The sequence below is a fragment of the Rattus rattus genome, chromosome 3, assembly GCF_011064425.1.
Source record: "Rattus rattus isolate New Zealand chromosome 3, Rrattus_CSIRO_v1, whole genome shotgun sequence".
Classification (NCBI taxonomy): Eukaryota; Metazoa; Chordata; class Mammalia; order Rodentia; family Muridae; genus Rattus; species Rattus rattus.
In genome coordinates this window covers 45,885,129-45,957,217 of record NC_046156.1, presented here as the reverse complement: position 1 = coordinate 45,957,217, position 72,089 = coordinate 45,885,129, and the positions used below count along the sequence as shown (strand labels likewise).

The 72,089-nt window shown below is 36.5% G+C and overlaps 1 protein-coding gene and 1 pseudogene across 1 annotated transcript; both read right to left on the bottom strand.

Moving 5' to 3' along the window:
- Window positions 1–28,670: 28,670 nt before the first annotated feature.
- Rnpc3 (RNA binding region (RNP1, RRM) containing 3) lies at window positions 28,671–51,705 on the bottom strand. The gene is made up of 14 exons (XM_032897446.1): window positions 51,192–51,705; window positions 49,689–49,736; window positions 46,856–46,974; window positions 44,341–44,424; window positions 43,891–44,002; window positions 43,171–43,239; window positions 42,034–42,176; window positions 40,317–40,442; window positions 38,939–39,087; window positions 35,571–35,732; window positions 33,387–33,481; window positions 33,227–33,285; window positions 31,144–31,276; window positions 28,671–30,547 (listed from the first exon to the last, which is right to left on the bottom strand). Exons 1-14 carry the CDS (start codon window positions 51,381–51,383, stop codon window positions 30,491–30,493), a joined length of 1,548 nt encoding a protein of 515 aa, XP_032753337.1. The 5' UTR covers window positions 51,384–51,705; the 3' UTR covers window positions 28,671–30,490.
- A 1,100-nt stretch (window positions 51,706–52,805) lies between these two features.
- Window positions 52,806–53,468, bottom strand: LOC116895763 (annotated as a pseudogene).
- Window positions 53,469–72,089: the final 18,621 nt, after the last annotated feature.

Here is a 72,089-nt window from a genome sequence, read left to right as displayed (position 1 = left end):
TCTGTTTTAACTGTAACATCATTTTACTCATCTTGCAGGCTTCTGGTTTATTGATGATATATATTTATATGTAAATTTTTGAGAGAGAATTTTAAAATTTAGTAACAATTTCATAACTCATGCAACAGTCATTGATACATTTTCCTTAACTAATTACTTGGTGACATGATATAGATACTCAGATATATTCAGATATGAGCAAGTTTAGCTATTTTCACATGCTGCCAAGTAATTTCTGAATATCATCTAATTCCATTCAAAATAACACTCAATGTCTTCCACTAACAATAAGCAAACATATCTATGGATTTCAACAAACATGCAGCTGTAATGTGAAAAATAAACTCAGTTTCATTGACAAAATAACATGAAGACATGCACATAAAATCCATACTCAAACTAGCATATCCTTTAAGACTACATACCATGTGCTGCCTCCCACTGAGGGTGGAATCTTCTGATTTGGATTGAGAATGACTGCTCTCACCTGAGCAATTTATTTTCATCTAAGAAAAACATTGTTCTTATTTTTGGCCATTAGGTTTGGAATATATTTCCATGAGTCTTTAACCGGTAATCTCTGTAATGCATCATGTAGGAAGAACAATGTGTGTTTCCTCTGGACCGAGAGCCATTGCACTCCTGCTGTCAGAGTCACAAGGTAGATTGGAGAGAACAGGCTGTGCTATGACATGAGTTGTTCAATGCTGAACAAAATAGCAGCTTTCAAGTTATGCACTACTCTGAGTTCTCTACTTGGGGAAAAGGGAGTTTTTAATGAGTTACTCCATTACGGGCACAAGGAATAAAGTAGTACAGTCCTATATCATGTTTAAACAAGGAACAAGCCACCATCTACCCACCTGCAAGTCAGAAGACAAACTGATTAATTATTCATGATAATAAAAAATTCTATTTGGGATTGTTCAAAATGATACCAGTAATACCAGACACATCTAGCCTTCCTCCATAAGCTTATAAAGGAAGTAGTCGTACTAAATGATGACTCGGCAGCATTCCACCCGGTCACGGCTCAGGGAATTCTCCTGGGGGGAGCACTAGAGATAGAACTTAGGTTTTCCAGGTTTCACCTCAAGCATGAGGTCTCTTGTCAATGGTATATGACCAGCTTCAGGAAGACAGTCTAAACTGTCACTGAAAAGTACCTGTTTTGTGGACCCGTGGCTGATTGATTTGTGCCTTAGCATCTTTGTGGCTGAATTTATCTTTCATCTTGTAACAATCATCAGCCTTCTGTTGCAGTAACTTTCACTACATATGATTTCAGTACAAACTATTACTCCATAGCCTCTTCAAAAACTTTCTTAGTTATTGTATAGCATTTATGTTATGTGCATATGATACATCTAATACATGTATTATTTTGTGAAGTATAACGAGAGATTAGTATTATTGAATTTAGTTATTAAAATTCAATGATACAGAACTTTCAATTGCTATAGTACTTATTGTCAAACAATTCAAGTGTACAGGAAGACTAAAGACGCTGAAGCTGAGATAAGAATAGCTTTAATTCAATAACTGGCAATACAGTTTATAAAAAATATTCATTTAAGTTAACATACTCCCTCCTGATGATTGGTAGAGTTTGTAGGAGTTTATTCATTAAATAAGGAATAGAATAAATAAAATGGTCACTGGCATACTATATTAAATATAATTTAAATTATTTTAAAGTACAAATATATACATATATATGTGCATATACACATATATGGAAAGGGTATATGTGTACATTTTAATGACACATATGTTAATTTTATTTACACTAGCTATTTTCTGGGATGAAAGGTAGCACATCTCTGACATCTAGGTCAACAGCTGAAACTTAGGAGATCCTGGGAAGCACACTTTCTTTCCTGATTACACAAGGAGGAAGGAGGAGGAGTACAAGGGGAGGGAAAGGAAAGAAGGAAGGAAGGAAAAAGAAAGAGTGGGGAAGACGGAGGGAGTAGAGAAGAAAAGAAGGAAGGAAAAGAAAGAAAGCAACATACAAACTCACAAAGAAATTTATCTTAAAATAATAATAAATGTGCCTGCCTTGAGGGTATCTCAGGACTTGACCAGATCATATCCATGGAAGCTAAACTATGAAGATATGTAGAATTATTGGAAATATGCTGATTTTTAAAGAAGATATCTCCAGAGTACCTGGAACAAACAACTATACATTTGCACAATTAGCTATCCTGGTTCTCAGTGACTACCGCGGCAATGATTGAAGAGGGCACAGTAGACACCATTAGTAGACATTCATGCCATAATGGTAGTTTTCAGAAGTAAAGATGGAGGTTTTTAGAGTCATGCAAGCTTCTGCCATACTTTTACAAAATGTGGGAGGCCAGTAGGACCAAAATCATGATTCCAAAGTATGATTCAGGAAACAGTGAAAATGAAGCTAATGCTAAGTTGTTATACAAGAGTTTTAAGATATAATAGATGTGGAATATCTATTGAGGAGAGCCGCAGGTTCATGAACAGAGCCAGAATAAGAAATAGATCATACCTGTTTCAGCTGCCAAGGAGATCAAGAAGGGAATTTCCAGAACTCAAGTTCACATCACAATGCAATGTGGTCAGATTGCTGAGTATGGACACACCAAATCTGATATTTTCTTATGGGGTTCTGTTCTTTTATTGATCTGACCACAATGCAATGTGGTCATATTGCTGAGTGTGGACACACCAAATCTGATATTTTCTTATGGGGTTCTGTTCTTTTATTGATCTTACTCTCACTATCTTTCTGTTCTTTATCTTGATAGTGAGCCTTTTGCCCCAAGGCACTTTTTACAGTAAAAGCTCATAGCTTTTAATTTCATAAATAATTTTTAATTCATAATTAATGACTAAATGTACTTTGATTTTGATATATACACGAATTTGTGGGGCCAGCATCTTCAAAAATATACTCATATAGTGAATGTTTGATCCCCAATTTATGAACATATTAAAAAGTGAGAGGATAATTAGGATGCTTACTGCATTCATCTCATGAACTGAATTCATGAATTAATCTATTCATGTTATTATTTACAGAGATATCAGAAGGAAGTATGTTGTTGGAGAAGAAAGTCACTTGGGAACATGCCTTTGAAGGAATGTTTTGTCCCCAGCTCCCTCCTGTCTTTTTCTATTTCCTGAACATGAGATGAAAAGTTTTGTTCCAACTTGTGATCCCTGTCATGATGTTCTGCTTCTCCACAGCTTACAAGTAAAGAAGAAAGCTGATATGTGATGAAATCTCTCAAACCATGAGACAAGTAAATCCTTCCTCCCATTGTCTCTGGTATTTTTGTCACAGAGATGGAAAATTACTAATACACGTTTCTTAATGGAAATTGTATTTGGATTCTATATCCGTAAGACATGTGGCACCACCCTCTGCAGTGCATCATGTAGAAAGAATAATGGGTGTTCTTTTCTCACCAGGGAACCTTTCGGCTCCTGCTACCTAGACTGACAGGGAACACTATTATGTCCTGAAGTACTATGTGTTGAATAGCAGCTTTCAAACTAAGTGCTGCCTTGTTTTTTTTCTAATGAATAAACCAGAAGTTTCTTTGTATGCATCTTAAACACAACACAGAAAGTAAACTGAGACATGTTCAAAAATTACTGGAATCTTTTAGCCATACTTTATGTAGAGCAATAAAACTTACATATTAAATAACATGGTAATAGAATGACTTGATATGGTTTTAAACAGAACTCAAAATGGGAAAATTTTAAAAACCCTCACCTTGCAACATTTTGAAAAAAACAATCATTTGTTCTAATGGAGCAAAGTGACAAATGTACTCAGTAACTCAGTGAAGCTGAATTCACATATCCATCATGGAGAGGGGGTGACTACAATGGAATTGAAATTAGGGAAAATAACTTTATATACTTTTATGTCTCATGTGTCTAGTTGATTATTGCATTAATCAACAATGGAATTAAAAAGAAAACCCAGCTTTCAACCCCTTTCTCAAAATAATAACTCATGCTGCATTCTTTAGAATGTGAAAAATAGTTACTTCATAAGTACACGGAAAGTTAAACTCACAATCCACCATGGAGGGTGACTGCAATGGAATTGAACTTAGGGGCAAATACCTTTATACTCTTTTATAATTCATATATGATTTTGAATATATTCTATCCTTTCTCATCACCTATACATATATGCTTTCTAAATTTTTAGGCATTATCTATATGTATGCCCTGTTACATATATGGATATATACATTCTGGGCTAGGAATACACTTAAGGGAGAATATGTTGGGTTTTATTTCTTTCAAGTTTGGAGCATATCTTTTAAGATTATGCTTTCTATGCCCATTCATTTTCCTGCGCATTTCAGTGTTGTACTTTTTTATAGTTGAATAATACTCCATGATGTATATTGCCCTGCATTTTTATTATCCATTCAGCTGTTGATGGGGTAACTTCGTGGACTATTAATTACATGCCCATAAGTAGCATAGCTCTATTGCATAGCATTTCTATTTTTAATTTTTGAAGTATTTCCAAGTTATTTTCCACACTAGCTTTATTAATTTACAATTCTGCAAAGAGCAAACAAGGTCGTCTTTTCTGAATATGTTCTGCTACATTTCCTCAGCCCCTTTGCCCATTGTCAATTTCATTTCCTTGGTGTTTAATTATCCCTATTATTTATAAATTCTGAATATTAGTTCCCTAACTGAAATAGAGCTAATAATTTTTTTTTTACTTTCTTGATCTTTTTTATTTACTGGAAGTTTTTTTCCTGTATGTAAACTTTTTAAATCTCATGTAGTCTCATTTGTTGATTCTACTGCATTTTATATAAAAGTTATAACCATAATTTGCCAGTATACCACAGGAGTAATATCATCTCCATAAAAAGTCTGGCTCTGAATACTTCAAGTCATATCTGAAACTCTAGAATGTGAACATAAGACTATAAAAGAATAATTGGCCTCCAGTAGATTTCATATCACATGGTTAAACAGTCACTTGTTAGGGAACGTTTTCAGGAAGATCACCTGAGGGTGAACTTCTGATTGTCCCTGGGTCTCAAGTCAAGCATAATTTCTCCTGACCAGGATACATGGTCCACTTCAAGACGATACTGCAAACTGACATTCAAAACTTCCTGCCAGCTGGATTTGTGCCTGGATGTTCCATTCCTTGGCAGTTCTGTATCTGTGTTTTTTGACCCTTCAATGGTTCATCTGTCACCTTTTTGCATCAGTATCTACTGTGTTTTGGTTTTGAACATTAACTCTTAATATTCTTCAGCCTCCACCACGTTTGCCTGTTCTGTAACTGGCATATTATATTCTCCTGAGGAGTAGAATATGTCAACTGTTACTTATTTAGCAATCACTATTATAATGGATGAAGATGGAAGAGGATGATCACCCACACGTGATGGATGATATTTTTAAAAAAGAGTGAATAGAGATTTTATTCTAAAGGGACAAAGTTTGAAAGAGTACCAGAATTCAGAAATGGGATGATAAGATATCAGAGAAGTATGGAGAAACAGAACGCTAATGCAGCACAAAATGCTAAGCAACACATCATTTTGCCAAACCTTGGCTTCTTAATGGAATAGAGGTGTGGATGGGGGAAAATCATGATCTTCTCATTCAGTAGGTAAAGATGTTTCTGGTTAAAAATATATGGAGGCAAAGTTTAGAACGGAGGCAGAAGGAACACCCATTCAGAGCCTGCCCCACATGCAGCCCATACATATACAGCCACCCAATTAGACAAGATGGATGAAGCAAAGAAGTGCAGGCTGACAGGAACCAGATGTAGATCTCTCCTGAGAGACACAGCCAGAATACAGCAAATACATAGGCAAATGCCAGCAGCAAACCATTGAACTGAGAACAGGACCCCTGTTGAAGGAATCAGAGAAAGGACTGAGATTGAAGGGGCGTGAGACCCCATAGGAACAACAATGCCAACCAACCAGAGCTTCCAGTGACTAAGCCACTACCCAAAGACTATACTTGGACTGACCCTGGGCTCCAACCTCATAGGTAGCAATGAATATCCTAGTAAGATCACCAGTGGAAGGGGAAGCCCTGGGTCCTGCCAAGACTGAAACCCAAGTTAAAGTGATTGTTGGCGGGAGGGCGGTAATGGGGGGAGGATGGGGAGGGGAACACCCCTAAAGAAGGGGAGTGGGAGGGGTTCGGTGGATGTTGGCCCGGAAACCGGGAAGGGGAATAACAATTGAAATGTAAATAAGAAATACTCAAGTTAATAAAGATGAAAAAAAAATATCAACAACAACAACAAAAATAATTAGCACATTACCCAAAGCATAAGCCCACAGCTATTTAAAGTTCGGGATCTATGTGGAGACTAGAGTAAATTAATGATTCTTCCTCCATGAAAACTGATCAATCAAGAGGACATGTATTTTGTTATTCTCTAAGTAACAGAGAGTTGTAGTTGAGCACCATCTTTAGCACAAACTTATTATTTAATGTGTTACTGCTTTAGGACACTTATAAGAGGAAACACCACAAGGCAATATGCACCTGGGAATAATTTTAATGAAATAAAAGTTTAGCAAGAAAACTCTAATGTAGTTGATGTCTCATATTTATTCATTAAATTAAAATAATCAAAGTCTGTACTTTATATGAGTTATTCACTCATTGTTTGAGTGATGAATGCTCACCATCTATTTTAGAAACCACACAGTTTACAAAGGCATCTCTTTGTTTACTGTACAGGCTCAATATGGATGGGGAAATTTGCATAAGGTCCCCCTTAGATGAAGAGCTACAGGCAATTAATGATTACTGAGAGAAAAAGAATATGTCTTCTCTTGTGACAAGGGTCCCGATAGGTTAGCCAATGCCAAGTGCTTAGTTTTAAGTCACACTCACATGAACAAATGTGTGTGCACATGTGCATGCATACGCATGCAGGAGTGTAACAATAATTAAAAAAGAGGCCATGACTGTTAGAGGAAATAGGTGGGAGCATGGAGGAGGGCATAATTGATATAATTATATTAATATTATATGAGATTTTCAAATTTTTAAAAGAAACAAAAAGAAACAACCCCTCACCCATGTCCCTATGAGGACATGTCAAGCTAAGAAAAGGAAAGAAGGAGGAGGGGGGAGGAAGAAGAGGTAGAAGAGGAGGAAGAACAGAGGAATCTCAAATGACTGAGAAGCACCTAAAGAAATGTTCAAAGTCCTTAGCGATCAGAGAAAAGCAAATCAAAATAACCCCGAGTTTCTACCTTACAACAAACAGAATGGCTAAGATCAAAACCTCAGGTAACAACACATGTTGGCAAGGATGTGGAGAAAGAGGAACACTCCTCCATTGCTGGTGAGATTGCAAACTGGTACAACCACTCTGGAAATCAATTTTGAGGTTCCTCAGAAAACTGGAAATAGACCTATCTAAAGACCCAGCAGTACCACTCTTGGGAATATACCCAAAAGATGTCCCACCATGCCACAGGTGCACATGTTCCACTATGTTCATAGCAGTCTTATTTGTGCTAGCCAGAAGCTGGAAACAACCCAGGTGTCCCACAACAGACAAATGGACTCAAAACCTGTGGTTCATTTGAACAATAGAGTACTACTCAGCTATTAAGAACAAGGATACCTTCAGTTTCCCAGGCAAATGGATGAAACTAGAAAATATCATCCTGAGTGTGGTAACTCAGACCCAAAAGGACATGCATGGTATGTTCTCTATAATAAATGGATATTAGCCCCCGTCCCCTCAAAAAATCCAGAATACCCAAGATATAATCCACAGAACTCTAAAAGATAAACAAGTGAGGATGTCTCAGTCCCACTTGGGAGGGAGAAGAAAACAACCACATGGGGGGAGGAAGGGAAGGACAGGAGAAGGAAAGGGGATGGGGATGGGGGAAGAGGGGAACATGATCTGGTATTGGGTTGTGGAAAAGGACTGAAGCCCTGAGGGTCAACAGAAAAAATGGAAGCAGGTGACCTCGGGAGGAAGGAGGTTGGGAAGACCCCCTAGAATGTACTAGAGACCTGGGAAGAGAGAGACTCTCAGGACTAAAAGTGGGGACCCTAGATGAAATGCCCTACAGTGGGGAGAGGGAATTTATTGAACCCACCTCCAGTAGAGAGACAGGGCATCAAGTGAGGGATGGGGTTGCTATCCCACAGTCAATGCTCTGACCCATAATTCTTCCTGTTTGAAAGAACTGCAGGGATGGAAATGAAGAAAAACCTGAGGGAAAGAAGGCCCAATGGTAGGCCCAAAGTGGGATCCAGCTCAAGGGGAGGCCCTAAGACCTGAAACCATTACTGAGGCTATGGGGCATTCAAAAACAGGGACTTACCACGACTGCTCTCCAAAAGACCCACCAGGCAGCTGAAAGAGTCAGATGCAGATATATGAACCCAACCAGTGAACAGAAGCTGCTGACCCCTCTGGTTGAATCAGGGAAAAGCTGGAGGAAACTGAGGAGGAGGGCAACCCTGTAGGAGGACAAGCAATCTCAATTAAACCAGACCCCCATGATCTCTTAGACACTGGATCACCAACCAGGCAGCATACACCAGCTGAGATGAGGCCTCCAGGACATACACAGCAGAGGACTAAATGGTCTGGGTTTAGTCAGAGAAGATACACCTAACACTCATGAGACCAGAGGTCCAGGAAATTTAGAGGTCTGGTGGAGTGGATAGGGTGGGGACATCTTTGTAGAGACATGGGAAGGGGAGATGTGGAATTGTCAGGGGTGTGGACCCAGAGGGGAATAAATCTGGAGTATAAAAATAAATTAATTAAAAAAAATCTAAATTTGAAGCATGGTCCTGTATTCACATGTTTTTTGTTTGTTTTTTAGTTTATCTGTTTGTTTGTTTTTGAGCCTAGTTACTTCATTCAGTACATTTGCCATTTCCATCAATTTTTCTTCAAAATCGTTTCATTTTTAAGGTTACATGAAATTACATTATGCATATGTACTGCTTTTCATTATCCATTCAATAGTCAATGCACACCTAGGCTGATTATTTTACTTAGATATTCTAAATAGATCCATAAATTAGGATGTAGAGTCATTTAGGTACATATACAAGAGTGGCATAGACGGATCCTAAGGAAGTTTTACTTTTAGCTTCTCAAGGAAACTCCACATTGATTCCTAAAGGGTTGGCACAAGTCTATGTCCCCACTATTAAAGAATAAGGATTCTCCTTTTCATAACCTCTTGGTATTTGCTGTCATCTTTTAGTAATATTCATCTGACTGAATTGAGATGGAATCAGAAAAACTCTTAATTCACATTTATCTGGAAGCTACTGATGTTTAATACTTTCTGAAAAGTTTATTAGCTATTTATAATTCTCTTTTTGAGAATTCTGTTTAATTCCATGAGCCAATTTTTGATTGTGTTCTTTGCTAGTTTCTTGAAATCTTTGAATTTTCTATATGTTTTCCCTATCATATATGGCATGATTTTTTTCATTCTGTAGACTGCTTGTTCACTTGATTGAGCATATATATTGTGGTACAGGAACTTTATAATTTCATCAGATTCCATTTGTCATCCGCCTTATTTCATGAGCAAGTAAAGTTCTATTTAGACAGTTCTTACCTATTTATGTATCTTGTAGTATATATAGTCTCTATTTATTCCACAGTTTCAGAGTTTGAAATTTTATGTTGGTGTTCTTGATTCATTTGGAGTTGATTTTTGTGCAATGTGAAACGATCATATAACACCATTCTTTTAAACCTGAACACCCAAGTTTTCATTATTACTGTTAAATAAGCTGTCCTTTTCTCTATTTTCTCTACATCTGTAGTCTCTGAAAAGTAGAAAGCCTGTAGCTGTGCAGGTTTACATGTAGATCCTCTACCCCACTGATGTATGTGTCTGCTGTTATGCCAGTGTTACTATGTTTTTGTTACCATGGTTCAGAAGTATAGCTTCAAATCATGTAAGGCAATCTCTGTGGCAGGATTATTATTACTTTGGATGTCTTTGACTTTGTAAAGTTTTAAAATTAAGATGTGAATCTAACACCTGTAGGGCTGACTAATATAGAGGCTTCCTCAGACTATTTATAAACAACTGAAAATTAAAATGAACTGAAGATACAATATGATTATATTAATATGTGTGTTCATCATTATTAAGTAAACAGTATTTCTTATAGAATGCATCCAATTTCTTTGCTTTTCTGTGTTTTGTGCCTGAAAAGTTCTAAAAATGTCACTATAATAAAATGTTCGATTTCCAAAACACAGTTCTTATTCTGTGAAATTACAATTCCACAGAAATTACAATTTCAATCACAAGTTAACTTAGAACTTTTGAAACATTATTTAAAACACTTTTTTATTTGGCTTTCTTTTTATGCTGAATATAAAACTATTCTCCCCAAATAGTCACTCTTTTCTTGGTCTTTTTTTTATTTCAGTTACTTTTACAGATAAACTTGTTCATTGTGAGTGATTTTTTATGTATGCAGCAATGCACAGTCCTACAATCACACTTTCTGTAGGAAGGTGTAGGTACCCCTATAATCTTCACCTCCTGGGGTTCATGACTTTGGATAATGGCCGCCTCCATCTCTTGGCTGTAGACAACACATGTGAGTTACTTCTGATAGAATCTGACAAAGGGGATAGGATGCCTCATTACATCAGGTTGAGTAGAGCTTCATCTATTTCCCTCTAGAAATTCTCCTTGCAGGGCTAAAAAAAGGAAGCAGCTAGGTAGGAAAGTTATGTGATGAGGACAGAAGGCAGTTTTGAGGAACTGTGGATGTCCTCTGCCAATATCCCATAAAACCAAAGGCCCAGGGTTCTATGACAGCAAAAAAAAAATTTCTACTTACAAACAATATGTGTTTGGAAATAGATCTTCCCACCATCAAGCTTCCAGATAAGAACAGAACCCAAAGACAGCTAATGATGATAACCTTTGACACCCTAAATAGCATATAAGTTATATCACTGAATAAAATTACTAATAACAATAAAAAATCTTGGCAAATATGAGTCATCACATATATATACACTATACATTATTTTTAATTATCTTTTTATCTTTATTTTAAAATTATTTATATAAAATGATTAATTTTCATAAATTTGATATCAAGGCATTGAAAGGTTTGCTATTTGAAATGGGCCATCCACTTTGTTGTGTCCTAGTAACCAGGCAAATACTTTTTGATCAAAGAACAGAAAAAAAGGGGCTCTTTACCATACATTATGAATGCAGACCTCTTATGAAAATCATGAAAAGTACCTTGACTTAACATTACTACAATGGGACTGTCTTTCAACACAACTATTTTTCCATCTTTTATTAGTCATTTTATTTACATTTCAAATGTTATCATCCTTCCCAGTTTCCTCTCCACAAGCCCCTGATCCCCTCTTCCTTACCCACTGCCTCTATGAGAGTGCTCCCCTGCCTGCCAACCCACTCCTGCCTTTGCAGCCTGCTGTTCCCCTATCCTGGGTCATCAAGCCTCAACAGGGAAAAGGGTCTCCCATCCCAGTGATGTCAATGCCACAATCTTCTGCTACATATCCAGCTGAAGCCATGGGTATCAGTCATTGCATCAACACAAATTTTATAAGTATTTTTATTGGATATTTTCTTTATTTACATTTTAAATGTTATCGCCTTTTTCAATGTTCCCTCCAGAAACCCTCTATCCAGTCCACCCTCCCCCAGTTTCTGTGAGGGTGCTCCCCAACCAAACCACCCACTCTGCCCCGCCTCCCACCCTGGCATTCCCCTATACTAGGCCATTGAGCCTTCACAGGACCAAGGGACTCTTTTCTCATTGATGCTGACAAGGTTATCCTCTGCTACATATGTGGCTGGAGCCATGGGTAGCTCCACTTGTACTCATTGGTTGGTGGTTTAGTGCCTGGGAGCACTGGGGGGTCTGGTTGGCTGACATTGTTATACTACCTATGGGGTTGCAAACCCCCTCAGTTACCTCAGTCCTTTTCTAACTCCTTCACTGGGGACCCTCTTCTCAATCCAACGGTTGGCTGTAAGCATCCACCTCTGTATCTGCCAGAGCCTCTCAGGTAATAGCTATATCAGTGTCCAGTCAGCATGCACTTCTTGGCATCCTCAATATTGTCTGGGTTTGGTGACCGTATGTGGGATGGATCCCCAAGTGGGACTGTATCTGGATGGCCTTTCCTTCAGTCTCTGCTCTATACTTTGTCTCTGTATTTTTTCCTGTGAGTATTTTGTCCCCCCTTCTAAGAAGGACTGAAGTATCCACACTTTGGTCTTCCTGCTTTTTGAGCTTCATGTGGTCTGTGAATTGTATGTTGGGTATTCCAAGCCCACACACCTATGGTCACTTGAACTTAGGCAAAGGAGCTAAAACCATCCAGTGAAAAAAGACAGCATTTTCAACAAATGGTGCTGGATCAACTAGCAGTCAGCATGTAGAAGAATGCAAATTGATCCATTCTTAACACCAAGGATCTCTACATAAAAGTGGATATACTAAAACAAACAGAAAAGAAAGTGGGCACAGAGGAACAATTTCTGAACAGAACACCAATGGCTTATGCTCTAAGATCATGGATCAAAAAATGGGACCACATAAAATTGCAAAGGTTCTGTAAGGCAAGGGACACTGTCAATAGAACAAAACGGCAACCAAGAAATTGGGAAAATGGAAAAATCCTACACCCAGTAGCTGGCTAATACCTAATACACACACACACACACACACACACACACACACAGAGAGAGAGAGAGAGAGAGGGAGAGAGAGAGAGAGAGAGAGAGAGAGAGAGAGAGAGAACTCCAGAAGATATACTCTAGAGAATCAAATAACCCTTTTAAAAATGGGGTACAGAGCTAAACAACAAATTCTCAACTGAGGAATATCAAATGGCCAAGAAGCACCTAAAAAATGTTCAACATCATTAGTCAATAGGAAAAATCAAAACAAACCTAACATTCCACCTCACACCAGTCAGAATGGCTAAAATCAAAACTTCAAGTAAAAGCAGATGGTGGTGAGGATGTGGGGAAAGAGGAACACTCCTCCATTGTTGGTGGGATTGCAAGCTGGTACAACCACTCTGTAAATCAGACTGGCATTCCTCAGAAAACTGGACATAGTGCTACTTGAGGACCCAGCTATAACACTCTTGGGCATATACCCAAAAGATGCTCAACATAAAACAAGGACACATGCTCCAATATGTTCATACCAGCCTTATTTATAATAGCCAGAAGATGGTAAGAACCAGATGTCCTTGAAAGAAGGAATGGATACAGAATATGTATATTTACATAATGGACTACTACTCAGCTATTAAAAACAATGATTTCATGAAATTCTTAGGCAAATGTATGGAACTAGAAAATATCATCCTGACTGAGGTAACTCAATCACCAAAGAACACACATGGAATGCACAAAATACCCAAGATACAATCCATAGACCACATGAGGATCAAAAAGTTGAAAGAACAGAATGGATGTTTCAGTCCTTCTTAGATGGGGAACCAAATATTCACAGGAGGAAATACAGAGACAAAATGTGGAGCATAGACAGAAGGAAAGGGCATCCAGAGAGGGACCCACCTGAGGATCCATCCCATATAGTCATTATACCCAGACACTATTGCAGATGCCAAGAAGTGCATGATGACTAGATAATATAGCTGTCACCTGAGAGGCTCTGAAAGAGCCTGAGAAATACAGAGACAGATGCTCAGAGCCAACCATTGGACTGAGAATGGGGTCCCCAATGGAGGAGTTAGAGAAAGGACTGGAGGAGCTGAAAGGGTTTGCAACCCCATAGGAAGAACAGTATCAACCAACCAGACCCCACCACAGCTCCCAGGGACTAAACCACCAACCAAAGAGTACACATGGAGCAACCCATGACTCCAGCTGCTTATGTAGCAGAGGTTGGCCTTGTCGGGAGTAGAGGCCCTTGGTCCTGTGAAAGCTTGATGACCTAGTGTAGGGAAATGCCATGACTAGGAGTCAGGAGGGAGGGAGTGGCTGGGTAGGGGGTAGCACCCTCATAGAAGCAAAGGGAAGGTAGATTGGATAGGTGGTTTCTGGAGGGAAACCAAGAAAGGGGATATTTGAAGTGTAAATAGAGATAATATACAATAAAAGAACATGAAAAAATATAGCTAGAAAACTCTAAAGAGCCAGAACATGTGACATAACGTCTTCCTGGATCTGGATTATCTCACACAAGGTGATCTTTCCTGGTTTCATATACATAAGTAAATTTCATTTTTCTTATAACTGAATAGTATTCCATAGTGTGTATGAATCACATTTTCATTATCCATTTTTTTTTTTTATTATTAACTTGAGTATTTCTTATATACATTTGAGTGTTATTCCCTTTCCTGGTTTCCGGGGAAACATCCCCCTAATCCCTCCCCTTCCCCTTCTTTATGGGTGTTCCCTCCCCATCCTCCCCTTGTCGCCCTCCCCCAACAGTCTAGTTCACTGGGGTTCAGTCTTAGCAGGACCCAGGGCTTCCCCTTCCACTGGTGCTCTTACTAGGATATTCATTGCTACCTATGAGGTCAGAGTCCAGGGTCAGTCCATGTATAGTCTTTAGGTAGTGGCTTAGTCCCTGGAAGCTCTGGTTGCTTGGCATTGTTGTACATATGAGGTCTCAAGCCCCTTCAAGCTCTTCCAGTTCTTTCTCTGATTCCTTTGACGGGGGTCCTATTCTCATTCTTGTAGCTATTTTAGATATAGTAGCAATGACTACAGCCAAGTTAGTATTGTGGAATATAATGTCACGTTTTGGGCATGTACCCAAAAACCCAAGTAGTGTGATAGGTAGCACATATAGTACATTTGCTTTTGGCCTTTTGAAAAGTCTCCTTACTGGTTTTTATACAACTGCTCCAGTTTTCAATTTCACCAACAATGAATGTGGCGTCTCCTTTCCCTCAACCCTCTTCAGTACTTATCATTGGTTGTTTTACTGATCTTTGCCATGTTAACTGGGTTAAGATGGAACCTCAGAATTTTTATTTTCATATTTCTTGTTAGTGCTGATGAATCGATTTTAGATACTCCTTAGACTGTTTTTCTTTTGCAAACTCTCTGGGTCTCAAGCCCATTTTTAATAGGTCTTTGATTACCTTTTTATATTTTCAGTTATATAGTCTGAATATTAATCTTTTGATGTGTATCTGGTAAGGATTTTGGGCTTCCAAGTTCATTTGTTTGGTATTAGCTTCATGTATGTGCAGATTTTTAGTTTTATGAATTCCCATTAGTCAGTCATTGGCCTAATTTAAGCCAAATGGAGTACTATTTAGAAAGTTCTTTTCCACACCTATATCATGAAGAGTACTCAGTGTTCAGACTTGATTTAGGTATTGGACCCATGTGGAACCAAGTTTTGTGCAAGGTGACAAGTATGGGCCATATTTCACTCATCTTTATGTAGACATCCAGTTTTCTGAGCATCATTTGTTGAAGATGCTTTCTCTACTCAGGCTTATAAATATTAAATGGCTGAAGTTATGTGTACTTATGTTTGTTCAACTTTGTTCCACAGATCTACACCATTTTTGTGCCAGTATATTATTTTTATTTCTACAGCTCTATAAAATGTATTAAATTCTCCACATGCTTTTTGTTTTTTTCAGTATTCTTTTGGCTATCTCTGCTCTTTTGTGTTTCCAAATGAATCTTAGGGTACTTTTGCCTATTCCTGTGAAGGAAGCTGGAGTTGTACTGGTTATATTTAACATCTGTAAAATAGTTTTTTTCATAATATTTAGTTTACTAACCCACAATTTTTGTGTATCTTTCCATTTGCTAGTGTCTTTTCTTATTTTCTTTGAGGCATCTCTGAGAAGTGTGTCGATGATCTCCTGTTGGTGGTGAATACAAAAGCTATTGATTTGTTCAAGCTAATTCTGCATCCTGTCACATTGATGAATTTACTTTTTCTGGAAGTCTTTGCAAAGAAGTTGGGGTATCATTAGTGTATAGTATCATGTCCTCTGCACATAATTTGATTCTTTTTTCCCTATTTGTGCTTCTTTTTCTCCACATACCTTATTGCTTCAGCTAGTAATAACCCAATACTGAAAAGGAGTAGGGAGATAGTCTTTGGATTGAATTCTGGCTTCAGGGATGATTTCTTCATCTCTAATTGGACGGATAAAACCAACTTTGTCATAGGACATAAACTTTTCAATGCATATCTATTCGGTTTGCATGTATTTTGTTGAGCATTTTTAAGTCAAGTCGCCTGGTATTAAAAATGATAATGGCATTTAGGAATTTGAGAGTGCTCTTAAAAAAAAGAAAAAGAAAAAAAAGGGGGGTTGAGGATTTAGCTCAGTGGTAGAGCGCTTGCCTAGCAAGCGAAGGCCCTGGGTTCGATCCCCAGCTCGAAAAAAAAAAAAAAAAAAAAAAAAAAAAGAGAGTGCTCTTTCTGGTTTTTGTATCATTTACAAAGGTGAACATCTGGTAGAATTGTGCTGTGAATCCATAAGGCCTTGGATATTATTAGTGGAAAGGCTATTTATTACTATTTCAATCTTCTTTATTATGAATATGTATAGGTTGCGGACTTACATCTCAGTTTCTAATTTTGGTGGTTACGGAATCTAGAAACTCATCTATCTCCTTTTCCCTGAGCTTAATCAAAACACGTTTTTAAAACATTCCTTATAATATGCTAAATTTCTTTGGTGTCTGGTATACTTCCTTATTCTTTTTTGATTCCATTAGTGTCTTCTCTCTTTTGGTTAATTGTGCCAACGGTCTGTCTGTCTTGTTTCCCTCCTCCAAGAATTGGATCTTAAGTTTATTGATTCTCTGTAGTCTCTTTCAATTTCTCCCATGTCTGCTCTTAGTATTTCATGCCAAAAACTAGGTTTGGATTTGGGTTATTCTTATTTTTCCAGTCTTTAGTTCCATAATTAAGTTATATATGTATGTTTTCTTTCTTTTGACTGGAAGTCAAATGCCTTTTCCATTGGGTTATATGGTCCCCATGTTCTTCTTTCTTAATTTAGACACAGGGAGATCTACAATTCCCTCATGAAGTTGTTTTCAATGTGTCCCTGAGGTTCTGTTTTGTTTTCACGTTAGTTCTAGGAAATCTTTTCTTTCTTGATTTTTTTTCTATACTCATCATTCAGTAATGAATTGTTTCATCTCCATGAGTGTATTTACTGATGATTTGTTTGCTGTAAATTTATGCAATTGCACTTTGGTCAGAGGAGATAAAAGGAATATTTCAATATGTGTATTCTTTGGTGTTTGGGTACAATATTTTGTAGATATGTTCCTTTGATTTACTTCACTTTGTGAAATAAATGTTTATTTTTTCACATTTCCTATCTATTGGAGAAAGTAGATAATTTAAATCACTCTATTGATTAGTTTATAGTAATTTGTGTCCTTAAATCCAGCCTCTTTGTTTTTTTTCCTTTTTTTTAATTGGGTTCCCCAGAATTTGGTGTATAGATGTTTAGAACAGTAATAACTGGCCCCTTGGTTAGAATGAAGTGTCCCTCTTTATCTTTTTCTGATTAATTTTAGTTTGAAGTCATTTTGTCAGAAAATCGAACAGCAACACCTACTTGCCTTCAATTCCTATTTGATTACTTTTATCCATTCTTTCATTCCAAGACAATGTCTGTCTTAAAGCTGTGTTTCCTGTACACAGAAGACAGGTGAATTCTATTTCTTGATCTAATTAGCCACCCTGGATTGGAGAATTGAGGCCATTGATATTTAATTATTGTTGAAATGTATTAGTTGCATGAGTAGATCTGATTGGGTGGAAATGTTGCATGTGGCATGGGAGAGGACCGTGTGTTAGGGCATAAGGAGCTAAAGTCCTGGCAAAGCCTAGATATTAGTTTCAGGGCAAGACAAAGGAGGTGAGACTTAGACAAGACCTGGCAAGATGTGTGGGAGTGGAGAGGGTCAGGAGGAATCATCTGGCTGGACCCTAGAGAATGATGTGGGATGTGACAGGTTACATGTGACATAGAAGGGGCCTGTAGGATAAAATATTCTATCCTCCATTTTAACTCATCAATTCTATATGGTGGTTTTGAGACCAGGTTTCTCTGTGTAGCCTTGGCTGGCCAAAAACCCACTCTATAGACGCGGCTTATCCTGCCTCTGCCTTCCTAGTGACGAGATTAAAAGATGTGCACCATAATGCCAGGCTCCTGTCTCCAAGCACAATGTGGCATCAACAATACTGTTGGTGCCTGCATATGGGATAGATTCCAAATTGGGAGGGTCTCTACTCTGTTGTTTTGTTTGTTTGTTTGTTTTGTTTTGTTTTTTGTTTTGTTTTGTTTTGTTTTTTTTGTTTTGTCCTCTGAGAGGCTCTACCAGCACCTGACTGAAAAAGATGCAGATACTTACAGCCAACCATTGGACTGAACCCTGAGACCCCTATGGAAGAGTTAGGGGAAGGACTGAAGAAGCTGAAGGGGATTGCAAACCCCTAGGAAAAACAAAGTATCAACTAACTGGACCGCTCAGAGCTGCCAAACCAACTAAATAGCATACATGGGCTGGTCCATGGCCCCCAATACATAGGTAGTAGAGGACTGCCTGGTCTGGCATAAGTGGAGGGGATGTACTTGGTCCTGTAAAGGCTTAATGCTCCCAAGAAGGGGATTGCTAGAGGGGTGAGGAGGTGAGAGAGCACCCTCTTAGAGGTCAAGGGGAGGGGATTGGGGTGAGGTATCATGGAGGGTAGACTAGGAAGGGGGACATTTGAAATGTAAATAAAATGATAAAAAGATGTGCACTATCATTGGCCAGCTATTCATCTTGTAACAATACCTTTACCTAATATTTGATAATTTTCTTGAAACATTTGATAATTTTCTTAAAAGACAGAGGTTTTGTAAAATAAAGCAAATCCAAACTAATAAAATCCTTATAAATTGTAGGTCAGTACAAAACCCTATCTGAAGGTTTGTATTTGGGGAACATTAGAGCAATAATTTGTGATTCTTTTTGGTAAATTCCTTCATGCTTATTTTTCTTCACTATAAAGTAGGTCGTTTGTATCAATCTCCCAGAATATGCATTTTTCTGTTATATATATATATAGCATATATATATATACTATATATATAATAACTTTGTAATTTTTCTAACATACAGAAACTTATGCAGTTATGATGTATGACACATAATATATAGCTAGAGTAGTAATAAATTTAGGTGAACTAAATAGTACTACTGAGTTGGTGTCATCCACACATGATTGTGGAAATCAAGATTCACAAAGGCAGGAAAAGCAAGAGTTAAGAGTTTACAAAATTACATTACCATCTACAGATAAAGGCAAAATGATTCTATGTATAGTGATAATAAAAACATATATCTAGTAGGCTTACAGAAATAAAAATCAGTGATGAGTCTGCCTCTCTACCAAAACTGGAGACACTTTATATACAAAATAGAAGACTAAGAAAAATCCTTTAAATGCAGCATTCTTTAAAAAAGTATTTCAAAAGATAATGGAAGAAAAACTCTATGTTTAATGTCTGTATTACAAAATAAATGATATCCATGCAGATCAAAGCATATCATAAGTATTTCGATACTAATCACAAGCATATACACAAATCACAAAAGGCACAGGACAAGTTCTTTTTATACATTTGACATATATAAAACCTGTTGTCTGATGCATAATTTGTGCTTTTCAAAGTACCCTTTGAAAGTGAACTGTAATATAATTCACATTTTGTACTCAACTGTTTAATCTACATTTGAATTGAGATTAATTGTCTAAAAAGCCTTGTACTTCCTAGTCTACCTTTACATAATTTATTAAAATGCTGTCACAGCGACAAGTTTTAAAGTTGGTTTCATTTCCATATTGTTTGAGAGTCCTGGTTGTTGTGCATTGCTACTTTGGGAATTTATTTGGTGTTGCTTATTATAACTGCACTTTCCAACTGTATAAGACATTAAAAAATATTTTGGGTGCTAATCTGTCTCCTTTAGCCCCTAAGTGTCTATTCAAATTAGCTTTCCATTTTTGTGTGTTGTCCATTTTCTTTTTCTTCTATCTTGACTCCTTTATATATTTTAGATACAACTGCCATTAATATAAGCTTTATGAAGATTTTTCTCTGCATTAGTTACATCTTTATTATTCTAAAGGTGCTTTGAAAAGCAAAATATTGTCTGACATCAGTTCCTTAAATGAATCAAAAATCCTGCTGTATCAACTTCTTTAACTGCTTTACCTGGTAATTTTTAGTTTTCTATTCTATAATGTGCATGTCGCTTGAATATTTTTGTAGGAGGGTATTTTGTTTTTTTCAATGGTTGTTAATATCATAATCCATTTGTACATATATTTAAAAAACACAAAAACATTACTTTCTAGGCTTATTAAACTGTCATCTCACATTGACAAATCTTAGCTGACCACATTTATGCAGAACACATTCCTGGTGGTGCTATTTTTTTCAATTATGTTTGTCTTTTATTCTGAAAAAAAATTATGTTGATTAGTTTTGATTTACTTAGATTTATGCAAATGTTATCAGACAAGAGTTCTGTATTACTGTTGCTTTTACGAAGACTTGACTTATTTTGTCAGTATAAACACTATATACACAACTGTGATATTTAATAAGGATGAATTACAAGAAAGGCAGACATCCTAAAGTCTTCTAATATACATATCAATAACCATGTTGTTTTGAACATTTAAGTCAAGCATAATTTGGTGATTTACTTTTTATTTGTAACATTTGGTAATATTTGGAATACGTCATAAGAAATTTCAATTTCTCATAGTTTGCTGCCAGACATTTGTAATATGCATGTTATTTTTAAATCTAGGAACAGTTCTTAACAGTCACTGTAAACCATTGGCTAATTCTTCAGTTTTCCATATCAATTATCAAGGCAATGCTTAATGTGAACAGCGTACTTTTCTTTCATGTTTGGCAGAATTCAATAGTGAAACCATACAGAGCCTGAATTTTTGTTGTATCAAAACTTCCACAGGAAGTTTCATACCCAGATTTAAAGAGAGATTGTCTACAAGATCTTGAAGGCTGTAAGGGATTATAGTCTTCAAGAAATGGGTTTTTTATGTTTAATGTTATTAATTCAAAGCATTACATTACCCTCCCACCCCCGACTCCCATCCATTCCAGTTACTCTTCCTGCAATCAAGTTCCCCTCCTACTCTTTAAGTTGACAGTTTTTTTTGACTATGATCATTAGATAGATATATACACATTATGTTGTGCATGTATCCACTAAATTTAAAAAGATGTTCAAAAGATTTTCAGAATCTTTTGGGTATTCAATGAGAGCTATTTCATGTTTTTAAACTATGTTGCTTTATTGGGTTTTTTTTTTTTTTTTCTTTTTTTTTTTTTTTTTTAGCAGTGTTATAGAACCTTTTCAATTTTATTAGTTTTGTTTTCTCCAAACCAGAGTGGTTTACACCTTTTCACCTATTGTTTCTATTTGTGGGTTCATTTTAAAAACTTTATTATTTTTTTTCTACTAGTTTACTCCCTTTAGTTTCAGAAAGTAGAAGGCAATTAATTTATAATTAAACATCATTCTAAAATAACCTTTAGATAGTCCTTTAACTGCATCTTATAATTTCTCATTTCATTATCTTGCTTTGATTCATGTTCAGCAATCTGTTATTCAAGAATTTGAAGAACTTCCAATTTTTTATGTTGCTGAAGTCAAGTTTAAATCAGCTATGATAAAGAATATTCTTTGCGTGATCTTTAAGGTGGTATATTTAACATTTTAATTTGTTCATAAAATGTGTTTTCTTACTGAGTTAATATGAGGAAAATTATGTGCAAGAACAGAGTGTATACAATACATACATACAGAAACAAACATACAGTACATAGAGTTGTGGAAATTTCATAAGTAGATTATTTAGTAAGAAAATACTTAAAAGTTCCACTTAGCCATGGCCAGAACCTCAAGATCCTCTTGCCTCTTCTTCTAAAGTGCTGAGCTAACAAGGCATATGCTGTTATCAATTTTAGTTTCACATTTCTTAAGGAAAAAATAGCTATGCACAGAATTACTCACTCAACCTCAAGATTTACACTAAAAAACTAAAGAAGTCTCAGTAAGAATGTCTGCAAACTGAATTTGATCTCTGTACACAGTGAGAAAAAGTGTGTGCATCCCTACATCACACTCACTCTCTAAATGTTAATTTTAAAAATTAAAACAAGTATACAGATTTAGTATAATCATTGCGATAAGCCATACATGTTGCTACTGTGTATGTTGCTATTTCTTGAACCTGTCATGTGAGCAATGAAAGGTAGCATCATCATCTTACGTAGAAATCTTTTTCTAAGTTCTTGAATATCACATGCAAGTGCGCAAAGGTTTTTCTGACTTTTACATTTTCAAATATCTTGGTAAAAATCTGTCCCTTTCTTCCTTCAGATGTGTATCTTTTTCTAAGTGTTTCCTTTACAAAACCTTCCAAGAAACAGTAACTTCAAGGCTTATCTGTATGATTTACTTAATGAAGATTATGAAATTATCAAAATTTTGTGGAAGTAATTGCTTCTTTACCTTTAGTCCTGACAGATCGCACATCGTATATCTGGCTACATGTGGTATAAACAAAAAGAACATGCTATTGAGCTTTTTATATTGTACACCAAGGTAGTACTTCTAGGCATCTACTGCCTGTTTTCTCTCTTGATTTCATAATGTCATGGTTCCTTTACAGAATATTCTCACATATTTAATATAAAATTTCACCTCCGTAGTCGTCACTATCTGATATCCATTTAGTCAATTATAATTCTTCTAGTAAAAAATAAGGGACTTGTTTAAAGCAGTTGAGTGTATTCAATGAGCTGGTTTTTCTCCAGATTCAAATGACAATATTAGCACTTCTACTCTGTAATAACTCTACTTTCTGTTCATAGATAACGACAATGAACATTATCAGGATGACAGCATAATGGAAAGGAACTCTGGACTGGAGAAAAAGGACTAATGTAGAAGTCTAGAAATTTTCTACCTTTGACACTGGACTGCATATCCAACATATGAACACAAGACTAGACTGTGGTGCCATTAATGAAAATGGCCATGCAGACTCATATGAAATGGTATTATTGAAAGGATTAGGACTTGTGTTCTTGTTGCTCGCTAGAGGAAGCGTGTCTTTTAGCGTGGGCTTTGAAGTTTCAATGCTTATGCCAGGCTATGGTTTACTCTCACTTCTTGCTATTCACTGATCCAAATGTACAACTCAGTTCCTTCTCTAGTACCAAGTCTGTCTGCATGCCACCATGCTTCCCACATTAACAATAGACTAAACCTCTGAACCTGCAACCCAGCCCCAATAATATGTTTTCTTTTTGAGAGTTGCCATGGTTATATTATCTCTTCATAGCAATAGAAACCCTAAGATACACACAAGCTAAAAATCACCTGTCAACTATAATTCCCCTTTTGACAACTGGTCATGTAGCCTTACCTGCTAATTACTTAAGTGTTTTGCCTACAATGCACTTCTGAGGGTACTGGGATTCCCTGTATCTGAAGTTACTGACAGTTGTGAGCTATCATGTGGATGACAGAAAGTGAACCTGGTCCTTTAGAAGAAGGCCACTGTTCTTAAACAATGACCCGTATTTCAGGCCCCACCATGTATTTTCTTATCAAGCAGTCCAAAGCTCTAGCTGAAGAAAGGGAAGTAAAGGATGTTGAGGGCATCTCAGAGATAATTAAATTGGAAGGATGACTGAGGATTTCTTGAATGCTTTGTGATTTTTATACAATTCACAACTGAGTTGGCTTGATACTAGTTTTAATATAGTTTCAGTTCTTTTTGTTAAGAGGACACATATTAGTGGCTTAGCCTTTGGTGTGGCAATGTTAATATGAAGGAATCTTTTATGAGGTGGAAGGTAGGCTTGGGTCTCTAGAAACACATCCTCAGAAATGATTATTTCTCATGAAACCCGTTAGTTCCCGAAAAGTAATTGCAATAAAAGAACAAAATTACTCCTTCAACATTCATTCTTTGTCTCTTGTCTCACTCTGCAATCTGTCCCTATAACCATGCATTCCAACAATGGTGACGTGCCAGGAGCTGTCAAGAAGCTAAAAACTAGTAGGTGATCTTCCTGAGATAGTTCCACTATGGACTATAAAGTTAGGACGAATTTGCTTCTCTAGGCAAGGCTAAGATTTTATATGAGGAAAGATTCCTGATATTAATATGCTTTTCCTGTTATTATTAAATATACATAACAATCACTAGGTATTAGTCTACCCTTTTGAGCAATTTCCTGCAGAACTACAGTCTTCTAGTGACGCTATATAGACAAATAGATGATTTAATTCTAAATGATCCTATAAGATTCCTAATTCTGTATTAATAATTATTAAGCTTTTATAATAGGGCTGTTATTAAGTCCTCTTTGATACTAAAAACTACAATGAGAACTCTTTCAGTCTTCAAGTGTTAGGAGTTAATCGCTTCTGAGAGAGCAAGCAGGCATCTTCAACTTAGAGCATATTCTAAGGGGTTGTAAAACAATTAACCAAAGGTCATAAAAAGGGAACTGAGGACTTACTACAGGTGGGAGGACAGAAGATATAATTTCAATGAACTTAGTTATGGTCTTTAACTCTCCATAAATCTATGGAGCTAGTGACAGATGATGAATGTTTAACCAGATAACATTTTACTCCTAATGGATATGCATGTACACATTCTCTTTAGTAAACTTCTTATTCAATTTATGATTTGAATTTATGTGTAAACTTGTGATGAACTCTTTACTATGTGATCATGTATTCTGAAAGATGTGCAAGTGCTGAGGACAAAGAGAGAACTTTAGAAAAGAGCCTTCTTAGAAAACTTTTAGAGAGAAGGCATTGGGAAAAAAGGCACAGCATTGGGAGTAATGATATCAAGAGGAAGGACATTATTGCGACATCAGAGCAGGATGAAAGAGAAAGATTAGAAGAGAGCAGAGGGAACTTATTAGAGAAATTTTATGGACACTTTATGGAAAACCGAAGAATTTAGAAATAAAGACTAGAGTCACTTTTCAAAGCATACCCTTTTTCTTCAACTAGCAGGCTGGGAATTAGTCTTGCAGTTGCTGCTGAGAGATAAGGTACTTTACTTAATCTCCTACTGCTTTATGATAAAGTGCTAAATGCCAGAGACTGCAGTTTCTGGTTTCATAGGGACTCAGACAGGCAGGTCAGCTACTACAGCAAAGTGACTTAGACTTAAGACAGGAAATCGTTTTATTATTAAACAGTAATCCTATATATCTCACAAGACCTAAGTCTTGTCCCTACTGATGCTCATATCCTTCTGCTACCTCAAGAGGAAGCAAGAAAGAAGAACAGCTGGGTCTGGCCCCTGGCAGTGGTGCCACTTACCAAGAAACCCCACCAGAAACCAGCAGAAGTCAAAGCCAATCTTGGCCCTTAAGAGATATGAGCTAAAGAAAGTGTTCAATCTTAGGTATTTTCTTGTACCTATAGAGACTAGTAATCTGAAAAACAACTGAAATCTCTTATTTAAGTCATACCAGTTTATGTTTATAATATTTACTAACATATAGTACTAACACTATAGATGATGCCATCACTGTGGGAAATGAGGCACAGAATCAAATAATTTTCCTCATGTTATACCCACTGTAAGACCTGTTTCAAACAAACAAAACAAAAATCACAAACACAAAACCCTACACAATTATATTACATAAGACTGAATTTCCTATTTCCATAGTAGAATATGGAAAAAAATTAAGCTTATTTTAAAAACTATTACCTCCTGAATATTTAATACTTACATAGTTTAATAACTTACTTGACTACTATTTTTGGCATAATGGAAAGCCATTATTCTATATGAACTGTACCTACATCCAAACAGCCTAGTATGCACCACACTATAATAGCCCCAATTTTATGTACTCTATTCCTACTTGTGTCTCCTATTATTTTCAATTTCTACTTCTGAGAACACTAACACATCTTCAGCTGTACCATTCATCTATACATAATTATTCCATTTTCTACAGTCTCAAACAATTTTTGGAGAGAGGGTTTATTTGTGTGGCTCTGGTTATCCTGGAACTCAATCTATGCACTAGTGGGCTCAAATTCAGAGAGCCACTTGTCTCTGCCTCTAAGTGCTGGGATTAAAGATATGCCCCACCAAGGTGTGGCCTATCTACACCCTTTTCACCTTATTCCTTAGATTATCCTTTGCAAATTAAAGTCCCTTGCTATTTTTTTTTTTTTACTTCTATTGTATTCCTTAAGGAATGTTTCACCTTTGACTAAATTCAAACCATGAACTCTATTCAATGATAGCACTTAGAACACTCACTGCACTATTCTGAGAAGTATAGTAAATTTTAGAAGGGACCTATCAAGAAAAATTGCTCACTATGTGCTTTTCTTAGGAGCTATGTATTGCCATGTCTTTTCAGACTTTAAAGAGTTACGATGTAGCAGTTCAGTACTACCATGGCCTTCATATGCTATTGTGTCACCAGAGTCCCAGAAATAACTGGGTCAGCATCTATAGACTAAACTCTCTAAAACTTTAAGACAAAATAAATCTTTCTTCCTTTAGGATGATATTCTCAGATATTTGTCATTTACACATCAAAAATTGGACATAATTAATCCCAATTAAAATGTAACATGATCTATCAAACTAGAAATAACTAATCTGACAATAAAAAAAAAGACCTGTTAACAAATAGACCTATTAAAGAGACCCATTTCCATTTTTCAGAGTTGTTTTATTTTTTTTTTTTAGTAAATTCTTCTTTTATCACTTTACTGAACACCAACTGTAACCCATTTTATCTAGCTAAGCAGTTTCATTCAGTTCTAGAACATGTGGACACCTAAAGCTTAATCTTAACTCATCTTTAGTGACTCATTGAAGAACTACTATGTTGATCCACTCTTCTCTTTTCTACCGTCTACACCATATTTCAAGATTTCCCTTCTTCTTTTTCCTTCTGGTTCTTTACCTACTTGACCAGCTAAGCATTTATCAGAATGATCCAGGGTTCACTTCTATTTCTAACTCCTATATTAAATTATTGTACTCTGACCATTTTGCAATGTCATAAATAGAAGGGAAAAAAGCTGAAATTCTTAAGGGTATTTCAATGAAGGAACAAGCCTTTGGGGAGCAGCTCTCAGGGAAAGGTTATTTTATACTCACTGGTGACAACAACAATTTTTTTGAACATTCTAAGTCTTTCTTATGCCTAATTTACTTAGAGAATAATCTACTACGAGACATGCCTTTTTCTGTGAGCAATGATTTTACATAAAATAAGTTTAGAGGTATAAAATTCACATTCTAAAACAGAAAAGATCACAACTAGTAATACTTTATAACACATCTTCCACTATCAAAAGAGCAGGCGGTAGTCAATAAAAATTAAAATTATTCATAAAATAATTAACTAGATAAAAATATGTTTAACGTGATTGTTGGGGGGTAGGGTGGTAATGGGGGGAGGATGGGGAGGGTAACACCCATACAGAAGGGGATGGGGAGGGGTTAGGGGGATGTTGGCCGCGAAATCGGGAAGGGGAATAACAATCGAAATGTAAATAAGAAATACTCAAGTTAATAAAGATGAAAAAAAATGTTTAAAGTACCTATATCTGTATATAGGTAAGAATAGAAATTAAAGTAGAAGTATCATAAAGAAAAATGTACATAGAACCATAAAATTATTAAAAGTTCATATTTATTAAGTTACACTTTCTTAGATATATAAACCAAGTAATGAAAAATTATGGACACTGTTGAGAAAAAAAATAATTTATTATATATGCAATAGGCCAGTACAATACATTTCCAAGCACTAATTTGAAGATATGTAATATTTTAATGTTTTCAAAGTTGTTACGCACAGTTCCATTGTCCAGATGGCCAATTTCTTCTCTCAAAGTTCCACAGTACTTGAAAGATACAGAATTCAGAAGGAACCTAAAACACCATAAAGGTCCATTAAAAATAATTATAATAAATTAGTTAATTAAGCCCAAATATTTATATGTAGAAAATTAGTGAATCATGTCAGCATAAGATATATGTAAGAAAGGCTACTTTTAATACTAAAAACTAAAATATTTCAATTGTGAATATGAAGAGACTGCAATATCAATTTTGGAAAGCTTCTACTCTTAGGGTGACAACAGAATTGTGAATAGTTTTAAAGCACTTATAATAGCATAGCAACACTTGCCACAAAATTTTGAGGATTTTTATTTCCCTAAAAGAAAAAAATCCAAATTTGTCAGTGGTCCTTTCTACTACTAAGGAAAACTTTCAAGTACAAGACATTATTGAAGTGATTCTGATTTATTAGCTCTGAGATAGAAACATTTGTACATACACTATCTTCCTGGCTGGTTCTCTTTATATTAATATAGTAGAATCAAACTCTAAGACATTAAACATCAATGGATAATACATTATCATATATTTTAAAATTATCAGAATTTAAATGTGCAGAATTTGAGACTAGCTATTCTGGGAGATTCTTGTCATACAGCCTGGAATCATTGTTCTTATTTCTAGAAGATAGAAGATATCAACTTGACATATTAGATTACCTGGGAAAAGTCTTAATAAAGCACTATCTAGACTATGTTGGTATGAGCACATAACATAGTCTTGACTGTTCACCGATGTAATATCCAACCAATTGTGGGTAGCACCATTGCTTAGGAAAGGGGACCGTGAAGAACGTACAAAAGGAAAAGCTAGCTTACACTAGGCAAGCTATAGCTTTATTCTCTCTGCTCTTGACTGTGGATATTACACTTTAGATTCATGCCTTGACTTCTCTACAATAATGAACTTTAAATTGAAAAGCAAATAATTCCCTTCTTCTTCACTAAGTCACTTTTTGTCAGGGTATTTGTCCCAGCCACAAAAATGAAACTAGAACAACACCTAAATGGGATAACACAAAACAGGAAGCATGTTCCTGAATTAGGTTGAAGAAATTAACATATATAAGAAATATTACCATATTCCGTGGTCAAGCAATTGTATATAATAAGTGACCTGATTCACTAACTTTCCCTGGTAAAAACTCATTGACTTATATGATAGCACAGAAAATTAACCATGGAATTTAAAATAGAGAAAATATTTGTCCAGGAAACAAAACTATTTGAGAAATGTTTCATTTAAATAAAGTAAAAAAATACTTAATCTGGATAAATGATAGAAGGTAGACCAAACATTTCTAGAAAACAAAATGAAAGAAAACAAAGCCACTGCTCCAAAAGGATACGACAAGAAAGGATACGCTTGTATGACAGTGCTACAGCAGTATTTACGCAGGAATGCTTCTAAGGAAGAACAGCAGAATGTGGTTTATTTTTTTCTAATCTTTAGCAACAGATTTATAAACAATTTACTAAAATACAGACTGAAATTCTTCATTTTTTATCTGTATAGCATTTTGAGACATCTGAGTCTCTTGACAGTAAACTTAAATATTCCAAGAAATTTACAAAGATTAAATGGTAAGCAAATATTTCTATTTTAATAGGCTTTTTCCAGCTAAATAGCAATTTTGACTAATGATTTTCGTGTTCTTCAGACTCTAAGAGTAGAATAACTAAAAGTAAGTTATCTCTAACTATCCTCCACCTCTCAAATATTCAGAAACTATTCTTTTGTCTGATTTTTTTCTAAGTAACAAGTTAATAATTTAAAATATTATTCAATTCCACTATTTAAAATCATTCATTCACTTAAGTACCGAAACTACCTGTTTTAAACAAAATACTTCAGAATCATATTTTGTAAAATGTTAATAATATATGGGATGAAATACACAGTACTTTAGTAACTGTTTGCTTCAGTTCTGAAAATGTGCACCTTGGACAAAACACCCCAGTGTTACCCTGTGATCTCAATGACTGTACGACTGGTCAGGTGCCAGGATACGCAGCCAGCTCTGGCTTGCCAGATACTGTTCCTTGCAATACTTGCAATTACTGCATGACAAATCCCTTACTGACAGGATAAATGGGATTACTGGTCACCCACCTCAGAATTACTGATTCAGAAACTCTTGAAGGGAAGGGTCAGCAATCTGTTTTTATCAAGTTCTCCAAGTGATTACAACACAGATTAGATATTAAAAACATCATTGTGCAGAAAACATAAAATAATGACCAATATTCTTTATAAAATCCTCAAAAATTGTTACACACAAGCTTACTTTAAGCTAGTTATAATTTTGACATTAATGAGAATGAATAGTATACAGAAATTTTCTTAAACTCATAAAATATCTGAATTAGTAACCTGTATTATTTTTATATTTCCTTACATTTACTCCAAGAAAATGTCTTATCACTGAATGTCTTATCCACACTTACCTTTATTGTCTGTATCACTTCCGTTTTCCTTCTTTAGAATCATGTTTTGGTCTAGCAGATCGAGCAAACTGCTAATATATTAACATTAAGGCCTCCATAATGAACAGATAAGTGATCTTTTAAAAAGATAATCAAGGTCTAATATGCAAGAATTAATAATATCCAGAACTAATATCTAATATAGAAGTCTTAAAAATTATTTTCACTAACTCTCACATGATTTTCACAATTTGAAAAAAATAGAAACTATCTGTCTTTCCTTATACCTGTTACTTTTCTCATCCATACCTTTGCATTTCTAATCTAAAACCTGAATTTATTACTACAAGAGAGTTATGCAATGATCTATCTTGGTCACTGAAATACCAAAGTAAAGATGTGAGTTTATTAAACTACACTGGAATCTCTTCTAGTGACTCCAAGTACATTTCTAGATAGTATGCCTTGAATTTAACATAAGGAAATAATTTAGAGCTGAATAAATGTATAAACTTAGCTGGACGTCACTTTACATTGCTAAAGTTACATTACTTTCAAATATTGATTAAGTTTGTCATCTGAGCTAAGGCATGTTTAACTGTTAAGTAACAAGCCAAGCTTGAACAACTGTTGATACTGTAGGTGGTAAAAAGCATAGAGTTTTAGGATGGACTGGTTTAAAGGATACAACCACCATGGGCTTCCCGAATAGAACATAGCCATTAGCTTCTTTCAAGGCTTTGGCTGCTGCTTTTTCATTTGGAAGTCCTACAAAAGCTTGTCCCTTCATGCGTCCTTCTTTCATTAAGCGAATATCAAACCTAGAAGTAAAAAAAAGTAAAAATAGAGTAATTCTGATTTAAAGCTCATCAATTTTAAAATCATGTATCAAAAGCCCTAACAAGCCAAAATTTTGCTATTTCAAAGTAACACCAGAAGTATTCAACATTAGAATTAGATATCTGAAAATTCTATTTTGTATTGGTCTTAACAAGTAACAATTTATGTCATGATTAAAATTTTAAGATTATACCACTAGCAGAGATATAAGTAAAATCTTACTTTGTTCTTTTAGCAAGCTAAAATTGTGTTTGTTCCTCTGTTTGCTTCAGGTTTTTTGGTTTTGTTTTTGATTTTCTCTGTGTAGCCCTGGCTGTCCAGGATCTCACTTTGTAAATCAGACCTGCCTCTGCCTTTTCACTGCTGGGATTCAAGGCTTGTATAATCACTGCCCAGCAAAATTTTTAGTTATCGTTTTTATACATACCTTATAATGAGTGCAATACTATACTCAAGTGATTTAAAAATACATACATAAATAGAAGGCTAAAAGGAACCAAGTAATAGATTTACATAATTGGCTTTATATTATTATAAACATTTACAGACATTTTAGAGTAGGGGACTTATCAAATATTCAAAGCCAACATTTTATTAATGGTACCTAGAGAGAGAATGACTCTTCCAAGCATAGGGCCTAAGTCACATGTTATTCCTAGTTTAATTCTCCCAATATCTTATTATTTATTCTACAATATATTTATATATAAACATTTTTGAAAGGAACCTTTTTAAGGGTTATTTATAAAAAAATTGTAAGTTACAATGAAAATACGATCAAATATTAAAAACTAAAAAATAGAAAACAGATACTATCAAATGATAAGGTTAAGTAACAGCTCAACTGAAAAAGTGCTTGCTTTGATCACAAAAGGACCCTTTAAACACTCATTTAAAAAATAAAAAAAAAAGAAACAAAAGCAAAGAAAAAAAAGGAGCCAGGCATGGTTGATATGCTCATAATTACAAAACTAGAGCAACAAAAACATATGGCCCCTGACTTACTGGCAAGAACTTGCCAACTATTAGACCAATAAAAACCTTTTCTCAAACAAAGGAGCATAACAAATGCAAAAAAAGAAGGGTGTATGATGAACACATACTGGTGTACACCACAGAGTAATGACCCACCTATATGTTGTGTATGTCATACACATATACACAAACGCATACACACACACATGTGCAGAAACCAAGTAAATATGAAGTGAATTTTTTTTTAAAGTATAGTTACTAGTTTCAGAGATAACAATCATTTCAGAATCTATAACCTTTGCCTAAATGGAATTTTCCTTCATCTCAAATTGTAAATATGAGCAAAGTAATACTGAAAATATAACCTTTACAGTATATACCTTGTATGTAGTTGTACATGCGAACAAAATTATATCCAAAAAGACACAAGGCAGGTAAGATGGTAAAAGTATTGGTTTTACTTAAAATTAAAATAATATTACACGGCCAAAGTCACTAGTTAGAAATGCAAATCCGTGAGGCCTGAGACAACTAGAAAACCTATCTGGAGATGGGCCAAGAAAACCATTTAACCAAGATCTCCAAGTAGTTCTCAGGCAATGTAAATGTTGAGTACTAATGCTTAAGTGTCAAAGGCTTTGGGACAAAACTTACTAGGAAAGATGGATTTATAAATAAGGATTTAAAAGAATATAATCAGAAACATTTCTTAATATACACTTTATATCACTTTCATAGTAGGAAAAATTGAACTAGCAAATATGATCTAATTTGAATTGTTAAAAATTTTATTTGCTCATTGATATACAATTTGTCTATCACTTCTAAAAGGACTTTTGTGTAAGAGAACAGATGACTTACCATGGAGGTTTGAGCACTAAAGAGGAAATCAGGCATGACAAGACATGATGAATTTGTAACAGATAAGATACAATGAGATTGGAACTACTACTTACATGATCCGCTGTGTTTCTGAAGAGAAGTCAACATATCTCCCAAAGATAAATTTAAGGTCCTAGAATTAGAAATTTAAAAAAAGAAAAGAAAAAAAGAGAGAGAGAAATCAGAAAACAAACCAGTGGGACAAGGAAAGAAGAAAATCAAATCTCACCTCACCTTTTCCTGAACGTGTCTAGCTAAATTCTTGACATAAATTCTGCAGTTTGGCTCACCAGGTTCATAACTTCTGAAAACTGAAAGAGTTTCCATTTCTTTTTAAAAACAAAACAAGACAAAAATATAAAATTAAAATCATTTTAGTAATTCTTTAAGCAAAATCCTAACAGTCTATTGTAACTGCTAAAATGGCAAAAATAAGCTTTATAGAAATGTTAACAGCAGACAATTCTTTGAGAAGAGTCACTTTATCATAAATATGTGATAACCACTTATATAATTATTCTGCTAGATCAAGAGGGGAACTGGGGGTAGAAGTATAGGGTATAGTATAGGGAGGGGTAGGGAGGATAGCTGGATGTCCATGAGAATGAATGGAAATTTTCAACTGATGGGGGCGGGGGAGGGGAACTCCAGGAAGAGATGGAAAGCCAGGATAGAGAAAGGGTCCAAGAATCAATGAGACTCACGCATTGGCAATATGGACTAGGGAGGCTGCCTCCTATGGCCAGGCAGAAATCCTAGTAGAGCAACAGGAATACCAACCTACCCACAAAACTTTCCACCCAAAACTTATCCTGTCTACAAGAAATGCAGGGATTGGGATGGAAAAGAGACTGTAGGAATGGCCAGCCAAAACCCAACACAACTTGAGACCCATCCCATGGACAAGCACCAATCTCCGACACTATTAACGATACTGTTATGCTTGCAGATAGGAGCCTAGCTTGTCTGTCCTCTGAAAGGTCCCACTCAGCAGCTGACTCAGACATAGGCAGATACCCACAGCCAAAGAGTGGACGGAGCTTGTGAACTCTTACGGAATAACAGGAAGAAGGATTGCAGCCTCTAAGGAGAAAGGAACTCCACAGGGAGACCAACAGAATCAACAAACCTGGACTCTAGGGGTTATAAGAGACTGAACCACCAATCAAAGGACATACATGGGCTAGAGCTAGCCTCACGTACATGTCAGCAGATGAGCAGTTTGATCTCCAAACAACTGAATGGGAACTATCTCAAAAAGCTGTAGCCTGTATATGGGGTATGTTCTTCTAGCTGGGCTGCCTTGTCTGGTCTCAGTGGGAGAGGAGGTGCCTAGCCTCCCAGAGACTTGAAATGCTAGAATGGGAGGAGACACAGGAGGATTGTGTGAGGGGGTGAATTGGAAGAGGGCAGTGAATGGGATGGAAAGTGAATGAATGAATGAATGAATGAGTGAGTAAATAAAATGCATTCCCAAATCATTAGCCACTTTCATATTCAAATGTAGGAATGATGCACTCAAAATCAATAGACAACGTCTCTAAAGTCCTTTATAGTTCCTCCTATTTACTGCCAGAAATCTGCTTTGGGAAACTAGATTTTATATGTGAAGATATTAATTGGAGGCTGATTCCCATTATTGTGGAGAAAGGTATTTGTAACACAATGAAAAATAACTAATTTTTTCTATAAATATTGAAATTAAAAAAAATCATTTAGTGGTGTGTTAGTTTGAACCCGTATGTTTGAATACTTGGTCCCCATTTGTTAGAATTGTTTGAGAAGGATTAGGAGTTATGACCTTGGACAAAGTATATCACTGAGCAGCCTTGGAGGTTTCAAAAGACTTGACCCATTCCTAGTGTGCTCTCCCTTCTTACAGATTATGGATCAAGATATGAGCTCTCAGTTATTCCTGCCATGAGGTCTTTGCTCTGTCACCATAGATTCTAATGCTCTGAAAACATGAGCCCAATTAAGTGACTCTTTCATTTGTTGGCTAGGTCCTGATACTTTGTCATATAGAAAATGATTAAAATTTTATATAACTTTTTCTAAAGTTAAATAAAGAATAATGTTGAGATATAATATCCTAAATTCAGATTTCTATTCACTAAAATTTAATAGTCACCTTGCATCTATTTTAGATTATATGATAATGATTTGTCAACTTAAGTAATTCCAAACTCATGGAACTTACTGATTACCCAATATTGACTGTACTACATGGTAAGGAACTTCCCCAGTGTAAGATATGAGTTTCTAAGAAAGAAGTGTCAACAAACTAACTGGAGATATTAACATGTCTATCTTAATGGAAATGACCCATAAAAATTCCTCACTTCAAAAAGCATGAAGAATGGAAATAAGACACAAAATGTAAGATGAATTATGTATTGGTTTATGTCATTACATTACCTTCTCTGGAAATACGACCCTTTTCCAACTCTCTTCGAGAAATAAACTGTGAGGGCATTTCATCAGAGTCCTCTTTAATCTCTTCTGTGATGTTCACATTAGGTTTGGGGAAGAGTTTTCCAAATCCTGTATTTGAATCATCAAGGCCAGTGTCTGGTGAATCTAAGAGTTTAACATTAATATCAGTCATTAAAAAAGAAAAACAAAACAAATGAAAATAGCTCTTGCTTCAAAACATAACTTAGATTTCTGTCCCCATTTTATATTCACTAAAGTACCATTTGGTCATTTTTAGTGTTTATTGTTGTCTCAGAACAGAAACAGGACCATCTTTCCTATAAATGTCTGAAGAATAGTGTTGTATAGTTTTGCGGGCCAAGGCTTTGACTATTCAGTTCTGTTACTGCAGCACAAAGGCAGCTACAGACAAAAGCTAAGGTGCCAAATGCTTGTTCTGTAGTGCTAGTTAGGGGGCAAATAGGAAAGAAAATGCATTAAGTTTTAGCATCTTCAGTTTGATGTATCAACAGGAATCTGAAGAAAATATTCCATGTTAGATAAGACTATGTATATTGGTATATAGCAATTGATTGTTTAACCTTCCCATTCTTAAAACAGTAACAAAACAAGTTAAAATAAACGTACAATTATTGGAATTATAAAATTAGTAATACTATAAATCAAAGTCATTCAAGATAATCTACAAAGAGAACTGCATAATACTTTATCACAATACTTAAAATAATCTTACTCCCTTCAACATAAATTAAGACTTGTGTCAAGGATGTTAAGCTGAAATGAACAAAACAGTTCTATTTACCTTGACACCACTCCAAGAAAAGTAAGTAGTAATGTTCATCCCTCATGGACAATTATTTCATACTTAGGAAATTAGCTATTTTTTAAGTTAACTTTTTACTTTAAATAGCAACATTAAATTGCAAAAATATGATGAAATCCTCTAAAAAGCAAACTCTGGGATGACAGACTACCTTCCATAAACATAAAATATTTTATTCAAAGAACCATGAAACTGTATCCCATAGATATGATAAATTTATTAATAGTAAAAATATATTAACATATAGTGACTAGCCATGTAATGAGAAAAGAAAGTAGAAATAAAGCTAATGCAAAGGGCAAAAAAAAAAAAAAAAACAAAAAATTAAAAGATAACTTATTAAAAAAAAAAAAAAAAGTTCACTTATTACATTACACAATCCTTATTAGAACTCTTTATTTACAAAAGCAATCAAACAAGTACCTAGAAATATATTCTAGTATTTACACTAACAAATTAAAAAAGAACTGATGCTAGGTGGAGACTGCTCAGTGGTTACAAGTGCTTGTTCCAGAACCATGCAGACTACAGCTTGGATCCATGCAACCATATCCTTGCTAATACCAAAGGCAATACAGAGAAGGATCTTACTCATCCCAGTACACCAAAAATGAGAACCTGTTGAAAGTGATAGAAGAGGGCACCAGATGCCTTTTTCTGGCCTCAGAGTACAACCCCATACATGAGCATATACTTATACAGACCAGCATACACACTCAGATAACATAAATCTTTACTTTAAGAAGAACTTCCAAGTCTAAGAGCTACAATTAGTGATACGATTATACTATGGACTATAACAGCAATAAAGGGTTTATATGGGTTTTGTTCTAAACCAATAAGCTATTCTTACTAGCCTGTAAACTCTGAAGGCTGTCAATATAACTTGTTATGTAATAAACCCTAGCAAGAAATAAAAATGCTTTTATATATGCAAGATGAAGTATTTTAAATTTGGAATGCCTCCTACGTGTCCTTATATTAAAGTCTTGTATCTCTGGGATGGCAATAATGTGAGGTGGGTTAACACTTTAACAGAAAGGTCCAGTGGGAAGTCTTCTCATATGATCTTGGAGTTTTGGGATACCTCTTAATACCTCAAACTGTCTTTGCTTCCTGGATATTTTGAAGTAGTCAGTTTTCTCTTTCACAGGCCCCAAAGTAAAAGGGCTAACCTTCTAAAACTATGACCCAAATATATCCTTTTTCAAAGCTATATATGTTATTCTGTTACAAACATAAATCTCAGATCATAAAGGCTAGAATAACATTAACAAAGACTATTACAAATTAGTCATATTTGAAGAAAAAAAGAATATAGAATAGTAACTTTTTAAATTTTTACTATATGTATTTTGCAATTAAATTTCAAATAGTATCTATTAATTCTGAAACATATATTTAAAGGATGTCACTGTGGGGCTAGATGGCTCAATAGTTTAAAGCAAATACAGCTCTTGCAAAGGGTCAGACTCTATTCCCAGTATGCTATGCAGGTGGCTCACAAGCCTTGTAACACTTGCTCCAGGAGTCTCGTGCCCTATTCTGGCCTCAGCAGGCAACTGCACTCAGCAGGCACCCATCTTCACTCAACCATCCATCTGCCTTCAAAAACACTCACACATGTAATTAAAAAATAAAAATACATCTTTTTAAGTGAAGAATACCACTGTTACTAACAAATTAGGAGTTTCAATAAGCATTAGAATATTTTACTCCTTTGAGTTTTAGGTAAAATGTATGTGCACATGTGTGCACACATGCGTGTGCATGTGTGTGCATGTGTGTTTGTGTGTGTGTAAACTGACAACTCCAGGATAGTATCAAGGCTTATTTCCTTAAGATAATACAATTGTGTTAATAAAATGATAGAATATCTTAAGAATCAGAAAATGAATAGTTGTTAATATAAGAAATACTATTATTATAAGCATTTAAATCAGCAAAACTCCTAAATATCATGTATACATGACCACCAGCAAAAAATAACAAGAAGTCAGAAATGTTGGTGCATACCCTTGATTTTAGCACTGGGGAAAGGAGGACCATATGTGTTTAATACAGTTTTGGGACAGAGGATCCTATCTCAAAATATCAGAAAATAAAAAGCAACAATGACAATCTTTCCATTTAACCTAAGTTTTATTTAGGTAACAGCTAAAAATGGACTATCTTTGATATTAAGATTCACCTAGCCATATAATTTACTTTAATTTTTGAAAAATAAATTTTTTCACACTTTAGTCTTATTTAACCTGGGTTGTCTTCCAACTACTAGCCAAGTATGTACCTGAATTTCTGAGTCTCCTGCCTTCCGTTACGAGGCACTGGATTTACAAGTCTGCCTTAGCATACTCAGTTTATGAAGTCCTGGGGGGCACCCAGAGCTCCATACATGTTCTCTACCAGCTGAGTTACACTCTCAGTCTGTAACTGCATACTTTAAATAAAGCTGACAAACACTTAGATAAAATTTATATGAGCATAAAAAAATTGTTACAATATAAAATAACTAAAATGTTCTTACCAGAATTTTTTTCCTCATTATTTTGTTCTGTCTCCAAATCTTTGTTTAATGCTGCAGGCATGTTGGTCGATATATTGAATTCGATTTTTTTATTACCTACATGTTGTGGTTGGTCAAATACATCCGAAGGTAACAGCACAGGATGCAAACTAATATTTACAAACAATCACAATGTAAGTTTATAATTTAAAATAAAATTCTAAGACCATTATTTCATATTTTCTTTAATTTAAAAGGCTGCCACTATGGAACATTCTCTGTATTTTAGGCACTACATATACTGACTAGACTTAGTAGGTCAAAAACCTTAACAGTTTAGCAATGGTACTATTAAACACCTAATTTATAGATGAGGAAAGTAGAGGTTAAAGGAGGTTCAAAGTTTAAAGTCATTTTGTAAATGAAAAACTTAGGACTTAATCTACTGATTTTAGACAGCAGGGGTACACTTGTTCAGTCAGTATAAACAGTATTTTTATTTGTTGACATTTATTTTACATGTGTGGTGGAGTACATGATTAACTCAGAAGACAAACTGTGGATAACAAGTCTTTCCTTCCACCCTGTGGATATTTAGGATCAAAATCAAGACATCACCCTTGGTTTCCAGAAACTTTACCCACAAAACTATCTTACCAGTCAATTTGACTCAGGCTTAAACTCACTGTACGCTGCAGAGAATCACTTTGAACTTGTAATCATTCTGCATTCCTCTCCCAAGTGCTATGATTACAGGTATACACCACATCATCTGGCAGTGTTTTAATACAGTTTATATTATATACTGTGACACCAGCGGCCAACTTAGTAGTCATTAGCTACATGTAATTAGTGAATTTCTGTAAGTGCTCAATAACATCTTCATACAGATTGCATGATGAAATAGTATTTTGAGTTTAACTAATGAAATAATTATCGTTGTTGTTAACTTGCTCATTTTTACTGTGTAATGTGGCCACTAAAATCCATCGCTTACAATCTCTCTGCTGCTCAGGACAGCTAAGGGATTAAAAGCATAGGACTGTAATGTCAAGACAGAAGAGGGTAAGCTGTTATAATTTATACATCAGATTCTTTCTATTAAAATGCAATTTGTTACATTTTAATGTAACAGAAAAGTTAAGTGAAATTAAAATTACAATCACTAGTAAGAAGTACTAAATATGTCTAATCAGCAAAATGATGTTAAAGAGCGATGAAAGCTGAGTGTTGTCAAATGTGGCTAAACAAAGAGAATTGAGAGAACTTACTAGTTTGGCAAATAATAACCCAGAGGTCACCAAGGTAAACTACCAACTGACACATAGAAGAATAATCTGAGTTAGGCAAATGCGGCACAAACAGACAACCTTCATTTCATAAGTATAAACAACATCACCTTTGGGAAGCTGGTGAAGGTAGAGTTAACATGTCCTTTATTTTCTGCTTTTTTCTCACGTGGCGTGGCTTTACTGTTTTGGGTATTTTGGGCTGAAAATTTGCTAGCTCCATCAGTTTGTTCATTCTATGTTAAGGAAAATAAGCAAGAATTGACATTCTAGAATATGGCTTATCCCTCTAATACAAAATATGTATTTAAAACTAGTAAGAACTTTAAGACCAACAATAAACATTATCAGTTTGACCAAATTCACTTTCTAAATTAACCTAGACCATTTAAATCCTATTTTTAAAAAATTCACCTAATTATGTTATCAATTTTTTTTTAAAAATCTCATTATGAATTATTAGCTAGCCAAATAAAATGATATACAACTGAACAGGAGATACAAAATATATTGTATTATTTTGGGGTTTTATTTTAATTACTAAACAGTACAAAGTATTTCTTTGAACAGAACATTTATTCTTACATATTTTTATTTGTGCAATACATACTTGTTCTGGACATACTTATTGCTAATAAAACGTTAGATGAACAAAGTGGCTACTTAAGGAAAAAAATTCCAAATACTAAAGTTGCTTTCAACTGGTATCTAATGTGCAACTTTCCTCCATTATGGTTCTGAACAGTTAATGTTTATAATGAATCCTGTGAAGGTATTTTGGTATCTTTCACAGAGGAGCAATTAAAATTAACTAGCAATTGAAATAACTCTTTTAGGATTTCATTTGTAAAACTTGAAAATTAAATAAATATACAAACACCAAAAAATAGAGAGGGGGTGTGGCTAAAAAGCTAGGCGCTTTTTTTTAGCATCACTAGACCATTTGAAATGTAATAACCAGCAATAAAACCAAAGTGTGAAAAACACAAAACATAAGTATACCTTTAGTAAAATATGATACATGTAACGAATGTGAAAGTTATAACAAGAAGTTGGGATATAAGTGCTATAATTAGGACATGAACTATCTTTCCATGCCCTATTTTTTGAAAAGCTTGATTACAAGGAAGGCAGAACCTGGTGAGCACCTTGGGTTACATAGAAGAGACTGTGGGAACAAGATTTCTTCATTTGCCTTTTGGTTTTATAGCTGTAAAATGAGTAGTTTGTGCTGTGATATGATTTGTCACATGGACTATCCACAGACCTAACAAAATGGGGACATAGCAGGTACCCTCCCAATCATAAACCAAAATACACTTTTTATTATTATAAGTTAATCCCCAAGCACTTCAGTATAACAACTGGCTACTTTATATCTCATTTGTGAGCCTATGTGTCCAATGACTAAAATTTTCAGGACACTCTTTATATTCATATCTACAAAACACTTTATAAACACAACAGGCCACTGTAAAGAAACAATCCAATTTCAAAAAAAATAAATTTCTTTTAAAGAAAAAAACAATTTTGGAGCTAGAAAAAATTTATAAGCAAATAACAAATAAAGAACCATAAGCAATGAAGTTCTAATATACTCTGTAATACAAAGATTATCAATTTAAAAATTGCTTTACCCAAAAAATTTTCTGAAGATCTATATTTTCAGTATCCACTGAGCTATTGTATATCCTTAAGATCATAGGGAGTTTGAAATGCATTTTAATGCACTCTGAATTTTGAATAATTATATGTGAAATATAGGAAGAACACACTTTTTCCACATCCTTATTCCTAGAACAAAAATGAGTATGTTGGATTGCAAACCTCTGTCGGTCCTCCTCATCACTGCTTTCGTATTCTGATTCTTTACTAGATAAATCCTCATCCTCATCTGGTAAGGGAGGCTCCTCGGGCGGTTGAGGTGATGTAGGTGGAAGGGGTGCATGCAACTGCACATAGTCCTCATACTATGGAAAAGAACAAAACAGCACCATGGAAACCAATGACATGCACAGAATAGACAAACTATCTTGTATGAATTCTTGATTTTCATCAACAGAATCTCATTCCACATTAACGCTTGATTCTCATTTTTCTCTTATAAACTCAGTGTACCGTCAGGGGACATGTGTGAGGGCAGACCGCTAGACGACAACAGTGCTGTTTTCTAACTACACAATACTTGCAAATATACCTTGCATTTCAACATGTAAATCGGCTCAGGCAACAAGAGTCTAAAAGTCTGTACGTGATCCTCCCTTTTTTATCTGATCTGCACATGGACAGGCACATAGTGAAGACAACTTGGACCTTAAGAATGAAACACCCCTCCTTCCCTGTTCTATGAAATGGAGCAGCTATGACAAAGTCTACCTTACTGTATTAACACTATCTAATATTACCTTAAGAAATTACTAAGCAATAAGTCTACGGTGGTGTTACGATAAAAAATTAGGAAGCTAATAGTTCATATAACAGAATAGTAGCCAACACCTAAGAAAACTCCTTTGTATTTGTATTTTAAAAGCCAAACTAATTTTGCACTAATATTATTTATAAATATATACAGTATCATGGTGAAATAATTTCAAGAGCAGACAATCTACTATATAAATTATTGACAGACTTTTTGTAAATTTATTTATCCTTACCAAGTAAAGTTAGATATATGTGAATTAAAGCCACAGCACTGGAATATTTAGATAACTCAAATAAATGTATCTTACATTTATAGGATAATATATTTGGCCCCAAAGGACAAAAAGCTGGAAGAAATTTTGGCTTTATTAAGAAAGCATCTCCTTTCCATCTGACTCTCTTCCACTTTCACTCCTCAGCTTTGCTATTAGTTGTTTACTATACAAAGCTGTTACAAACTTTGTAAACATAGTCTTATGGGAAAAAAAAATAAGTGCTCAGGGAACAAAACTATGGCTCCTGAAAATTCTAAGAATTTTTTACCATAGGAGGTCGTGCAGTAATCGGTCCAAACGGTGTGGGCAAATTCATTTTATTCATAAGATGAAGCACCTTAAAATATAAAATATTTAAAAGTCACATGGAATTAATGTCATGATTAACACATATATAACATAATGTGGTTAACATAATCAGTGATTTATTGAGCAAAACAAAAGTCCGTCTCTGACCTTAATAGCTCTTAAACTAACCTTAATCCTAGATTGTCATTTCTACAAATATTGATTTTAATGCCTATTACTAGAGAATAATGTCTTTGCAATGTGAAACCTACTGAAAATGTTCTCACATAGTTAACTGTCCCTCTTTACTATGAGGTTATGAAACAAAGAAAATGCATACCACTTATCTTTATAGTTCAGAGAAGTAACATTCTGTTAAGTTTTTCAAACATTTGCTAATGAACATACCTTATCTTTTCTTTGAGGATTACTGAAAGTCAATACTACATTGAAGTAACAGCTGTATTATATTACATTTCCTAATGTAGACCCCTATTAGTATCCATTTACAAAGTATTTATGAAGCTTTTATTACTTGACAGTAATATGTAACAGTTCATTTCATTTAATACATTACATAGAACATTGGCTATCTGGAATGAGTTGTTTCGAATGTTATAAATACATATGAATATCAGCACAGTATCTAAGGAATCAAATTATAAACTTCATACTAAAAGTGAAAGTTGATTCTGCATACCTGGACATAGAATTTAGGGACACTTGCCAGAGCATTTACTATATTTGCAAGGATTGTGCTTGAAGGTGGTGGATACATGTATTTGAGGCACGAATTTAGAGGAAAAGTCAGTCTACAAAAACAAAATGAATTAAGGTACATGTTTATTGCATTTTAGTAATTCCATACCCATAACTCATTTTAGATAATCTATTAACACAGAAAATTGACAATATAACTTATTAGTCATATATTTATGTTATTACTTAATATTCCTATTACCTTAAGGAATACAAAAGCATTTTTAACACAGTTCACTTATATCCTTGAACACTTTAACAGACATATCTTTATTAAATTCAGTGAAAAAAACCTCATACCTCAAAACATTTATTCAATACATTAAATTACACATGCATATTAAAAAAACATGGCAACAAAGTAAAAAAAAAAAATAACAAAAACACAAACCCGTGGTTTGGTGCAATTCCATTTTCTACTGTTAAGATGTCAGGCTCTTTCTTCTCTTTATCATTTTCCACAGTGTCATCCAACCTAGAACATACAAAATCACAGATGATCTGATATTTGAAAAAAATGAGAAACTGTATACAGAAAATAAAAATCTTCTCAAACATGACATTATGAAAACAATTTTATTAGGGAAACAGAAGACTTTAAGGACTTGTCACACAAGTACTGCTAAGGAGGAGAACCATAAACTACTTAGTCCTGACACTTAGGAACATGACAATTCCAAACGATCACGACAGACTAAAACACACCTTACACCATAAGGGTTTTAGGGTACTTTTTTATGTGTCTCCCCACAAAATTCCAGACTTGCAGAGCCTTACCTCTTTCATCCTCATCTGTGAAGTTTCTGACTATAGTAAGATTGGATCTTACATTAAAAGGGCTAGCATGCTGTAATTCAGTCAAGTACCTGGATAATGAACATAGTTTGCCTATTACACTTTGAGGTCAGTTAGTGTTAAAAAAAATTGTTCTTTAATTTTTTCATTTTCTCTTTTACTGAAAATGATTTTCTTTCTTACATATTATATCCTCATTTTAGTTTCCCCTCCTTTTACTTCCAATTTCTCTCTACCTCCCCTCCTTTCTGGATCCTTCTGTTTCTCATACTTAAAGAACAGGCTTCCAAAAGATAACAACCAAACATGACAAAATAAAATATAGTAAGATGAAGCAAAAACCTTTATACTTAAGTTGGACACAGAAACCCAAGTGGAGGAAGAGAGTAGCAAGAAGACTCAGACATACCCTTTTTCTCAGTCAGGAGTCCTAGAAAAATACCAAGTTAATAGCTACAATATATACACAGAGGACCTGGTGCAGACCCATGTAGGCCTGCCTGTGTCTGCTTCTTCAGTTTCTGTATACACCTTGTTCAGTCAACTCAAAAGGCTTTTTTCTCCTGGTATCCTCTATCTTCCCCTTGGCTCTGAAAACTCTTTTTGCCTCCTCTTCCTTGGAAATCTCCTAAGCTCTGAGGAGAGGGATTTGATGAGACGAGGGACAGGAAGGGACTAGAGTATGGGAATCAGGCTGTAGAGAAGATGGAATGGAGTCAGAGTTGGGGGAGAAAACAGCTAGACTTGGAGGCACTTGAGAGGTGCCTAGCAAAATGGCAACTTCCTGGAATGTATGAGGGCAATCCTAATGTAGTGCCTACTAATCGGAGACATGGATCTCAACTTGCCATCTCTTGTTGCCAGTCAAGGCTTCCGGTGGCAGGATGAGGTTACACCCAATTGAATTGCTGGCCACGGGAATCTCATGGCAATTCCCAAAACATCCCAGGCTGTTGCTAAGATGAAGGATTAGTCTTAACAAAATGGCAGTGGGGTCTCACTGCCAAGAACAAAACCCACTGAACAAGGAGGGAAAAGTCAAGCTGATGCCTACATGGAGCCTTTACCCCTACATTCTAGTGTCTTTAGTGTGGGAAGATACTCAGCAGGATACCGAAAGAGATGTGGACACAAACCCAACCACAAAACCTTTGACCTACAATCTGTCCTGCCTGAAAAATATGCTACAGCAGTGGTGGCACAGAACCTGTCGGAGTAGCCAATCAGTGTCTGACTGACTTAAGGTCTACTCCACAAGAGGGAACCCATGCCTGACACTGCTTGGGTAACCAAGAACCAAAGACTAGATAGCCCAGACACCTAGGAAAAAAACAATTATTACTGGTCTAAAAAAAGGATCACTAAAATGACTCCTAATGATATTCTGCTAGTCTCATACAACAGTGGCTTACTCAGCCATCATCAGAGAGCTTCCTCCTAAAGCAGATTCGAACAGGTACATAGACCCACAGAGTCTAAATGTGAGAACACCATCAAAGAAGCTGTAATTTTCTACTTGTTATTATCTCTAATAGAGCGTTATTACTATAGGTTGAAATCTGAAATGCTATGAAATCTGAAACTGAGGCAACAGACAGTACTAATTAGAAAATTCTTTTGGTAACTTCAAGTAAAAGATCACAAAACATAGACACACTGAAAATATTACAGAAATTACCTTCAGGAAATGTATATAAGACAGATAGGAAACAAATGAATTTCATGTTTAGGCTTGGGATAACACTTCAAAGACAATGAATTGTGTATTAGTGAATATTCCAAATGAAGTACTATTTCCCCCATGCTCTCTGGACAGTGGTTAATTAGCCTGCAGTTGCCCTTCTACCACATGCGGAATGCCATCCACCCCACTTCTTTTTCACTAAACATGTTAAATTTTAAAGCCTCAGTTGTCAGCACAACTAGAAGCAAAACTACTGCTTTACTTTTTAAATATACTAGAGAAACATTTTATTATGCTTTCAACATATTTTCTTTTGTCATTTTTGTCCTATTTTCATTGAAACACACGCATACGCACTCACGCACACGCACACACACACACACCACTCTTATTTCAAAATGGTAAGAAAGTCTGAATGTCTACACACCTTTTCTTTTTCTCTGTGTTTGAGGTGGGACATGGCGAATGAACTCGATCTTGCTCTTTTGCAAATTCAACAACTAAAGTATGACCTAAAAGTTTCAGCTGATGGAGTCTTGTCAACGCCTTTAGGTACAAGAATATAAAGTATAATATAAAAAAACAGAACAAAAACAAAAACACTTGTTATTCAGCTTAAAAGATAATTTATGCTTTTTTACTAAATTTCCTTAGTTATGTCTTATTTCAAGCTATTTTACCATTATTACTCTCCAAAATGAAAACTAACTTACTCCAACTCTCTGTTAATTTGCTTGAACCTCACAAAACAAAAATAATAAACCTTATGGTTACCAATAAATTCTAACCTTAAAAATCTCAAGTGACCCTTACTGACACCAGACAATTATATATCACACTGTTGGCCTAAATTGTGCTAATCTCTACGAGAAAAGTTTTATGTTTTCCTGATATGTAGCATCCCAGTCTCTTCTTCCATTCCCTTATAATACCTTACTTTCTTCTTTGAGACAAGTGAGGAGACTAAATGTGAACTGTGTACTTCCAACCCTTAGCATTTGCATCTGTATGTCCCACTGTACCATCTGTTATCACAAATTAACAGTCTGTATATTTATCTAGTTTAGACTTATTTACTAAACCCCATCTTTTATCTTCTCAAGTCTTCTTTCGCTATCCTCTAAGGCAGTAGTTCTTCCTAATGCTGAAATATTTTAATAGAGTTCCTCATGTTATAATGACCCCAAACATAAAAGTATCTTGTTACTATTTTATAACCATAATTTTGCTACTGTTATGAATCAAAAGTAAATATCTGATATGCAAGCTATCTGATACTGGATCCCCAAAGTGTTTGTAACCCACAGATTGAGAAGCACAGCTCTAGACATATAAAGAAAGGAATTATGTTTTATAGCTTATTCAAGTTATTATTCCCTAATAATATAAAATCATTCAGTCAATTACAGTCCAAAATATGGATGCAAACAAGTTTAATATCTCTTATCTGAAATGGCTGGTATCTGAATTCAGATATTTACATCTTTTCATGTTTTATATTTTTGCAATCATAGTCAAATACCATGGAGATAATATCTAAGTCTAAACATGGCATTCACATGTGTCATACATGACACACTTAGACTGAAGATCATTTATATGTTTAATGTATGCAATTGACTGTGATCTGCTAACTGAAATAAGTTATGGTATTCCTCCCTCATGAAGATTTGAGTTATTTCTACTATTTGCCTGTTTTAAGAAAAGTCTGTAAGCTGGGTATAGTGGCACATTTAGTCCAAAACTCAGAAGGCAGCGGTGGAGACTGCGGCAAGGTAGATAGATCTCTGTGAGTTCAATGGAAAGCCTGGTCTACACAGTGAGCTCCAGGGCAGTCGGGATGATATTATGGGACTGTTTCAGAAGTGAGCCCTGATTAACCCTGACTAGTAAGACTATGCTCACTTCTCAGGATGTCTCATGACAAAAATCTCTGAATTATTTTTTGTATCAAGATAACATGTTTTTCATTTTTGCAATTCATTTTTCTTTCTTTTTTTAAAACAAGCCAAATTTTCTCTTGGTTAATTTTCCTTTGGCCCACCATAGCTATTTCCATACTAGGAAACTTTGCTCAGTTCTAGAGAATATCTTGAAATGTTTAGCGTTTCCGTAGAAGTACTCCATCGACACCTCAACATTAACAGATAACACAGGAATTCATTACATGCCTGTGCAAAGACTCTCATATTCATTTCTCATTTAAGCTATTCAGCCTAAAGATCTGAACTAGGAATGGAAAGGAAAGCTTAGCTGGTAGAGGTGTTTGCTGCCAAGACTGAACCATATACTGTGGAAGGAGAAACCAATTACTGCCCTCTAACCTCCACATGTGTGAAAGTGGCAGACAAGAAATTTGGGGGAAAAAAAACCAAAAACACTTTCTGAAATATTTTTTGTTCTCAAATCTTTTATCACTAAGATCTATAAACTTTACTCTTGTATTACTGGGATTGGACGTAGGACCTTGAGAATTCTATGCAATACTCCACTAAATTATTTCTGTAAAACAAGATTCCAAGGCATGCATGTACTTCTCTCCCTTGATTTTCTTACTGTCCTTTTCAGATTGATATTGCCTCTGCCTCTAAAACAGCTAGTCTATCTATAATTTTTCTCTACTTCACATCCAATACGTAAATATGAGCCCTATCATACATTTTTCATCAGTCTGAGCATATTTTAGCCTTCTCAATACTATCAGGTTCTTTTAGGACACCTATGAAATCAAATTAATACCTCTCTTCCTCTTAAATACAGTCTCACTTTTTCAGTTCTATTTCTACCACTGCCTCTTAGCTTCTGCCTGCTTTATCACATTTCATGGCCAATTCTATTGTTTGTTAAATATGAAAGTACAATTTCTTCTTGTTTTCTTCTCAAAATTTGATGACTCATTTGAGGCCTAATTCAAAAGTGATAGCTTTTACAAATGATTTATTTGGTTTATACCTTTTAAAACTAATAAAGTTTGTGAACCATAATCACCAGAGGTTTATCTAATATTCTTCAGAATTTCTTTTAAAATTATACTTGAAGTCATCCTTGTCTTACTTAATAATCTATGGTTCTCAAGTCTCAGTATCTAAACACTAGACAAGCTCTGATTATCTATGAAGCCAATTGTGTCCTTTTGGAAAGTCTCTTAGAACACAAATCATTTTGGTTTTAGAAATGACAATTTATTATTACTTCCCACTTTTTTCCTAAAATTGGGTAAGAAATCTCTGAAAGCTTTAATAATAAAGAAAAAGACATACCTTTATAGCTGCTTTTTCATTAGGGAAAGTAGCAAATGCTGTATGTTTCTGAAATAAAATCAAGGCACATATTATTTTCAATATGATTCAAGTGTCTAATAAAATATAACATTTAACAATTTTGATATAGTAATAAAAGTATAGGTAAAGACAGGATGGAAATTTTAGACTATTGAAGTGATTACTAGTTTCATCTAGTGGTTCTGAATCTTCTAGAGTCAGACTTGTTGGACCTGAAAGCTCGTAATCCTTGCCTTTGAACATAAATGAACATGGACAAACATAATATATTTTATAGCAGCAAAGAGTTCGACAGACCACAACTTAAAAAAATTTCTACTCTTGGGAGCTAGAGAGATGGGTCAGTGATAAGAGTCAGTAGGTCTCTTTCCAAGGACCTCATTGGGGTCCCAATATCCATGCCCAGCAATTTCATAACCAACCACCTATAACTCCAGCTCTAGACCTCTCTAGCCTCCAAGGGCACCTATACCCTTGTACCCCCCTAAATATACACAAGTGTACATAATTAAAAGTAAAGTAAAGCTTAAAGCATCTTCTCTTTCCAAAAAAGATCAATCTTAAAATATGTATACATATGGAATACCTTTTTCATTACACTCAAACACCTTAAATGTTCATTCTATACAAGATAATTTAAAAGTATTTACTAACTGTGAAATTACCCCTCAAGTTGCATTCTCTTTTTACTTTATTTTTATAGTTTGTTTCAGTAGTAAGTCCAATTTCTCATTTAAATCCTATTTTTAAAAACATCATGAATAAGTGAGTGAATTATATTACTGGTAAGTTTGAGTTGTTTACTAGAAGTCTAATTATGTCCAATATGATCCAAGGTGATCTTAGTATATTTAGATTGAGTAAATGAATACTCTTTTGGAAACAGGTCTTTCTTCTTTTTCAGTAAAGCTAAACTGTTGACTATACAATTAAGAGTGCCCTGAAACTTTAAGCCCACTGAAGTCTGGTTCCTTTACAGGCTAACATCTTGTACACTATACTTATATAATCGTTATCTTTGTGACCAGAAAAATCAAACATTCTCGAAAAGAAAAAAAAATAGTAACAACTGAGCATCCCACAAGGACTTTCAACTCGAAAAGTACCGTTCCCTGAAAGCTTACTTCAGAAAATGTTTATGATTTGTCAAAAATCTATTAAGTCTATTACACTCAATTTTTTGCTATCATGTCTATCCTGCTGTCAGGATCTTCGAAAGAAGAAAAAACCCCACAAAACCAAAAAACTTGCATACATCTGTAAGAATCTAAAGGAAATTACCTCCAAGTTAGGCTCATTTTGAATTCGAGGAGGGTGGGTGCGCAAACCGTCCCTCTGCAACTCAGTCTCTATCTGCTCTTGGTGCAACTCAAAGCTTACTTGCCCCGGTAGGCAAGCTGCGCACGCGCAGACAGCCGGCCTCTTCCCGGTTCTCACGGTCCCAGTGGCCCGCCCCGCCCCCCGCTAGCTGCGCACGCTTACCAGGCGTCCCTTATCTGACAGGACGCGCACGGACTGCGCCCCGAAGTACTTCAGTAAGTCCTCCTTCTCTTCAGCCGTCAGCTCCGCCGGCAGGTGCCGGACGAGGAGGGTGCGGTCGCCTCGGGGCGGAGAGAGCGAAGCGGAACCTGGGCCGCCTCGCGACAGCGGCATCGACGGCTCGGGCACCGCCATCTTCCGCGCAGAACCAGCCGGAGACAGTCCTTCCGCACAAGCTTCCGGCCAAACTCCCGCAGTCACGGAGCCTGAGCCGAAGTCATTTTCCGCTTCGCGCTAAGCATTCTGGACGTACGGAAATCCCGCGTGAGTTGATCTCGCGAGAATGGCCTTCCGGAGAACAGCGCTTCTGTTCGCGGATTGCCGCAGAGAGAGCGCTTGGAGCCGCGCTTTAAATTTGAGGAGACGTTGGTTGTAATAACATAAAGACTGAAATGTTAAAAGGCTAGAAATCTAATCGAGGAACGTCAGTCATGTGAAACAAAGAGGCTGTAGCTTCAGGGACCAAGTACTGAAGGAACCTTGTAAGAGTGTTGCTCGCCGCGATCTTAATCCAGATTTTCAGAAAGTGAATCTGGCTGGTGAAATGGAGAACTCTCGGGAAATGTAAAGTGTGTTCCTAGCATTTAGGAGTGGTGAAACACTAAGGTATTCAGCATAAGATTAGACACTACAGGCAAGAGAACACGCCGTCATCAGTCGGCATATACAGGCTGAAAGTTCTTGGCACTGTTTATTAAACAGAATTGGCTACTTCGTGAATAAATACCTAAAAATGTGTAGGCATACTTATACATGTATGTAAGTTCTCTTCTAACCGCCTCACGAGTGAGGGTACTGTCGTATATTAAGTCACATTGCTAATCAATAGGTGAGATCTGATCCCTTACACCTAAATTAGAGTCTACACTGTTGTGGTTGAGATTAAGCTAGGGTGGTCCGAAATAATATCCCTTACAAATTAGTCAAAATACGTATGTGCAATCCATAGAACTAGGGTGTCTTTTACTTCTCTTCTAATTTGCTCGATGGATATGAGCCAGTTAGTACACAATACATCAAAGTTCCACTTTGAGGAATCATTGGATGGGGAGAAAAATCAGAATATTGAGTGACTACATACAGACCTTGTGAACCTTAGAGGTTTGTAGGGAACCTTGATCATATGAACAAAAACACTTGAAAGACTGTTGAAGGAATAGTTAAATTTTACATTTGAAAACCTCACTTTGGCTGGGCATGGTGGTACATACCTTTCATCTCAGCTCTCAAGATGCAGAGACAGATAAATCTCAGTAGCTTTGAGGCCAGCATGGTCTAAACTGAGTTCCAGAACAACAAAAGTTATATAAAGACACAAAGGAAAGGAAGAAAGAAGAAGTGGGGAGTACACAGAGGAAATCTAGTTCCATTTCACAAATTTTTAGTTCCCAAGTATCAGACAATAAAACATTTAATATGCCCCACCAGTACAATATTATTTTATGGGAGCAAATGTCAAATATAAACTCTTAAGAAAGTACATCAACTGTTGATGTCTTGGTCAATAAGTTTATTGTCTTTATTTATAAAAAGCTTAATAGAAATTTGCTTTAGATCTCAGCAGCTCATTTCTGAGCTCTGGCCTTCTTTTAAGCAACCCAATATTTCTTCTGCCACATTTTTACCCATGATGTGCTTCTTGTGTACTTCAGCGTTGAACTCTTTTCTTTCAAAATCAAACCCAGGGAATTCTTTGGTACTATGAGGGGATAGACAAGCCTCCGTTCACAGCTCCCTTCAGGGCACCAAAAACCTTATTGGCAGTTATAGTTTGGGCAAGACCTGCATCCAAATAGCAAGTGCTGACACCAGACATTGATAGTCATGTCAATGTTTTCCACATTGTATTCATCTCTAGTCACCTCCCCCTGGCCTTCACAGAGCTTGCCCATTCCAAACCTATTGAAAAGCCTGTGGGCTAGCAGCAGGCCAGTATAATAGGCTACAGCATAATTTGTCAGGCCAACTTTGACCTGTATTTTGACAGTTCGCATAGATAACACTGTGCAGCCTATCCTATCCCCTCTTTGCAGGTATACACAATCAAGCAGTTACACGAACTGTCTTACATTTGGGCATCTTGTGCTTATTTTTGTTGTTGATCCTCAATCATTTCTGAGGATAGTAGTTATTTTTACATTCTTGTAGCTTTCTAAATCTCACTTGGTATCTCTAAAAGTAAGCTTTATTCTTGACAACTTTCCCAAATCCCATTCTGTGGAACAGAAATCCAAAACCACAGATCTGCAGACTTGGAAGCACTGGCCGGAGGGCAGGGCAAGTCTTGTATGCCCATCTTAATTTTTCACCTAACTAATATGTTCATGTGATTTTTGATCTAGAAATTATTTTCAACTAACAGGAAAAAAAATGGGTTCTGTGTTTTAGTAGCTGAGGGTTTGTATTGGTTAGGCCTAATGAAACTACCTCAAAAAGTACTCCTGAAAAAGTACTCAGTTTTCTAATGATCTAATTTAGTTCCCTTTCTTGCCCTTTCCCTTGGGTTACATATTCATTTTGATTTCTGCTTTGATTAAGCAATCTTCTAGGGCTAGCTCAGTCCTTAAGATACTTATCTTGAAAGCAGGTAGACCTGAGTTTGAACACAGAATCCACATTGTAAAAGCTGAGGATTGTTGTAACTATACTATAATTTTAAAACAGAAGGCTAAGTGTCATGATCTGCTCTTGTAATCTCAGTGCTGTAGAGATAAAGACCAAAAGACCTATGGTGTTTGTTGGTGACTATATTAGTCAGGGTTCTCTATAGTAACTTAACTTCTAGAAGGAGAGAGAGAGAGGGCAGTGAGAGGGGAGCAGGAGGAAAGAAGATTTATAAGAATGACTTAGAGGCTGTGGTCCAGCTAATCTAACAGTCTCTGACTATGAATAAAAGTCTAAGAATCCAGGACTTGCTCACCCACAAGTCCGTTGTCTTGTTTAGTCTTTAGTATTCACTGGAATCCCAAAGATGTAGGCACTAATGGCAGTGAAGGAATGGACTTGGTAGACAGTTGAGAACAGGCAGGCACAGTGCAAAAGCTTCCTTCTTCCATGTGTTTCTATAGGATTCCAGAAGAAGGTGTGGTTGGTTGGCCCTGATTAGATCTGGATTAAAGGTGTGTCTCTCTGCCTCAAAGATCCAGATTACAAGTAGATCCTCCCATTTCAAAATAATAAAAAAATCCCTCACCAATGTGCCATTCACTTTTAGTTTTTAGGTAATTCCAGATATAGCCAAATTGACAATCAAGAATAACCATTACAAGTCTATCCCTTATCAGCTTGGCATACAGTCATCTCATTTCATAACTAAATTCCAAATGAAAACAATAACCAGGTCATAATAATGCCTAAACATGATATAACTATCCCATATTCAATCTCAAATTCATTATATATATAAAACGAATCAAACATTTTAAATTGCAAATAGATGGCAATTGAGGGATATTCTTTTAGTATCTCAAACTTAAATATGATAACCATTGATACTCTTTTAATTCACGCTATGTGATAAAGAAATTGAAGAAAGAAAACAAATATCTGTATAAACACATTCTTAACAAAATGCAAGCACTCATGCCAATTAGAATCCTTGTGTCCCTGTTTCTATTTATAACTACCTTCCTTTGCGACCCATTCTGTATTCCCTCTACCCTTAGCAAATACTTCAGCAGATCTTGGCACGTTTCATGGAATGTCTTAGGGTCTTACTACTGTGAACAGACACCGTGACCAATTCAAATCTTATAAAGGACGACATTTAATTGGGGCTGACTTACAGGTTCAGAGGTTTAGTCCATTATCATCAGGGTGGGAGCATGGCAATGTGTAGGTAGACATGGTGCAGGCAGAGATGAGAGTTCTAAGTTTGCATCTAAAGGCTGCTAGCAGAATACTGGCTTCCAGGCAGCAAGGATGAGGGTCTTAAAGCCTACACCCACAGTTACACACCTACTCCAACAGTCCCACACCTTCTAATGGTGCCACTTACTAGGCCAAGCATATGCAAACTATCACATGAAGTGACCCATACCTTCATTCCTAAAGGGTCTATGCCCTTTGTCAGCCTGTCTGGATTAGGCAGTTATAGTTTCCAATAGACATTTATCACAGGACATGGTGGCACCAGGAGACACCCTAAAGGATCTCCGGTACTCTGCACATAAGCTTTCTTACCTCTTTTGTGAAGAAGCAATCCAATTTCACCATGGTATTCTGTATCAACCACCCTTCCTTACAGTGTTGTTCTTTTCTTAGCCTATTGGTTTAAGGGCATCAGAAACTCAAAGTGTCCAGGGGGAAGTCTAAGCTTTCAGTTCAATGGAATGTTTGTTGTGACTTCTGTCAGGAGTGCTTCCCTCTCTGGAACCAAAGGTTCTAGCAAAGCAGAATAAAATTCTGGAAACAGGAAGAAAAATTCTTATTGGGTCACTAGGGGTGATAGACAGTAGAACTATTCCTTTTCTACCCTTTTGTATTTGGAACTTTGGATCCTGGCTGTGGAGAAACCATACAATATATTGGAGGCTGATTACATATGTGTGTGTGTGTTTTGTGTGTATGTGTGTTCTGTGTGTGTGCACACGTGTGCGCATGTGCGTGTATACAGTTCCTCAGAATTAAAACATCCCCGCCTAGAGAAAGTTATGTTATGATTCAGGAAGTAAACAACATTTAGAAATTTCAGCAAGCTCTTGAATTTACAAGATCCCTTTGGACCTTGCCAAGGTTATATATATATACAGTAACAACTGCTGGTTAGAAGAGAATATTGACCAGTAATGCTGTGTGAATGTCACAAATATTATATATATATGTATATATATATATGAATGAATGAATTGCAACTTATAGTCCTAATCCAACAGTGTTTTCCTATGAACAGAAGGTCCAGTATCAAGTAGTTGTTCTGTCTACAAGCCTGGATGACTGCCCTAGTCTTCAAAATATGACATATACACTAAAAAAACAAGCTTTAATGGCAGTGAAGGGATGGACTTGCTAGTAGGACAGGAGCAAGCAGTCAGAGGGAAAAGTCTCCTTCCATGCCCTTGTATAATGTTTACACTAGAAAGTGTTGGTTTCCTATCTCAAAAGATCTTGTTGAACATCAATGGGAAGAGAGGCCCTTGGTCCTGTGAAGGCTCGATGCCCCAGTGTAGGGGAATGCCAGGGCAGGGAGGTGGGAGGGAGTGGGCGGGTGGGTGAGTGGATGGGGGAGCAACACCCTCACAGAAGAAGGGGAGTGGGAGGGGATAGAGATTTCTGGAGGGGAAACTGGGGAGGGCCACAATAGTTGAAATGTAGATAAAGAAAATAACCAAAAATAAAAAAATTTGGCTACATGGTAATTATGTCTAAATAGCTCTGGTTTCTATTTCCATACAGTAGGCTGCCAAGCATATATCTATAGCCTCACTGACTGTGTCTTATGATTAGTTGATCAAGGAAGAGAAAACTAGTTCATAGTTTACCGATGGTTCAGCACATTATGCAGAACCACTCACATGTGGACAGAGGCAGTATTACAAACCCTTTCTGGCCCAACCCCAAAAGATGTTGGCAAAGGTAAATCTTCAGTGGAATTTCTAACTTTGTACTTCATGACAAATTTTCCTATTATCCCTTTGTGTTTTTTTTTTAAATATGTTGACAAATACATGCCATTGGAGAGACTGTTCTGTTTGTGAAGGCAAGTGTTAGTTATCAACTTGACAAGATATGGACAAGCTAGGAGACAAGTCTCAGAGTATACTTGTGAGATCTGGGTATGATTAGATTAATCGACTTGGGAAAACCCACCCACTGTGGACGGCACTATTCCCTAGTAAGGAATGCTGGACTGCTTAAAAAGGAAATGCTGTGCTGAGCATAAATATCCCTTGCAGTCTGCTTCTTGGTAATGGATGCATTGTGAACAGCTCCCTTAAGATCTTGCTCTTTTGACTTCCCCACCATCATGTGGTGTATCTTTAAACTGAGCGAACACAAAGTCTTTACTGTGTCTCACTTTTATTTGTTTATAAGTTCTTATTTGTGTCCATATATGTGTGTTTGCTTATTTGTTTTTGTTTCATATGAATGTAGACACTTTTAGAGGACTGAAGATGAAGTTTGAAAACCTGGAACTGGAGTTCCAGTCAGGTGTGAGACCCCAATGTGGAAGCTGTAAACTGAACAGGTTAACTAGAACAATCCTGCATAATAAAAGAACTTCTGGAGGTAGATTTCAAGCTGTAGAATAGAGCGATGGTAATTAAAACCACACGTTATTGGTATAGAAACAGACACATTGACCAATGGAATCAAATTGAAGACCCAGAAATAACTCCTTACAATTATGGACAATTGATTTTTGACAAAGAAGCTAAACTATACAATGAAAGAGGGAGATCATCTTTAACAAATGATGCTTGTATAGCTAGATGTCTGTATGTAAAAGAATAGAAATAGATTAATATTTATCATCTTGCTCAAAACTCAAGTCCAAGTTGATCAGAGAGCTCAAAATAAAACCAGGTACAATAAATCTAACAGAAGAGATAGTAGGGAATAACCTTGAACTCATTGGTACAGGAAACAGCTTCCCTAACAGAACATCTATAGCTCAGTCAATAAGATCCACAATTAATAAATTGGACCTAGTGAAACTTAAAAGCTTCTGTCCTTTAAAATTGTTAGTATGAGAATGCTCTAATTTCTTTATTGAGGCACATAGTACTGTAACCTTTACTCAGCATTGTGTCCCAAAAGTTTGAGTATGTTGTGCTGTCATTTTCATTGAATTCTAGAAAGTCTTTAATTTCTTTCTTTCTTCTTTGATTCAGTGGTTACTGAATAGAGAGTTGCTCAGTTTCCATGCTAGGCTCCTGTCTGTAAGTACATCATAGCATCAGTAATAGTGTCAGGCCTGGGAAGCTCCCCTTGATATGGATCCCAAGTTGAGCCTGTCATTGGACCTCCTTTCCCTCAGTCTATTCTCCATTTATGTTCCCGAAGTTCTTCCAGACAGGCACAATTCTGGGTCAGAGTTTTTCACTGTGGTATTGCAACCCCATACTTCCATTTGATGCCCTGTCTTTCTACTGGAGGTGGATTCTTAAAGTTCCCTCTCCCCACTTTTGGGCATCTCATATAAGGTTTCTCCCTTTGAGGCTTGAGATTCTTCCTACCACCCAGATCTCTGGTACATTCTAGAGGTGCCCCCTCACCTTCCACCTCCCAAGGTGTCTTTAGCATCTCTCAATATCAATGGACTCAGTTACCCAATAAAGAGACATAAGCTAACAGACTGGATATGCTGCATAAAGGAACACACCTCAATTACAAAAACACTGCCTCGGAGTTAAAGGCTAGATAAAAGTCTTCCAAGCAAATGGTCCCAAGAAGCAAGTGGGAGGTGACATTTAATATCCAACAAAATAGACTTGCAACCAAATACAGTCAAGTGAGATGGGGAAAGACACCTCATATTCATCAAAGGAAAAATCCAACAAGAGAAAGTCTCAATTCTGAACATCTGTGCCCCAAATGCAAGGCATCTACAGTCATAAAATAAACTTTACTAAAGCTCAAAATACACATTGATCCCCACACAATAATAGTGGGAGATTTCAACAACCCATTCTCACTAATGGACAGGTCATTGAAACAAAAACTAAACAAAGATACTAAACTGATAGAGGTTATGAACCAAATGGATTTAACAGATATATACAGAACATTTCACCTTCAAAAAAGAATATACCTTCTGAGCACCTCATGGTACCTTCTCCAAAATTGACCATATAGTCTGTCACAAAACAAGCCTCAACAGATATAAGAAGATTGAAATAATCCTATGCATTCTATTAGATCACCATGGACTAAGGCTAGACTTTAGTAACTACAAAGACAACATGGAAACTGAACAACTCTACTCAATGATAACTTGGTCAGGGAAGAAATAAAGAAATTAAAGACTTTTTTAGAATTTAATGAAAATGAAAGCAGAATATACACAAACATATTGAACACAATGGAACCCATGCTAAGAGGAAAATTCAGAGCATTTAGTGCCCTCTTAAAGAAACTGGAAATACCATACACTAGCAGCTTGACAGTACACCTGAAAGCACTAGAATAAAAAGAAGCAAACACACGCAAGAGGAGTAGAAGGCAGGAAAGAGTCAAAGTCAGGGATGAAATCAATCAAATAGAAACAAAGAGAGTCAATAAAACCAAAAGCTGGTTCTTTGAGAACATCAACACCATAGGTAAACCCCTATCTAAGCTACTAAAGAGCACAGAGACAGTATCCAAATTGACAAAATCAGAAATAAAAAAGGAGACATAACAGCAGAAACTGAGGATATTCAAAATCATCAGATCCTACTACAAAAGCCTATGTGCAACAAAATTGGAAAATCTAGATAAAAAGGATGATTTTCTAGACAGATACTATGTACCAAAGTTAAATCAAGAGCAGGCCCATTTAAATAGGCCCATATACCCTAAGGAAATAGAAGAAATCATTTAAAACAAAAAAAAGCCCAGGGCCAGATTGATTTAGTGTAGAATTCTACCAGATCGCCAAGGAAGAGCTAATACCAGCACTCTTCAAACTGTTTCATAAAATAGAAACAGAGGGAACACTACCTAATTCATTCCATGGTGTCACAATTACTCTGATATCTAAACCACACCGAGTCCCAACAAAGAAACAGAGCTTCAGACTTATTTCGCTTATGAATATCAATGCAAAAATACTCAATAAAATTCTCGCAAACAGAAACCAAGAACACAACAAAACAATCATTCAACATGATCAAGTAGGCTTCATTCTAGGAATGCCAACATGGTTCAATGTGTGAAAATTCATTAACGTAATACACAACATAAACAAACTCAAAGAAAAAATGATGTGATCATTTCATTAGATGCTGAAAAAGCATTTGACGAAATGTTAAAAGTATTGGAGAGACCAAGAATTCAAGGCATAAAAAAAGCAATAAACAACAAAACAACAGCCAATATCAAATTAAATGGAGAGAAACTTGAAGCAATCCCACTAAAATCAGGGAAAAGACAAGCATGCCCACTCTGCCCCTGTCTATCCAATATAGTACTCAAAGTTCTAGCCAGAGCAGTCAGACAAGAAAAGGAGATCAAGGGGATACAAGCTGGCAAAGGAGAAGTAAAGGATGATCGTGTTCTTCAGTGGCCTTTACTCATCTGTTTGTCTCTACTGTTGGCAAGCCTGGTAGTCGGTGAGGGGAACAGGCCGCCAGGGCTTCAGGTAGCATCTGTAGTCCCTGAGGCCATCAGGCCTTTGGGATTTCAGGTAGAGTTTGTTGTCCTAGTGGCAGCAGGATTCCAGGGACGCGGGCAGAGCTGCTAGATATTGATGGCTTTAGGCAGCTGCTTGTCCTGGGTGGCGGGGGAAGACTCCTGGGCTGTGGGTAAAATTGGTGGTCCCTCATGACTGCAGGCCTCTGGTTTTTCTGGGCAGCAGCAGGCCTCCAGAGATGCAGGTGGACTTGTGGGATGCGACATGGAGTACAGAGAGGGCAGGATGGAGCTTGATGCTAGGTTAGTCAAGATGGGCAGGAAGACAGGGGAACCTGGTAAGGCTCTCAGTTGGTGGTCTCTGGTAGCGGTAAGTGTCTGGGTGTTTAGAGGCGTGGACTGAAGGATGGAGCACAGCGGCGATGGGCAGTTCAATTTTCTTTCATCTTCCAGACTTTTCTTCCATGTTAATACTCCCCTCCACTTTGCTGATTTTTTTAATGTATGTGGATGACTTTCCTCTTCAGGTCCCAGTTTGAATTCTGCTTGGTTTGTATTCTTTTAATCATTAATCATTTTACTATCATTTTACTAGTGTTTTTTTCTTTTTAAATTTAGAGTCTGTGTTTGCATGCTTTTAGCACTAGATGGCAATCTTGTCTTGGCAACACAAATGCCTGCTTTACGCCTTCATAAATTAGGCATGACTTCCATTAGGGATAAATGTTGAATATATGATTTTTGACTGTTAGAATCACAGAAAGGGGACAGTTCAATTGTGCAACAGCAAGTCCTTATGACTTATTCCTTTTCATTCCACCTTGTCTTGTATCTTCTAGACGAGCTCATCTTTTGCATTTTTTTATCATCTTCTTTAACCTCTTCTAGCATCTATAATGTATCTATTATAAAACAAAAGTATTTTGAAAGAACATTTAAAATTTCTGGATCTTGTTAAACTAAGAATCTTTATTAGTTGTCAAAAAGTACATTTTGTTTTGACTGGCACATAAAATACATTACGTTATGGTTCGTGTCTAATCTCATATGTATAATTAAAATCAATTTATATATTAATTACAGAGAATTGAATATAGTTTGCCAAATTAAATTTATCAATTGCATTATAATTGTGGACATATAAAATAGACAATAATACTGTAAAACAGAGGTAATAGCTTTAATCACAGTAATATTTAGAATTATTATATTCACATTTATCTTTTGAATTATCTTTTGAATCATATGGACTTACAAAACTAACTTTAAACATACTTTTTATGACTGGATATGGCATATTATAAGCTATAAATTGTTTCCTTCTGTCTTAGTCAATTCTGGATGTTGTAGAAAAATATCATGTGCTAAGTATCTTATAAACAAGAGGCATTTAATTTTCCCAGTCCTTGAGTTTGACAAAAGTCATCATATCAAGGCACTAGTCATCCCGAGTGCTGTGTAAAGCACTTTCTACTGTTGCATACATGGTGTTTTCTCACTATGGGGCAGAAAGGCAGAGAAGGTTTGTGGGACCTGGGCATTAGTAAACTTTTGATTCAGTTACTACTGCATAGGCTTTTTAATGACATCACCTTGTGACTTAAAGTTGCATCATCTTAACTAGTGGGTAGCAGAAACATTGAAATTACAATGTCTCTCCTTAGACAAAAGTATAATTATTGCTTGATTCTATATATAATTTTGAAATTCAGGGATGTAAAATTTTCAATTATTTCTATTGATAATTTTTCTTCGAGTTTTCCTAGAAATAGCTAGAATGTTGACATTACCAATGTTGATGAAGAATTCAAGCATAGGGACAAACTTTCTCAAGTTGAAAGAATCGATCAGAAGAAAACTCTCATTGGCAAGGACTTCTTTGGAAAGCTTAGAGTATGAATTTGAAATGTTCCATTCACTTCTACTTCCTCTCTATTACTGTGTCACATCTGATTTTTATATTGCCTTTCATATTGCCTGGAATCACAAGGTTGTCTTATATCCAATTTGAGGCTTTGTGAGATGAGCTATAACAGTGAGAAGAAATCATCCAAATACATTTTCCAGCTTCAGTTCTATCCCGCAAATATCCAATACTAAGTCATCCAAAAATTTAAGGTTTAAAAATAATTACTGTTTGAAAGTATTCTTTATTATTCTCCTGAAGGCAATTGATACCCATTGTTGAAGCTCTATTTCCCAACAAATTGAAAGAAATAAATATAAAACTTTATTAATACTGACAGTAATCAATATCAATGTAGTATAATCCCTTCTTCCCTGTTACCTATATTGTTTAGATATATTTGTAAAACTTGAATATTAACATTCATATTGTTTTTGAACTTTAAGCAATATTTATTGAACATCCTCCATGAGCATGTATAGACAATTAACAGTTGCTGGGAGAAAGAGTCATTTCTTCTTAAGTGGCATAGCCACTGAAGTTGTCCATCCTCCTATAAGTAACATTAATTCAATTCACTGGTTCACCAAGACTTAAGTGGAATTCTTCCTTCCTTCCTTCCTTCCTTCCTTCCTTCCTTCCTTCCTTCCTTCCTTCCTTCCTCTCTTCCTTTCTTTTCTTCTTCCTTTTTGTTTTTCCCTTTCCTTTTCTTATCTTTCTTTTCCATTTATTTATTTATTTATTTATTTATTTATTTATTTATTTATTCACTTTATATGCCAGTGGCAGCACCCTGGTCCTCCTCTCTTCCTAGTCCCACACTCACAAATCCTTCCCCCCACTATTCCCTTCCCTTCTTGGAGAAGGGAAGCCTTTAGTAGGTACCACAGTGCTCTGGTACATCGAGTTGCAGCAGTATTATGCACATCCTCACCCACCAGGGAGTCCAGCTAGGGAAAGGGGATTCAATGGCAAAAAGCAGTCAGAGACAGCCTCCTCTCCATTTGTTACATGACCAACATGAAAACTAAGTTGCATGTCTGCTGCAAATATGTATGGGGCCTAGGTCCAGTCCTTGCATGGCTCTGGTTGGTGGTTCAGTCTAAGTGAGCCCCCATCGGCCCAGGTCATTTGCCTCTGTAGGTCTTCTTGTAGTGTACTTGACCCCTCCAGCTAGCTCAGTCCTATCCTCAAGTCTTCGACAAGACTCTTGAGCCCTGCCTGATTAGCTTTCGGTCTGTGTATGCTTCCATCAGCTACTGGGAGACAGTTTTGCTAAGCTCCTGTCTGCAGTCATAGTAGACTGCCATTAGTAGTCTCCTCTCAGGGATTGACTTTCTCAGTAGGATCTTTCGTGTGTGTGTGTGTGTGTGTGTGTGTGTGTGTGTGTGTGTGTGTGTGTGTGTGTGTGTGTGTGTGTGTGTTGGGGTGGGTGTTTGAGATAGGTTTTCTCTGTATAACTCTGGCTGTCCTGGAACTTGCTCTGTAGACCAGGTTGGACTCAAACTCAGAAATCTGCCTCTTGAATGCTGGGATTTAAGATGTGCATCATGGGGTTGGGGATTTAGCTCAGTGGTAGAGCACTTACCTAGCAAGCGCAAGGCCCTGGGTTGGTCCCCAGCTCGGAAAAAAAAAAAAAAAAAAAAAAAAAAAGTAAGATGTCATACAGCCTGGCTATTTTTTTTTTTAAATCATTTAGTGGTTTTCTGTTTGGAGAAAAAGACCTTGAAAGATATTGGTAACAGCTCAGGACCCCCCAAGAACAAATTCTCTGCACAAAGAGGATTTATTTTCCCCAGAGGGACAGAGAGCAGAGAATAAGAGATAAAGACAGGAGATAAGGGAGAAGTAGGGGATGAACAAGAGATAGGGGGCAGGAGTATTTGTTCTGGAGGGACAAAACTGCTTTTGTGTATGTAGAGAGGAACAGATATGGCACATAGGAAAATGACAGTTTATAAAGTTAAAAAAGGGAAATACCATGTTAGGATGGCATGTTTGTTTTTAATTTAGGCATGTTAATTACATGAGCCAAAGGGAGTTTTTAATTCAGTACTTTGGTAGCTGGACCTTGCTACTCAGCCTTAGGATGAGGAAGAGGTCAAATAAGGAGATGCACCTTGTTCTTAATAGCTGAGTAACATTCCATTTTTTGGTATTCATTTTTCTATTGTGGGACATTGGGTTGTTTTTTGCTTCTGGCTATCACAAATAAGACTGCTATGAACAGAGTGGAACACATGCCTGTAGGATGATGTCATTATGCAGGTGAAGGCAGGTACAAGATAGAACAAGGCCTGTCATTGGATGAGAAGGAAGGATGGGCAGGAGAAAAGTTTTAGAGAAGAGGAGGATACTGGAGAGAGGGAGACGCAGCCGAGAGAACATGGCAGCAGATGTTAAGATTCCTCTCTGCACATCTACTATTTACAAGTAGTTATGATTATTCTTAAGGGATGGATGTGTACAGGGCTTTGTATGTCTAGATAAGCAAATTATATCTTGCTTAACTGGGCAATTATATTTTATCAATTGGATCAGAGGTTATTGTGTTGTGTGTTCTTTCATGTGGCTATTTAATTGAATTCAAGAGAGTGTATGGGGGCTGGAGACACTGGGCCGCCACAGAATTTGGATGTGTATGTCTGGCATGGTGACAACCTGCCTTGAAAACCAGATGAGTAGAAAGATTGTTGCCAGGCTCAGTGATTAGCCATCAGCAGTGCGAATGGGATGGAGAAAAGAAGGTGAGACACTTTGCTGAGTGAGATGAAAATATCTTACAGATGTGACACTACGGTGCTGGATCAAGTGTGAGATAAAAGAAAGCATATTTTAATTTTACCACAACACGTCCTCCCATGGCATAATGCGCCATCTTTTGGGTATATACCCAAGAGTAGTATAGCTGGGTCTTCAGGTAGATCATTTTCCAATTTTCTGAGGAACCTCCAGATTGATTTCCAGAGTGATTTTACCAGTTTGCAATTCCACCTGCAGTGGAAGAGTGTTTGTTCCTCTTTCTCCACATCCTTTCCAGCATGTGCTGTCATCTGAGGTTTTGATCTTAGCCATTTTGATTGGTGGAAGGTGAAATCTCAGGCTCATTTTGATTTGCATTTTCCTGATCACTAAAGACTTTGAACATTTGTTTGACTGCTTCTCAGCCATTCAAGATTCCTCTATTGTGAATTCTTTGCTTACTTCTATAACCCATTTTTTGATTGGGTTGTTTAGTTTCTTGGTCATTAGCTTCTTGAGCTCTTTATATATTTTGGATGTTAGATCTCTATCAGATGTGGGGTTGAAGGACCCTAGTTCTTACTGAAGTATAAGAGCTATTAAGAGGCTTGGCCTGGTAGAAAGTAGGTAGGTTATGGAGTTCCTGTAAAGGACCCTAAAGGCTTTTACCAGCTTTACACCCACTGCCGCAGGTCAAGATTAGGCCAAGTACCTGCCTGCCTTGGGTCAAGGCTAGACTAAGTTCCATTCTCCACCCAGAGTTCTCAGGAGTAGCAGGGACATTCTTGAAAACCCACAGAATGTACTGACTGATAGTCACCTGACCCTCTGGTTCCAGATAGAGTTGGAATGCATGCTTGCTAGCTAATAGATTCAAAGGTCAATATGCTTAAACAATAAGTTTGAACTGTAACCTTGCTGATGTAAGCTGTACCCCTAAAAAGTATAAAAACTTCGTGTTATAGCCATTTGGAGTCACTTTGTAGTCACTCACCAAGAGGTACTGAAAGGAAAATTATATAGATTTAAGGTTTAAAAATATGAAGTTAAAAGAGTAAGTTTCAAAATTCACAGACTCAGGCCTAAACATTGTGAAAAGCAAGTCCAGGCAGCCCCGCCCTGCCGCTAGGACTAACAGACCATAAAGATAAAGAAAAGGAATGCAGGAACCAGCCAGAGTTATCAGGACTGACTCTAACCATCTGGCAGAAAGGCACCTCCCCCAGCTTACTCAGAGTCACACCTTAACCAGATGTCCTTCAAACCCTGATACGCCCCTAGCTCCTAACATCCTGTACGCTCCAGTCAATACGTACTCACCTGCTGTGCTGTAATCTCACTGCCATGTTTAAATGAGCCAATCACTTATAGCCACGCCCAGAAATTAGCCAATTGTGTAACCGCGCCAAACCCCTAGCCTTCCCTATATAAACCCTAACTTTTGAGCTTGGGGTCAACACCTCTGTCTCCTGCAGGATACGTGTCGACCCGGAGATCCCGTAATAGATCTCCGTAATAAACCTCGCCTTTGCTTATTACATACAAAATGGTCTCTCTGTGTCTGGGGTCCGCGATTTCCCGCGACTTTAGAAAGGGTCTCTCTTCAGGGATCTTTCATTTCTGATTGAAAGTTGAACCCAACACACTGGAAAATAAAACTCTTGCATTTGCATTAAATTCCGTTCTCGAGTCTTACTTGAGGGGTCTCCTGGTAGTTAAGACTCACTTCCGGCCTTACAGGTTTAGTGGAGATATTTTTTTCCAATCTGAAGGTTGTCGATTTGTCTTATTGGCTATGTTCTCTGCCTTACAGAACCTTTCCAGTTTCATGAGGTCCTGGGGACATCATGAGTTTTGCAGACAGATGGATAGAATACAAAATATCATCCTGAGTGAAGTAACTCAGACCCCCAAAGGACATGCATGCTATGTACTCACTAATAAGTGGATATAAGCCAAACAAAGTACAGAATACCCAGTATACAATCCAGAGAATTCAAAGTTAACAAGTCAAAGGGCCCAAATCCCAATTGGGAGGGAAAAGAAAGCAATCACAGGAGAGAGGGACCTGGATGGAAAAGGGGACAGGAAGGGGAAGAGGGGAAAATGATTAAGTATTGGGTGGGATTTAGGGGACAGGACAGAAGCCCTAAGGACCAGTAGAAAGAAAGGAAACAGGCAGACATGGCGGGGGGGAGGGGGTGTACCACTCTCTAGAATGTACCAGAGACCTGGGAAGTGAGAGACTCTCAGAACTCAAAGGGAGGGACCTTAAATGAAATACCCTACAGTGGGGTGAGAGAACTTGTAGACTCCACTGTGGAGATCATTTGGGGCCACCTTGTATGAATTTGGTATTGGGCTAGGACAGGGAAGCAGGCTCAGGCAGGAATTTGACTTTGGACCAAGACTCAGGAAATAGGCTCCATTAAGGATATTTACATTTGAGCTAATGCAAAGCTCTGAGCAGGCTCAGCTGAGGAATATGTGACATTCCTTTTGTCTTGGTCATCCTGATAAGCCCCTACAAACAGATTTTGTGTATTGCCTTGCTGATTCCTTGACCTAGAACTGATCTTATTACTTGTATGTATTTAAAAATGGTATAAAAGCAGATTTGGAAGCAATAAGTCTACTTCAGCCTCAGTGCTGGCTGGAGTCATGCTATAATTGTCTAATTGTTTTTTTCCTTTCAAAATTCACTTCCTCCCTTGAGATCCAGTTGACTGAGCTGGCTTGGTCAATCCACCTCTAGTAGAAAGACAGGTTATCAAGTAGAAGTATGGGGCTGCCACCTTACAATCAAAAACTCTGTCCCAGAATTGTTCCTGTCTGAAAGAATTACAGGGACAAAAATGGAGAAGAGCCTGAGGAAAAGAAGGTCCAGCAACAGGCCCAAATTGGGATCCAGCTCAAGGGGAGGCCCCAAGGCCTGACACTATTACTGATGCTTTGGTGTACTTACAAACAGGGGCCAATTATGACTGCTAACTGAAAAGCCCAACAAGCAGCAGAAAGAGTCAGATGTTGATATGTGCATCCAACCAAAGGACAGAAGTTAATGACCCTTCTAGTTGAGTTAGGGAAAGACTGGAAGAAGCTGAAGAAGAGGGTGACCCTATAGGAAGACCAGCAGTCTCAGCTAATCTGGACCCCCAAGGTCTCTCAGACACTGGACCACCGAACAGGCAGCATACACCAGCTGATATGAGGCCCCCAACACATACATAGCAGAGGACTCCTGGATCTGTGTTCAGTCAGAGAAGATGCACCTAACCCTCGAGAGACTGGAGGTTCTACGGAGTAGGGAGGTCTGGTGGGGTTGGGGGTGGGGACATCCTTGTGAAGATGGGATGGTGGGAAGCATCCTCTTGGAAATGGGGAGGGGGTGAAGGGAGGATAGGAGGTATGGGATGTGGAAAAGTCAGAGGGTGGAATGAGAGGGGGATAAAGTCTGGATTGTAAAAAAACTGATTAAAGAATAAATTAAAAATGAAAGGAGCTAGACCTTGGTGGCTAGCTTTAGGAATATAACCTAATGGTTTTTAGTATGGCAGAGGGAATGTAAGAGAAGGGCAAGGCCTGCTAGAGTCATGTTTGTCCTATTCAAGCTGGCCAAATTCCAGTCAGACTTTGTCTCCCCAAGAAAAGGTCACAGAACAGTGCCTTGCCAGTTTTCAACAAAAAGATATGCTAGATATGGTTAACCTGATTTAAGAACCACACTATGCATTCATACTAAAACAACAAAATGCTCCACTAATACATATAATTTCTGTGATATTATGTAATTAGTTTAAGACCTGTCCCAGGGTTTCACTGAAAATATAGACCCCTGTAGTCAACACTTGGCAATATTTCAGAAAACCATGTACTATACTGGCAGGGCCAGGGCCAGGTCACTGCTCTGCCACAAGGGGGCAGTGGCCCAGCCTTCAGCACAGGTCAGTTCTCATGCACACACAGAGGAGTTGTTGGTACCAAGATAGACACCTTCATAGAATCTATTGGGCACATTTTCTTTTTAGGAATGAAGGAGGAGTCTCTCATTTTTTGAGTCATTATTTTGTCAATTCTACAAAACTGCATGTAACTTTACATTTTTAAAAGATATAGTTTTGTAAATAGTTAATATTCTGCTAATTTGATTTTGAATTGTAAATATCAAATATTCTGCTTTTGGGGTTTTTACATTTTATCATACTTTGTTGAAAAGGAAAAATTCTACATTTTGGACTGTTTTCATGAGTAAATTTAGTGTATGGAAAATAAAAATTAATACAAAAAGAATAAATTTTGGGGAAAAGTTAAAGGATTAGAGTCCTGCCAGCAAAAATAAATAAATGGATTATTCTAAAATTTGTACAAAATAGTTATAATAATGTACAATATTTCAATCCACTAATTTTAGAAGCTTAAGCTAAATATATTCCCATCCATTATTCTAATTCCTTTCAAATATACTTGATAAATATGAACAGGCTACAGTATATTTATATAACATGCAGTGCAATGGTATATTCTTAAGTAATTGTGAATTAAATTAAGGAAAAAATTTTTACTATAGAACCATACATTAAGTTCAACTTAAGATTCCTTTTGAAAATTTTTATGAAGAGTTTTTCAAATAGTTAAAAGAACAACGCCCATACATATACAGCCACCCAATTAGACAAGATGGATGAAGCAAGAAGTGCAGACCGACAGGAGCGGATGTAGATCGATCCTGAGAGAGACACAGCCAGAATACAGCAAATACAGAGGCGAATGCCAGCAGCAAACCACTGAACTGAGAACAGGACCCCCGTTGAAGGAATCAGAGAAGAACTGGAAGAGCTTGAAGGGCTCGAGACCCCATATGTACAACAATGCCAAGCAACCAGAGCTTCCAGGGACTAAGCCACTACCTAAAGACTATACATGGACTGACCCTGGACTCTGACCTCATAGGTAGCAATGAATATCCTAGTAAGAGCACCAGTGGAAGGAAGCCCTGGGTCCTGCTAAGACTGAACCCCAGTGAACTAGACTGTCGGGGAGGCGGCAATGGGGGAGGGTGGGAAGGGAACACCCATAAGGAAGGGGAGGGGGGAGGGGGATGTTTGCCCGGAAACCGGGAAAGGGAATAACATTCGAAATGTATATAAGAAATACTCAAGTTAATAATAAAAAAAAATAAAAAATAAAAAAATAAAAAAAAAAAAAAGAACAACCAGTGATACAACAATTCTACCATAAGGTATCTAATCACAGGAAAGGAAATAGATATATTAAGAGAATATCTGCACCCTCGTGTTTGCTGCACCCTCATATTTGCAATGGCTAAAACTGGAAGCAAGTATCTATCATCGATGAAAAGTTCTAGAGAATGTGCTACAAATACTCTATGGAATATGATTAAGCCATAAAGTGAATGATACTCTGTTGCTTGCAAAAACATCAGTGAAATAAGAAATCCTTAGAATCAAGCCAGCCACAGAATGACAAGTACCTTATGTTGCTTAAGACTTTTCTTGAGGGGACACAATACACACATCCACTTGACATGATCTATGCAACTCAGTTATTGACAGTCACATTTATTAAGCCAATTAAAAGTATATACATTCTTTTATTATCTACCAACAGAGGCTCATGTCTCGAAGTCTCTTGGTCATTAAAGCCCAGGGGCCATAACATTTTTTAAAGAAAAAACTACAATCACATCAGTGTTTGGTGGGAAGAATCAATGGAACATCTGATTTTTTTTTCAGAGCTTAGTGACATTTTTTCAGTCACCACAAGACAATTAAACTTTCTCTTAGTTATTTTAGTTTTGGGGGTTAGTTTGCACAAACATCAATTATTCTGGTTACTACATCTGGACCGTGGTCAGCATCACAAACAGTCCAAAAAGCATTAAGGCAAATGTGGCCAGTGAGGGAATGAAAGGCTAGAAAGAGTCTAGGCAGACAAAGAGTAAGTAGAGACAAGATGGCATTACTATAGGGACTTCTTATTCATTCTAGATAGGGAGCCCATGACAGACCACCAGATAGCACCAGAGAATAATTTGAGACACTAATAAGTTTTTAATTGGTATTACTCATAGGAATAATTGGTGAGGGGTTATTTACAGGTACAGAAAATACTCAAAGACAACTACATCATTAAGTCCCACCCCAGCAAGAGTGACACCTCATGAAAGCGGGGAACCTAGAGCACACTTCAAGCCTGCAAGCAATTCCACATGATGGAGAGTGTCCTTCTTTAAGTTACTCTAATCTAAACCTCTCTTATGAACCTTGGCTTGTTTTTGCAGTTCTAGTCCCAAGGTCTGCTTTGCAGTTTGTTTTGTCTGAGAGTATATGCAGCTTGACTTGTTTAATCTGGGAAGGAGGAGTCTAGTGGATATGGTCAGTTTCAGGGACCTCCTGAGCCATTTTTGTTCCTGCTGAAAGAGCTGCCCTACAGAATGGAATATTTCAGTCTTGGAACACAATACCAAGCAATCTTACATGTTTGTACAAGTCTACAAGAGTTTTCCATTGAAACTGAAAGAAGAATGATGTGTATCAGAGTCTGGAAAAAATTGACAGGAGCACAAAGAGAGATTCATCAGGTTCCAGTTACAAAAAGTAAGAAATTCTAATGTACCATTTTATAGGCACAGTATAACAGGAATGTATTACATACTTCAAAAGAGGCAGAAGAAAGAATTTCAAATGCTTAATCATAAGAAAAGAAATAATAAATAGAAATACACTTAAACTAATTTTACATTATATAAAATATAAACACATGATACTCCATTAAAATACATAATTTTCATTTTATGTGTTGATTGACAAATATATTAATGAAACTACTGTTTTATAGGATTTCAACACTAGAAACCATTTATCTGAATCCCCAGTGACTTTATATAATTATGTCATCTC

Excerpts from the sequence above, each read along its gene's own strand:
- Rnpc3 (XM_032897446.1), bottom strand. The coding sequence starts at position 51,383 with ATGGCGGTGCCCGAGCCGTCGATGCCGCTGTCGCGAGGCGGCCCAGGT. Across the intron at positions 44,425-46,855 it reads AACACAGAGAAAAAGAAAAG|GTTGGATGACACTGTGGAAA; the intron begins GTGTGTAGACAT and ends TGTATGTTCTAG. Across the intron at positions 35,733-38,938 it reads TAATGAGGAAAAAAATTCTG|ATTCACCAGACACTGGCCTT; the intron begins GTAAGAACATTT and ends TTAAACTCTTAG.